General features: G+C 31.9%; 2 protein-coding genes across 3 annotated transcripts in view; both read left to right on the forward strand.

Annotated features, from left to right (window-relative positions):
• Positions 1-2240: 2240 nt before the first annotated feature.
• LOC148275315 (metabotropic glycine receptor-like) lies at positions 2241-48745 on the forward strand (the record flags this gene model as incomplete). The annotated part of the gene is made up of 6 exons (XM_088235863.1): positions 2241-2309; positions 12033-12224; positions 27353-27577; positions 28682-28876; positions 40242-40499; positions 47090-48745. Coding segments are annotated over 6 exons (1113 nt in total), but the record flags the coding sequence as incomplete, so codon positions are not given.
• A 21924-nt stretch (positions 48746-70669) lies between these two features.
• The window catches only part of LOC148275316 (uncharacterized), a 39774-nt gene continuing 38354 nt past the window's right edge, over positions 70670-72089 (forward strand). For both annotated transcript variants that reach the window (XM_088235856.1, XM_088235857.1), the window contains exon 1: positions 70670-71017. In XM_088235856.1, coding sequence (XP_088091982.1) covers positions 70924-71017 — 94 coding nt within the window. In that variant the 5' untranslated portion in view covers positions 70670-70923. The remainder of the gene's footprint in view (positions 71018-72089) is intronic.

Here is a 72089-nt window from a genome sequence, read left to right on the forward strand (position 1 = left end):
TAAAGAAGTGTAAATGTTTCTTCTATGTAATGTTTCTTCTATGCCTGATACTGATCCAGTGTAGCTGCGTGCGATATTCGGTTATGTGGTCGAATTTGCGAAGATCGAAGAATATTTTACTCCAAAGGTAGAAGTAGGGTGGAGCGGGGCTAGTTGAGCATTAGGGGAAGGTTTGCCAATTTAAATATCTTAAAAACTACATATGTCACGACAATACTTCGAATGAAGGAAAGAGGGGGAGAAGGAAGAGAAATATATCGCTCTACCGTTCGTTGGTTGCCGCACGGCAATCGATCGAGTTGCACGGACGCTTTATTTATTTTGTGATTCATTTTCTGCATATGGAACCAGCGTTGCCGACCCTACTGTTTTTTTGGTGGATCTTCCGATTTCAGGTAAAATCTACCGATCTACTAAATTCTACCGATTTTCAAATGCTTATATTTCTTCCATAGAGTTTTTTTTACTATTTATTCTTCCCCAATATAGGCAATCCACTTATAAATAAATAAACCAAATACTCACTGGTTATGTTTACCCAGAAAGTTACTTTTTCTGCCATCTGTATATTATTATGAATACTACTTATCCTTCGGTCGTACATAATACATACGTTGATTGGTTAGTATTGACAAATAGTAATTTCCATTTAATTAAAAAACTGATGAATCAAAATTATGGCATTTCTCTCCATTATTCCGTAGTTTCTATTTTATTAAATGGAATGTCAACAGATCACTTAATAATAATGAAGCATTTTTGTCACCTGCAACTATTTTCTGCTTAAATTTGGTAACCTTTTTTAGTAATTAGAAGTTATTAATTTATCAATAAGCTTTAAATTACGATAAACGTAAAAAAATACGTAAATTATTATGATCTCAGGCAAGTTCAGGCAAGCGTCAGCCATTAGTCCAAGGGGGCCGCCATTTTGTTTGATTTGAAAAAAAATCCACTTGCATGTTTAGCGAAAATTTATAATGAAAAAACGGTAGGGAAATTTTAATACATTCCCCTTCCCCACCACCCCCGCCCAGAGGACAATCAATCTACCGATTTTGCATGATGGAGGTTGGCAACGCTGTGTAGACCTATAATATACAATTCTTTATATATTATAATGTTTTTTTTAAAATTGAAAACCGAGGAAAATGGTTTTAAAGTTTTTGGAGTTGTTCCTTTTTCATAGTACAGGACTGATGTGTGAATTGATTAAATTTTAATCTATGGCTTCCTTTGATATGTGGACAAAATATCGATACCGCCCGCGTCCCAAACCGCGGCAAGCGCTCGCGAGCGTCTGCAAGGCAAGCCAAATACCTGATCCACACGCTTGCGCTTGCCGACGCTTGGCAAGCGTGAGGAGCTACTTTAAGGTTGTAGATAAACAAAAATACTTAAGGAATCATAAAATGTTCAAGTTTATAACATACCAATCTTTTAAAATGTATTACGCCGAATTAAATAAATATGTAATCGCGATGTCTTGTACTGTAACCGTGAACTTGGCTCGAGTGCGGCCCAAATTTAGCATTATTGTTTGAAATTGAAAGTCAATAATATGAGGAAAACACGAAGATTTACACCAGCCAACGCAGTGTACTGTAAAATTACGTGCAATTGTTTACTACAAACATGCTCGACAGCGTCGATAGCTCCGTTAAATTTTATTAATTCCTTTATTATGTAAATTTTATAAAATACAAACTCGGGTGTGTTTATTGGAAACATTACACAAAAGTATTCCACTAATTAGATTATTAAAATGCGTTAGCGATTTCCGTAGATGTATTTCATGATAATTTTAAAACTCGACTTAATTAAAATGCCTCGAAATGCTGATTTATCAAATTGAAGACTTCGAAAAAATATTTAAAAATTGATTGAACTATAATATGAAATGTGCCTTCGGGCATTACGGGCCCTTATGTTAAGCTGCGATTGTGTCAATGATAAAGGTTTACGAACTTAGATTTGTTTAAATCAGATGCGAATTATGTTTACTCTGCTTGTTATTTATTAGGCCATGAAAATAGTTTAAAAATACCCCAGTCACGACTCAAAATTAAAACATTTGAGTTTTAATAAATTGTAACAAAAACAATGAAACTTAGATGGCGGCAATAAATTTTATACGAGTCGAACGAGTATACAAAAATATGTATTAGACTTACTACCTTTGAAGTACATACTACATTTTTTAGTTTGTTATCTTACAACTTATTCTTTTTTGTTTTCAGACTATTGCCTCTGGAATGTGGACAATATTAGAAACAATACTTCTTGGGATATTTCTTCTCTACTCAACGGTAAGTGAAATATGTACATAAAAAACGATACCATTTATTTACTCCACCTGAATTGACATCATAAGATGTCCGATTATCGTTGGTAAAGAGATAATATAATAGGTAGTAGGTATATACTGCACGCCCGAACAACTTTGAAAAGATCATTGCAAAAACGGTAAAATGTTATTCTGTTTCACTTCTACGCACGAATTTTATATTTAAAGTACTATTTTTTATATTATTGTTTACCTTAACGGAATAATTCGTTTATTTTTATTTATAATGAAAAAATAAATTCATGTTATCTACACGAGATTAAAAAAGCTAGCACTGTATGTTAAATAAAATATTATTAAAAATATTTGTACCTAGGTTATTATTTATAATAACATATTACAACAGAGATGAAGAACATTTAAGAGAAGATAATATAGAATTCTAGGCATCTACATCATTGACAGGTCATAAGCCTTGTAGATGCCTAGAATTCTAAATTATCTTCTCTTAAATGTTCTTCATCTTTGTTGTAATATGTTAATATAAACAACTCCCCAGGGAGTTGAATCCAGTACTTGTCTACAAAATTTGGATAAACTCAAAATATTATTTATAAGTTTGTACATTTTTCGGTTTGACATCCTCGTTTTTTAACATGTAGTATGTTTGTATTACTTTCTTGGTATATGGTTATTATAAAGAGGTGGTTTCCAATTAATTAGTAAAATACTTTTTAGTGTAGATGTATTTTAATATTTGTGAAACATAAATATCTGTACCTCAAAGGATAAACCACGGAGTCACATTCAACGAAATGTTTAGGAAACAAGATTTTGTGATTGTGCACTTTTCCATATTTTTTTTTGAACCAGTGAGATAATTTCAGTCTATAAAGAACTTTCAATGTTTTAAAGCCTCTAATAATTTCTCAGAAATTATGTCTAAACATTATACTCCGGCGTCCTCCAACATATCCATCAGAGCAGTTGTTCCAGTGCATGGGGGTACTGGATGTGAGGCAACTTTACCTAAAAGAGGCACTGACACACTTCTGGTCGAACAATAGGGAGAGGTCTCAGCAAAACGTTTGTACGAGGTTTTCCCAGATAATGAATTATGTTCAACCCAAAACCCGGACGACTTTTGCTCAGAAACACCTCTCCTTTATTGCACCGATAGTGTTTAATATTTTGTAAGAGCGTGTAAGTATGTTGTGAGCTCTCAAGAACCAAATCTTTTTTCATAAAGGGTTCAGGACTGGATTTTCCTTAGGGGGAGGGATTTGAGTAAGACTCTTTGATGGTTTTTCAAATATTTGATCTGGTTTTATTTCAATTTTGCTTTTTATTTTTTCATATATTTTTAATGCTTTTTTATTGCATGTTATTTGTGTAAAATAATGATTATTTTTATAGTTATAGTACGTATTAAAAAAGCATTTCTGTGACTGCTTATATTTTTTGCATTAAAACAAAGTAGACTTCAGATTTTAATTTCAACTTAAAAAAGCATTTATATGACCAAAGTAGACTTTGGTGTTTTATTCACGTATAAAATATCTTGTTGGGTTAATTTCTGCATTTTCAACTTTAAAACGGCAAAAAGTGGACTCCCGTGTTTTATCTTTTAAGTCCAAAGGTACTGATAGCTACTGTTTAGCTTTAATCAATTAACTAAAGAAAATTGTTCAAAAAGGAAACTCTTTATAGTAAATTTTATCCATAAGTATTGAATATATACGTATGTCTATTAAAAATGATTTTTTTTCGATTTGCTAAAAATTCCACGAAATTAAGAGCAAATAATTTTTTTTATAACGAAAGGTTTGTTTGAGAATACAATCAATATTGTATTGCAATAGTTTTCGTAGCAGGATTAAAATATTATTTTAGAAATATTTAGCAAGATCAGATAAAATGTGTCTATAATCCAAATGCATGCACTATACGATTGAATATAACTTAAATTCCATCCTCTTTGTCTACTCCTATGGTCATAATGATGCTAGTAATAGAATAGTAAAAATAATATAGGCCAATCAATGATCACCAAATCAAATTTAATTGTTTTACAATACAATACTTTATTTAAATTGAATTTGATGTTTAATGAACGCGTAGATTAGAGAATATGGAATCGTCGAATCTTCCTGGAATTGGACCAATCATAATTGAAATCACTCTGCGGCTATTTTCGATCTGTTATATCTCATGGCACTATAGAAAATGGCTCAACCGCTAGATATACACACATATATCTGAATATTAATAGAACTTCGCTGGGCTTTTATGTATATACTCGCTGGAATATTTGTGTACTATATAGTAGGTGTTATCATAAACGATGCTTTGGACTTAAAAACTTCAAAATATTGTATTAATACTTCACCATAATATTTAGATTCGCGTTTCATCGGACCAATCGTAAATATTATTTTAAAATAGATAAAAGCTGAATATGATTTTGAACGTATTTTACAGCAGGAGATTACAAACGCATGTTTGACAAATAAAATATTAGGTATTTTTACACATCTCGCAATTGCAATGATAATTATATTCTGAAAATAAATATATGTTTATTTCCTATTTTTAAACGGTAGAAAACATTTATGGTTTTACGTAAATTTTTTTGCATGTAATTTCAAAACCCGGTAAAAAAATTATTTACATGTTTTATTTCATTGTCAAATTAGAAGAATATAACTTTGTATCTATTAAATCGAAATGGAATTTTGATCAACCACAGGATGAATTAGAGAGAACTACATACTTGTAAGCTTTGCCTTTATGAAAAACACACATACACAACGGGGTTGGCAAATATTGCAAGAAGATTAAGCTTTAAAACATTTTTTATGTATTTTTACGATATACATAACATTTTAATTTGTTGGCCATTTTCAAATAGTCGTAAATAAGAATCAAGAGTAGCGAATCTCGGATTTTTAATCCGGAGATTGGAACACAACAATGAAACCTCTATTGTTTTTTTTTCTTATTTCAATAATCTAACAAATATGTGAACTTTTTTATAATTCGCATTTATTTGTATTTTTTTATAAATAATTTCTTATTTGAAAATCTATTTATTAACCCTAACGGATTGTTACATTCATTTTACAAAAAATTTTTTTTTTTTTTTTTATTCATACTCTTTTGTCCAAAAAAATATTTTTTACATCTTTTGAAAAGTTTGTCAGAGTCTTTTGTTTAGTTATGTCTGGTAGTTTATTGTATAATTTCAGTCCCTGGTTTATTAGTCTCGACTGTCCTCGTCTTGTTTTAGAAAGTTGCTTATGATATTTTTCTGATATTCTCGTATTATGTCCACGTGTACTTTAATTTTTACAAGTTTTTGTTCATCGTCTACAATTACATCAGTGGCTAATTTATGGATACATTTTAATGATTCTAGTTGAAAGAGTTCAGTTATATTTAATTGCTTAGTTTGATTAAAAAGTTTTCTAGTTGCTGTTAGATAGGGAAGGTCATGTACTAACTTTGATATTTTATTTGGTTATGTTTGTAGTCTTTTTCGTGCCCATGGGCACGTTTCATTTTATTTTGTTTATAAGTGTACATGCATATCAATAACAATTTAAAATTTATATTCATTCATATTTTAAAATGAGAAAATGAAATAAAATAAATCTAAAAAGATAATACTTTCAACACATTAATCATAGTATGTTGTATAATAATTATACTTTGACATTAAAGATATATTTCTTTGCATCTTATCAAGTCCTTTTGGCTATTCATTTATGGACTTGAGTTTCGAAAAGATTGTTGTTTAGTTTCTTTACCGATGTCACCATACTTATTTATTTATTAATATACACGTGTGCAATGCCTTTTACCTTACAAATACACGTATTAAAAATAATTTAAACACTTCAATAAAATGTGAAAAACATAAAAATCGTTTATAATGTTTAGGTGACAGAAAATGTATTGTAGTGTCATAGACTCGGTATTTGGTATTAATTTATTGACCAAATAAATGAATTAAATAATACAAATAAATATTGTTACATTTATTAAGATGTATTAAAGAGAAGTACGAACAAGAATCTTTTACCGTAATAGTTTTTGGCTGACGTCACATTTGGAATCATACATAAGAGTAGGTATAATAGTATCTGATATGCGATGTCGTTTATCTAATGTGTTATGTAGGCCAGTCATCTGTTGCCTCACAGTGGCTCCAAGGTCCGTGGTCCGTACTAGCGACTTCTCCATCTCCGGGATCCACGCTTGAAGAACCACCAATGCCGCGGTCGATGGCCAAGCGCGTACATACTGACGTGTCTTCTATCTTGGTCACTTTTTGCGAGCTTCTATCTGCATCTAATACACACGTCACACATTGTAATTGGAGTGGATATTACTTCCAACACCTTGCTAATCAGCTCTGCAAGAGCAATCAACCCCGACGCGTTTTATTCATGGCTAATTAATAACAAAACTCGTTTAAAATTTCCTTATGATCTTAATTTACATGAGTGTTCTACATAATATTATCCGTTTGTGCAAACGGGAACATGCTTCTATTATATGAAGTTTAAAAAACGTAGGCTAAGTATCGAGTACCGATATTTCAACGCATGATTGCGATTTAGCTTGAATTATGAACGTTGATTAGTTTTAATTAAACAGATGTTTAGTCTACGTATTTTTTTAATACTAATTGTGATTGTTAAGTTCTCCTATAATATATTTAAGTTAATTCATAAATCAACATCATCTATTAATTTAATCAAAGATAAATGATTATGGCAAATAAAAATTTTAAAAAAAAATTTTAAAACCTGTGTTCGATTTAAGTTTATACATCTTAACATTTTAATTTTTAGCACTACAAAATGAACAGTTGGCTTAAATCAAGAGATTTAACTTGTTGATCATTATCAGAGACAATTATTTATTGATTCTTAAATGATTTTAGATTTAATCATGAATTTTGAAAAAAAATGAACATAACCATATAAATTGATCAGTAAATAATTCCTTGTTATTGTTGATATCGATTACCGTTATCATAAACATAGATTTACACTTTTACATCTTTGTTTTTTTTACTAATCCCATACAGTATTAATTTACCAGTCAAGTCGTTCAATAAAAGTCAACTTTTACCTCATCTAAGATTTTCATTATCTAATTCTGCAAAGATATAAACAAGGCGAGTTTTGAACTATCAGTAAAAGCATCGTCACGCTTCTAGGTTACGGTTATTTTAATGGTTTTGATTACCAAGTTCTTTAAAATGATGACGGGAATACTGCGAAACAACGGAATCAAAGCGATAATAACATTTGAAGCGATAAACTTAATTAGAAAATTGATACCTCACTTGAATTTAGCATCTATAAATACATAAGTTAAGGCCGTTCATTAGTGTCATTGTTAAAAACAACTTAATTTCTTGAAAACATCATGATTAAGATTCGGAATTCTACAATTTTTGGAGCAATTTGTGACAATAACTGTTTGAAAACGACATAATTTGAAAGAAAAAATTGCGTCATATACAAAAATGGGAAAACGTTTAAAATTGTTTTTAACATGGAACCCCATCATTTTATCATATCTCTCGGCATAATCACTCCAGCAAACATGTCAAAATAAATTTATGTATATATCAACAAATAGGCATCTGAAACGGTTCAAAATTACACAGTTCAGCGGAGAGATTATCATACCCTTTTTTCTGTTTACTCCATAATTCTGGCGCTCCACTATACAAGTAACTCCTTGAAATTTTTCAGCGCTTATCAGATCATGGTTCATCTCTTCGTTCGCATTCTCAAAGCACGCTCCTAATTCCCATCCATAATTCCTCTTTCTTCTCTAGTTCATATACTGTCCGAGCGGTATGACATATGGAATTTCCTCTCATTCCAAAGACGTTTTTTACAGTAACTTTGTTTATGTCACGTCTAAAGAAACATTTCCTGTCTATTCCTTATAATCTCCAACTTTCCTCTAATTTTCCTCTCCTTTTCCTATTGAAGACTAGTATCAAGAGTAATTTATCTATATACACATACTCTAGTTCAATTTTAGCATATATTTTTTCCTCACATACGTTATAACATCCATTTTTTTATTAGTTGGTTGGAAATCTGATGAATAATAAAATATTAAAAATGTATTTTAAAATAACATAATGTTACTATTGACTTTCAGATTCACTCATATTGACTTTAAGATTGATTAAAAAAAATGTTTGACAGTCGTTCGCATAACTACCTACGAGTATATTCATCGAAAACTTTATTTGAGATTCTTCTCATTTTCTCCTATATATAATGTTTCCTACGTTTATTTAGAAGCGGCAAAAAATTTTAAGCTTTTACTAAAAAAATATACTGCAGTTTTCATTGATCGTCTTGTAAAACGAAATTTCTGACACTTTAACCCTATTCGCCGTGGTCAATATTTAATCTTGACGCTTACGGTTCTAATCCTTCAAACTATGTACCAAGAAAACTTCATTTACTTATGAAATAATTTTTTCACGCATAATTACCTAGCTATCCGGAAATATAATGTTTTGCAGTTAAAAGCGTTAAGGTACAACGACTTTCATTTTATATCTCAAAATTACATTAACGATCTTAATGGTGATTATCCATGCTCGTTTCCATGTTATTTTACATACAATGTTGTGAGGTTCCAAGTTTAATTTCTTATTTTGTCAACATTGTAACTATATATTTTTATTTCGTAAGTAATTGCATACTTTATGTTTAGATATGCGTGCTAACAAAGTACACAAATTTACACATATAGCCTGAAACTTGAGACTGATTGATGTTCTCACGCCTATTTTGTGATCTAGACAACCTTTAAATTAGTATACCTACTGATAAAATGATTCCCTGTACCAAAAAAATACCCTACGGCATTTTTTTTATGTGATGAAATTGTTTTCAACACATCGCTTCGGTTTACATTCGAACAGATGCGGAAATTTCCGGTAAATATATCAGATTCTGCCGAAACAACGCGCGAAGTACTAATGACTCGCAATTTTTGTCACATTAACAAAATGCGAGCATGTTAATTCAGTTACTTATTTAGAATGTTGCCATAATACGTTGAGTGTTGCTTAGTACCTAATTGTAATTGCCTTATGCCACGCGTTGCTGCTCGGGGAGGGGGAGTGGAGGGGGGCCGGGGAGGACGGAGTTGGCGGGAAAAGCTTTTAAGGCATTTCCCGCCCTGCGCCGCGCCGCGCCGCGCCGCCGGGCGTGCCTGCGCTTTTCCATAACACGAATGATTAATGGCCATAATTTTGTTTAACTTTTTACCGTTTGTTACGTATCGCACAAAGATTACTGCGATAAAGCGAACTTAATACAAATGTTACTCCTTGAAGGTATTGCTGATGTAATTTACACGGTGTAATAGGGGCAAGGAACAATGTATTACACAATGTGTCAATTTCTGTTAAAATGTTTCGGAGTAGGCTGTTAAATCGAATTACCGCTGTAAAGAAGACGTTTTTACTTTAAACATAATTCTTTTCATTTTATTCTTTACAATTTTGAGCACTCATTCTTTTTCCCCATCTGATCTCCGGTAAAGCATATTAACATTACTAGACGCTTCTCTCGCTTACTTTAACTTTTCGGAAACTCGCAGGTGGGAAGAAGAGATAGTATAACTCTGGGTCAGGTATAAGAATTCAGTACCCAAACTTGGTCAACCTATTTTCCTTGTAACAGGGCTTATTTTAATCTATTGTATAAGCTGGTTGAGTTCATCTGAGCTCTACGCTCCTCATATAGTTTAACCATTAAGCTATATTTTCTTAGTAGTCCTTTTTTTTCAAAGAGATCAAGTACGTTTAAAATTTCTTTAAAATTGTTTGAAAAGTGAGAAAAGTGAAAAAAATATTTTCGTTTTGATTTTAACGATTCGAATCATTCAATTTTTATATCGATAGAATAAACATTTGTAGCAAAAAGGTAGCTGTTTTGTTTTCAATACCGTCTAGTTGGAGTGAAATGCGATATAGAGTAGCATATAATTTTCGAAGCTGATTCTTTAAAAGTTAATAATGTAAATGTCTACATTTGATTTCTTTGTTAAGAGTGGTTGTAAATGCCATGTTATCATCACATAGTAAAATTAACGTCAACATAGAAAGAACGCATAGTTTCATAGGTAATAAAAAAAACCTTCATAGCTTGCTAAGCTTCTAAAGAAATATCTACCTATATATAATTTTTCTTTTATTTTGGCGTTAGTTAATTTAAAATGATGACTTATGAAAAAAGCCGGTATTAAATAAACGTAAAACGGATATTTTTTTAAATTTTTCATTATAATATAAAAGAACTATTATCAAGAGATTGTCGATACCTCTAAAAAAAGCAAATGTCTTAACCTAATATGTATATTACTCTAATGAGTGCTTGGAAACTATTTTTACTGGTGAAAAAAAAAATGGTATAAATATTATGCAGAGCTCATATTAAAAGACCGCGTTTTATTTTGTCAAAGTTCATGTCAAAGATCATCGGACTGTATTTTGTTGGCTCAGCTCAAATAAACTCGGTGGTAGAAAACTGCTTCTTTATTCACATTTTTCTTTTGGATTTCTACAGTGACGCTTTTAACACAGCTGTCGGCTCTCCAAGAGCGGGGGCCTGGCTTGATTTATCCATCTCTTGCGCGTTTTATCATTGCATTCTGCTTATTTTTGCTATGCCGTTGGCAAAAAAAGGCAGAATGCAGGAATGAACAGGATAAAGTAAATTGATGGTAGGGGTAGTGTAGTACGAGGCACATCCGGAAAGTAAGAGTACTAAATTTTTGTATTTAAAAAAAAAACAGCACATTGTAATGGACTTTTTTTCCACATAGTCACCTTCCTGTTCTATGCAGGTTGTAAGTCGTGGTACAAGCATTTTGATCCCCTTCTCATAAAACTATCCCGCCATCTCCTTCGTTCACTTCAAGACCTCTTTCACAGAAACGAACACTACGAGGCAAGTTTTGGTACTAACGAGGGTTGCCGGTGTGTGTTGTGTTAGAAAAAAAAATCTCACAGCACGAGTACTCTTACTTTCTGGATATGCCTAGTACATTATTTTTTCCTCGCCAAAACCACTAGTGTTGCCAGTAACAAACACCATAGAGAATTTCTGACAGTAAAAGCAGTGTCGATTATCTAATTATATCTCTTTCTGAATTCATTAAAATAATATATATTAGTTTGCAGTAAAACTCTGCATCTTTGCCATTCCTGTCTATCTTTCTTTAGTTCTTCATATGATCTGCAGTTTATGTCCTCACATAAATCTTCTTCAGACATCTCCTCATTTTTTCCTCATGTAGGAGACCTTCGTGACGCACTATGTGTCCATTTTATCTAGCACGTCTTTTGAAGATAGATTTGAGCAGGTGCCTTACTCATTCTCTTCCACTAAGAACTCGTAATGCGGTCCCTACAGGAAATTTCTCAAAATTCTTCTATAAAAGGACACCTTAACCCATTGTATGTTAATGTCTCTTTCTGATGGGCACCATGTCTCACAGCCGTACATTAAAACATTCCATACATAGGTCCTTATAAGAAGTTTGTGTAGTTTCAGGTCTACATTATTTGATTAAAAGATTCTAGATTTTCAGTTAAATGCGTGTCTGCCTGATGCATACAGCTATCAACTTCGCTCTTTGACTGATTATATTTTTTCCTAATTTCTTTATTTTCCATATTGTCCAGGTTGTGGTACGTTTCTTCGAGCCGTCGGTGGAGCAGTGCCTGGTGGAGCCGTGGTTCCGGGAGCTTGGCTTCGTCGTATGTTACGGAGCCATCATCCTAAAGATGTACCGCCACCTCATAGAGTTTCGTACCAGGAAGGCGCACCGCTGGGTCGTCAGGGATGTCGATCTTCTCAAATACCTTCTTGCTATGGTAAGCCAACAAAATACCATCATATTATTATCGAATACAGTGGACGAGGGACTAAATGTAATCTCAATACAGAATCGAGCGGAGTCCTTTGTCTTGCAGTGGGAAAAAATGGGCTAAGACTTTTTATTCTGAGATCTCTGGAGTTAATAGCGAATTAAAGTTATAACACAGACGAGCTTTATGTGAACTCATTCATCATACTATTATATAAAATAATAAAAATTACATGTGTGTGCACGTTCTTAAAACTAATCAAAATTCTTCCTATTAATTTGGTGTGGCGGAATCGGTTTCTTAACAGTAAATTAAGGAAGAAGTTGAAAGCTAATAATGTCTAGAAGAAAACGCCAACCTAGCTAAAAAGCTTCCGGAATGGCGTAAGATTGCTACGAAGTTCTGGGAAAAGACTTATTATTAGAACCTAGCGATAAAATCGTTACCCTATAGTTTTTCATGAATACAGTTCCTACTGATTCAGTCTTCGGATAAGTTTTTGTGGATCATAAATAGCAATGTATTTTTTAAAAAAACCAAATAATAAGGATATTAATTAATGTATTTCAAAAGTCATCTTTATAACTTAAGATTTTATGTGCTTTTTTATATGCTTAAATTGACTCAGTTAAACCAGAAAATACGGGCGAGAGTGGGGTTGGCGGCTAGAATTATTGTGGAGTTACCGGACGCTTTTTGAATTCCCTGTGCAGGTAGGACGATTTGTGGACATAATATGCTTTATCTCTGTAGCGGACATAATAATGTATAACACGGAATATAAAGAATTACATTCCGTTTGCTCTGTCAAATTCTTTCAAAACTTAGACGAAAAGTATATGTTATATATTAGATAATAAAAAACTGAATTTTTTACCATATTGATGCACACAATATAATAAACTTTTGATATGCTTTACATATCAGGGCCTATCTACAACAGTGCGGGTAATATCGTTATATAACGTGTACATTCATTTTATTGATTATATAAATACAGTGTTCGTTTCACTCAGCAAATATGTATCATCTTAATTAGTATCTATTTAACTGAAATATTCATCATTACTTCTAAATTAAAATACGATACCAACTTAAATATAGGTTTCTTTGCGCTGTCAATGCGCCATAGCAGCACTCGTATAATTTCATTTTTTGTATTCTATTTTTTTCAAACGAATCCTAATTTGGCATGTCATTAATTAACTATCACACGTTAAACTATATTATAGTATTCCTCGCCTATACTGCTTTCTAATAGGCTGAGTTGTATCTAGAACCTACAGAAATGACAAACCTTTTCTTTAGGGATGTTAACTTTGAAAAAATAAAACCTGCATAGTTTATTACAAACTTGTTTAGTCCATGTCTGGTCAGGCAGAGCGAAGGCGCTTACAATAATAATAAGAAATACCACGCAAAGACATTTTGAAACCGTATTCTAATTTTTAATATCATCGGTTGGCAGATAAAACTTAGAAGACTAATGGAAAAATTACTTTGAATGAATCACTAAGTTCTATTTTTTTATCAATTTCTTTAAAAAATTGTACTGGGAGAAATTATACAATCATAAACAGCTGTTTCAGATTGCATAATCAACTTTGTAATTTTTTTATGTAAGTGTCTGTTGAAAAATATAGATCTCGGTGACATAAACTCTGTACCTCAGAGGCAGACGGATGCAAATCCAAACGTCAAATTTTCAACAAGAGCCTAAAGAATCTACTTTATCTAAGTGGTTTCTAATTATTTGTAGCATTTATCTGTATTTTCAGTATCTTAATACATTTGTTCTTTCATAATAAGACTTACATTTTTTCAAAATCAATGGACATAAATATAAATTGGATACGAAAATCGAAATGTCATTTCATCGATTTCTGGATTTGTATCCGTCTGCCTCTGAGGCACAGAACTTATTATATCATAAATCTGTACTTAATGAGTTTTACCTGTCAACCGACGATATATTTGAAGATTTAATTAAGAGCTGATGTAATGCAGGCATTATTTAGGTGGCTCATTTAGTGTATCCATCCCACTTAACACAAAAATAGACTTAATATATAATACCGCAATATTGCTTGTATTGCAATGTAGAAATAATTGTAACGTTCATTGTTTTTATTCATCAGTGATTAACTTAATAACATTGCAAAGGCGGAAAATTGTACATACAAAGTAAACATTAGATACACCAATTACAATAAATGGTAAGCAGCTTGTGTCTCCTTGGCAGAGCCCACACTAAAAAAAAATTAACACATCCTCGTTATCAAACGTAAAGACTTCACTAGAGAATTTACTAATCTGATAGCTTCAGTAAAAACAAATAATTTACAGAAAGAAAACACAATTCAGAAGTATGAGCGTACTTAATGGAATTTAGTGGAACGAAAAGTATACTTTGATTAATTGATAAACAATGATTGGAATTATACGCATATTATACTGTGTATTGCAACACACATGTTAATTTATTTTAATGTGTATATATAATGTAAAATGCTTCTTTATTGGGTTGAGTGCATTTTGATTCATTAAACACCCGTGATGGGCGGAAATGTTTTACATAAAAAATAATATTTAAATATGATATTAGACTTGTTCATCTCGTATTCAAAATGAACACCAAATAATAATAATACTTATGCAAATCTTAAATTATAAAAATAACGTTTTGTACAAATACAAAAAAAAATTGTTAAAATAAATCGGTAGCATATAATGTATTAAAATAAGAGGAAGAAACTGTAAATAAAATGATAAATATATTTTTTATTTAAAGCAAGACTGTTAATAATTTCATAATGACGAAGTTTATCCCTACGGGAAATTGGATATAAAAATGTTTTCTTACTCGCGGTAAAAAGGAGAGCAATTGTAAATTGAAAATTGTACGGCAATGTTTCTTGAAAATGCATGAAAATTTTTTTTTGATTAAATTGAAGTACTTTTCACGTCACTTGTTCTTACGAATCAACTAACGATAAGAGAGTAATGAAAGATTTCCGGTTTAAGGTAAGTTACGGACCAATCGGCAGAACTGACCGAGGAGAAGCGGAAGAGAACTTGAGACGTCACACGCGGAGTAAATCCAAAAACACACAACGTTAATAAATAATAAAACTGATAACACGATACATAAAACTTAAAAAAATAAAAAAATATTAACAAATAAAATACAAAACCGCTGAACTTCCTCTTACATTACTAAAAACACATTTTAATATCGACAATAATTTTAAGCAAAACTGTGAATCGAATAATAATTTAAATATCAATAAAACAAATTTAGCAACACTGAGATTTAAAATATAATAAAATAAAAGTAAATGACTGAGTTTTAGTGAGTAATTGGAGTGTGAACAAAATATTTTAAATATAGATATTTATATTTTTCAGAAAGTCAAATACAAGTATATCCATAACCCAAAAAAATTTGTATTTAATATACGCTACGAAAAGTGTCTCAAGTGTGTATTGATATTTAAATTGTATTTTTGAATACGCATTTTGATAGAACAAGTACAACAATTGATACGATGGAAAAATCTCCAGTTAAAGATAATTGAATTCTTTTTATCTGAATAAAACCTCCAACGGTCAATATTATCTTTCATTTATTTGAAAATGAGTTAAAACGTGGAAACAAATGTTACTTTATTCGACACTCAAGCTGCGTATTGGTAGACTTTTACTGATTAATTAACGTTTATTTATTTTTTATGTTACTTAAGAGTAAAACCTCTTTTTTATGGCGGTAAATTTATTATTGATTGTATACTCCGAAAATTTATAAACGTCATATGCATTTTAAAACTCCCATCTCTGTTGTAATCAATCTCTTTTTATATTCCCAACGGTGTCACAAGAAGTCAGAATTTGCTATTTGTCAAATCTTCTAAAAGCTCCATTGGTTTTTATGCTCCAATGTCTATCATGTGTAGATTAGTATTAGTAGACTTAAAAACTATTAGATTTTTTTTTTTTTTAAATGCATCGTTTTAACAGCGCTATGATTATCCAAAGTTTTGTATCAGGAGCCGCCAGTGATGGGAGTCTAGGCATTTACAGGGCTTATGACCTGTCATCGGCTGGTTTAAGTGCCCACTTTACACACTGTGTAACATTTACGATTCTGCCTATGTTTGAACATCCACATTTCCTCAACTCTTCCATCTGTTGACTTTTGCGAAGTAAAAGAGCTGAAACCTTTTAAGCCCTGTAAATGCCTAGACTCCGATGTCCCTTCTCAAAAATGTTTTCCCTCTCTGTTGCAACAAATTTAAAACTGTGATTGAATTTAAAAATGAACAACTTCTTAGGGTGAAAATCCAGCCAGTCTGCAAGCATTTGGACATACTAAAAATTGTTGAATTTACGATAATTAATTGTATTTTCAAAATCAATATGGACATTGAGAAGAAACGTTTTCATTTATGCCTTTAAAAAAGAAATTGAAAAAAATATGCCATTAGAAAAACGCGACATGTTTAGCATTGAAAGTTGTGACGTCAAGATTTATGAAGATGTTCTACCAAAATTTAAGCGGTTTGGAACAAAGTATCGTGACGTTTTAGGGGCGTGGCCAATGCAATGACCGTTTTTGCGGGAATTAAAAATTACAAATTAAAAAAAATATATATTCTACTAATAAGTAGCAAAATAATATTTTTTTTTACAGTATTTCATGGACCCTTTTTACTTTAAACAAGTGATATTTTCCTTTTGAAAGCCTCGCTTGCCTCTGTGTGCACGAGTACTTGCGTAGTAAGTTTTCGATCCCCGACCGTACATAGATACAAGCATAAATACATACCGCCGAAAATTGGTTTAACCCCAATATCACACCACAAGATTTTGGTTTACGAGTTTGGGAAGCCAATTAGGAATACCATCAGTCCAAAACGTACCAAACTCTAATCTACTTACCTACATTGTATTATGTAAATAGTAAATATATTATGGGGTTATTCCGCGCCATAGTGTGACACATTATGTCATATTATTTATTTATAATATCGTCTTTATTCCACAAAAACACCGCAGAAATGGCAGTAGAAAAAAAACGGTTTCAGGAATAATGGATTTTTAATTACAATAGAGTTATTTTTATATCATCATTTTCTAATACAGCAGCATATTGCAGCACCAAATGCAGTATATTTCGATAATATTTTATAAGTAAGATGTTTCAAATCCAATCCACGGACAGTGAAATATTGCATTTAGGGGAGATCCTTAAGCCCACCGTCCTCCTTTTTTTTGCACCACAACCCAATTACAGTGGTAAATTACAGAGTACACCCAGGCTTGAGAAAAATCACATTAAAGGGAGATCCTTAAGCCCACCACCCACCCGCAGCTGTTATAGAGTCCTGGGGGACTCTCTGTCAGCTGCGCATAGAGGAAAGTTATTATAAATATTCCCAAAGAATACAAACTTTATGCAGATTAAGGAGGGAGGAGGAGGACGTATGGACAGAGGCCAACACCCCACCCCTCAGGATCCCCTCAATGCCTTTGTTTTTTTTTTATTAAAAAAATAATAAAAGTGAAATATTGCTGTGTGTAACCAATATTTTAAAAAATACATCGCTTTGACTCTGTCAGAAATCGAACCAAAGACTTTAAGCACGGTAGGCGAACACGCCAATCACAGAACTGTATTCTGCGCTTGCCCGGACAAGGACAATTGCCGTGTAATACAAACATTACCAACTTCAATTTATTTTAAATCAAAAAACCGTATAATAATTTTAAAAAGATCATTCCAATATTTTTTTTACTGCTCTTAATTCGTTAAAAACTCAATTTTAATTATTTCTGTAGTATAGGAATAAATTGCCATAAAAAAATAACGCTACTTCGTGTTATTTTCATCGCAATATCGCGAGGGTTCTACAAATACCTTTAATGGTATCAATTTGTGTGCTGTGAGAATCCTCAGGTGGGCATACATAGGACAGATTAATGACCTGACAAAATGCAATTCTCATACCGATTTCTACATCCTAGAATTTATTTTTTACGCTACACCCCTCTACTAAAATGAAATTAATGATTGATGGGATTGGCAGGGAATACTCTACTATGAGCTGCTACGCCATGGCCAAATGCTCAATTCTGCCCTCTACTGTGACCAACTTGACCGTTTGAAGCTGGCGAACGAACAGAAGCGGCCAGTATTGGTGAATAGGAGAGGAATCGTGTTTCATCAGGACAACGCCAGGCCGCACACATCTTTGATAACGCGCCAGAAACTCCGGGAGCTTAGGTGGGAAGTACTTATGCATTCACCCGGATCTGGCACCAAGTGACTACCACCTGTTCCTGTCTATGACCAACGCGCATGGGGGTACAAATTTGGCCTCAATAGAGGCCTGTGAAAATTTGTTGCTCGAGTTTTTTGCCAATAGGGACAAGGGCTTCTACAAAAGGGGCATTATAAAATTGAATTCTCATTGACAACAAGTTGTTGAACAGGACGGCATATATTTGACTTAAATCGAATGATTGTAACACTTTTTATTAAGCATTGAAATAAAGCAAAAAATACGAAATTACTTTTTAAAAAATAAATGGAATTCCTATACTGACTTAAGACTACAAATAATCGCGTTTATACTGGCCATATTTTTGATGAATTACTAAACAAAAATCATAATTTTAGATTCCATTTGTGTAGGTATGTTTAAATATAAATTACAAGAAATATTGGCGTCTATTCAAATCTGTGGCGACGCGCATTAAAAAATATTGTGTTTATTTTTGACATGAAAGTGCTGAGGTATACACAATTTTTAAAGGTACTATTTTTTTCATAGTAATCTATAAGTATAAAAATCAAACGGTCAAATAACAATCATATTTGAGCTCAAAGTTACTGAATTATTTACTTGATTTATTTATTTAAAACTCCCATACATTATTGAAATTCAGTCAGAATGTAAGGATAATATTCTTAAAATGCGTAGTAACCACATAACATGCATAGTTATAAATGAAGTATTTTGTTGGTGTAAATAATATAAACAATATTTTTCTGTTATATTTTTAATTTGATATTAAACCATGTGAACACGACTCCTAAATTGTTTTTTAATATTAATTTGTAATATTATCCATATTTAAAGCATTAGCTTTGTGGTCAAATATTTTACTAAATGTTATTAAATATTTGTGTATAACCACTTAACGACTTTTATCGGTTTTTAAAAGTTTGTGTTAATAATTATAACGTATTTAAATCAAAATAAGAGTAAACTGCAAAATTGTCATTTTTCAGGAGAGCAAAAAACCTTACTATAAACCCAATTATTTAGCTACAAAACTTGCTATTTTGCGAATTGGGTTTTTATTTATGGATCATTTCATCTGTGTAATCACATTCTAACCATATCACGAGTTATTTGTAAAAATAACGAAAATAATCAATTTCATCATCATCACCATTCCATGTCTACTTACAAGTTGGAGCATATGGTATCCACAAGGAGCCTCCTTGCATCTCTATCGGCTGTCAACTCCTTCGCGTCCTCCCAAGTCAGGTTCTCGTCCCGAAGTTCTGACATAAACTGCCGACGAACAGTCAACAGTGGACATTCAATATACACTCCTTAAACTATTAAAGACGGGACAGAAATAAGTCTACTTATACTACTAGAACTATCTTATATTATTTGTACCACTCAATGAATGATAGAAACGAGTCTACTTATATTACTGAGACAATCTTGCACTATTTGTGCCACTGAAAATATGACACAAATGCGCATATTTACTTTATTAAAACCAAAGTCTCATACGCAAAAATATATTTATTTGTGTTTAGAGTAGTCGAAAAAGCGTACTGTTCATACCATTGCAGGCATACTTGAGGATCATTTTCTCATATAAATCGTAAAATGAACGAAAATGCAGTTATGCAAAGACTAATGAATTTATTTTTATGAAGGACGAATTTGACTTATCTATATACGGATAAAAATTATTTGTATGCCAAAAATTATTTTATCATAAATAAATTTAGATATTTTTGGACATTTCGCGTGGGAAGATAAATACAAAATAATCTAAGTCATATTACAAAAAAATATTAAAGAAAAACGTAGCACAGGAAGAAGACGTATCTCCTAAAAAAAAACTTAAAACAGTAGTTTTTACTGTAGCTCCTGACTCCTTATTCAGAGCGTCTGCAGAGAAAATAAAAATTGCCACCTCCTCCGCGATGTGGTACCCATAACGAAAAAAATGTAAATACTTTGAATATATTTGCACCACAACAGGCCTCGAAACCCAATTACAGTGGTAAATTACGGAGTACACCCAGGCTTGAGAAGAATCACATTTAATTTTTGTGTTATTACCAGGAATCGAACCCAGAACTTTCCGTTTGTAAGTCAAGTGCCTTAAACACTGCACCACGAAGGCCGCTTACATTATTTTAATTTATTCAAATTATTCCTAGTGTGAAGTTTTTATTTAGTTTATCAACTGGATTGCTATTTGTCAAATCTTCTAAAAGCTTCTACATAGGTTTATCAACCTATGTTATATAAAATAAAAAAGAGCATGCAGATTTTGATTTTTTAAAGTGAAAATAGGAACACGGCTAATGGTTTCTGTGTACGGCACCCTTCATGTTACTATGCGGGATCATTATGGAAATGTCATTACGGAATAGGGTGCCGTTTTTGTAACTCAAGTAAACTCAAGCAGCGTATTTTTAAAGAATAAAATTAAGATTAAACCTCCGAAAGACGTCGCTAAAGCTTTCAAAGAAAGTTTTATGATAATCAGTCTATACGTAAGAAAAAATATCATTGGAAATTTGAAGCAATTTAAGCAATTTGTGCGTACATTACTGTAACATTTATAAAATAATAAATGGTAAAGCTTTTTTTATTCCAAAATAAATTAAACATTTAGAAATTCTTATTTCCTAGGTTTCTATGTTCTGTTAGATATAAAATCCCGGGGTAATTACTACAACAAGGTAACTTCAAAATCATATTTTTTTATTTGACCACTAAAAACTATTCTTTGTTTCTTCCTTTCGTGCATTTAAATCATAATATTACCATGATTTGAATGGATGACTTGTCTATTGAGGAAACAAACATGTGTTTTTAGTGGTTAGTTAAATAAATCTGTTTTTAGTGGTTAGTTAATTTTTTTTTAAAGTTTCGTAGTTGTAGCAGGGGCGAATCGTTCAAATAAGTGATTATGAACAGCTTACCGTTATATTTGACTTTCGAGAATAATGTTTTAAAGTAACTATGTGTATGGGAAAATAAATAAAATAATTGTTATTTATTATAAATCACCACTACCGTTTATATCTTCCTACAAAAAAATCTATGAAGTGCGCCCAGCCCGTTCTCAGTGAGCGATAAAACTAGCCGATTACCTCAGCTTATTACTCCACACAAAAAAGTACGCTGTATTTTACATCTTAACCAAGGCAGGTTTTTAGTAGGTACTAAAACAAGCTTGCAGATTACAAATATTATTTGAAGATTCTCTATTTGGAAACTAGTATTTCGAATATTATTTCCGAAGGACTATTTTTCTTTGATAAGATACCGTTGACATGTTTTGTATCACAAAGGACATGTGGCGTTCGAAGTGGGATTATTAAAAACCTATATAAACGTCCATTTTTATCTGCGGTCTTCGGGCACACGGTATACAAATATAAAAACAATTTTTTAAAAACACAAAACGTTCTGATACAGAAAATTTAATTCCGACAGTCAACTGATTTCAGTTTTGAGGTGCGGAAAATGGGACAACGAAACGTTGAATTCGATTTTGTCTATTCTAGTTAAGCATAAAAGGTCCGAAATGCAGTTGTCTTTTTTGCATATCATTGGAGAGGCATATTCAAGACAGTGACCGGAAAACATAGTCATATACCTATTTATCTAAATTCCCTGTCACCGCATATCATCACAATTTATGTAATCCGAAAAACAAAAATACTAATGTATATGTACATATCTAATTTTACCTAAATACAATAATTGATATAGTTTTTTTTTATTGTGTTCATTTAATGTATATGTACGAGTATGTCCTTAAATCTAACAATAGCAAAGCATTGGCGGGTTCAGCTCGTACTTTATATTAAAAAAAAACCATACCCGCTGAAATAAATATTATAACCCAATTTTTTTTTCTATTTATAATATCGACCGTTTTTATTTAACAGGATAACATGAATGCTGATCTAAATTTTAATATTTTCTGTGGTTGTATGCTTTTTCTCTCTTTAATGACTTATCTATTTTTTCAACCCCAATAACAATCAAAACGACTGGATTCAGTAAAAACACTATAAAGTCCCATATATATTGTGTCAAGATTGGTATAAAAAACCTTGCCAATAAATAGTAACTGGCCCAACATTGCATATATTTGTTTATTTATACTCGTACAATCCAATCGCGAAGATAGAAAAATTAAAATAATTACACTCTCTGCTCTTATTTAATTTTTACTATTTATTTCATCATCATCATTCCGTCTCCACACCTAATAGTGCAAAGGGCACTGCATTGGTACACCAATCACAGCGTCTCTTGATTATTTTTGTAAGATCAGTCCTACACTTCAGGTACCAGTCCAGGGACTGTGAAAACACACTTTTTCACACCGGGAATCGAACCCGAGATCTTTTGCATGCTAGGCAAACGCGCTGACTATTTAGGTGTGTGATATTATAATACATATACTTATATTTACATTACACTTGTTATATTAAGGTAAACTTCAATCTTCTACTATTTTAACAATTTTATTTTGGTTATACGTACTCGTATACTAACTTTATTTATTTAGTCATAAATAAGTAGATAAATAATTTTAAATGTCATAAAATTGACTTAAATGTAATTATCATACTGTATATTAAATATCAATATTAGTAAACTATACACAATATTTTTTTAAGAACTAACTTTTTTGTTACAAGCATTTTTTTTTCAAGTTATACCTATTTAAATAAACAAAAAAAAAAAAAAAAAAATTTATTTATTTATTTAAACGCCTTGTCGGCTTTTACAAGTTTAACATATATTTATATTTAAAGAATAGACATATTTTACACAAAAGTAGCAAAAATTTGAAAATGAAATAATAAGAAAAAGAAAATAAAAATATATAAAACTAATCTTACATATAGTACATACATACATACATATATTCCAGTAGAGAGAATAGAAGTTCACTTTTTCCCATCGGTTATATCAAAAGAATCTTAAAACTAGAAGAATCTAGAAAAATAATAATTAAGAATACAGATTTTAGTTAACAAAAGGTATACAATATAAAACAACATAGTATAATTTAAGAATTTAAATTTAGAGATAATAAATTGATACACTACCTTTTAAAATTCAAAAGTGTTGTATTAAATATATCTATATGATTTGCGTATTCGTTTGCAAACACATGAATTTTCCTCATAGGCGAGTGTGCACTTTAGTTAGTTGTAGATACATTTATATAGAAGAGTTTATTAAATCGAGTAATCCGGCCGGGCACTCGCAAGTCAATTAGTTTTAACATTTCTCATATAAATGTATAATGCTCGGTGCATCAACATGGGAGTGTTCTGTGGTTTTGCTTTCATCTATAAAGAAACAACCCATTTATTTAATTCATAACTTTCTATATCTAATATATTTTATACGTGTATTTTTTACACATCACTTAAAACTATATTTACATTTTAATAGTCTTTTTAATAACTTCCGGTATTTTTCATAGATTTTTAGTATTTTGTACAGTAGATAATTTAGGGACATCGCTTTATTTTCCAACTTTATATTTAGCTTCTATTGTTGTATATTTATAAAATATATATATATATATATATTTATTTTAGAAATATCTAAATAATCCCTTAAACGGTTTTGTTATTTTTTAAAGCCAATATTGTTCCTTTACTTCTAGGAAAGCAGTATAAATTATTATTCGTTCAGATTTATGGAAATATCAGTTGCAAATGCAAACACAACATAAAAATAAATTGATTATTTTTTTAGCCGTTCCTAGTCGCGCTCCTGGAAAAGTAATTACGAATAAAAATGATACAAACGTGTGCATCGATGACCAGTGTATTTGCACTGAAACACGCTCAGTTATCACACAAGTTTGCATGTCTGAACGAACATAACAAAGTGAAGTTATTCAGAAAGAGAATGCTTGAAATAATTTTGTCATTTCATGGAAACTACGATACACGAACGATGCATGCATTCTATTATTATTTTATTAATAAATTTCGAGTCTTCAAACGCCTAGGACTAACATGAACCCAAAATTCAATTATTTAGATACTAAATGGCTTAATTTATTAATGCACCATGGTTACTGGAGCAAGTGATATTCAATTATAATCTACTCCGAAACGCAATCAGGATCAGCACAGTACAAACTATATTATGGCTTCCGTGCACCAATAACGTATCAAATGGGTCGTATTATTCGGTGTAACTCAGTGTAATTAGACTTGATCTTTTGTTTGAGGTAGTTAGAAGTATTTACCAAAAAATGTCCAGACAAATGACAAATATAGTTCTGTGTTTGAATTAGAATCAGAACTCTGAACGAGAACTTCGTGTGGGTCTACAAAAATGAAAATCGCGATTTTGTAAGTAGGCCCCGTACTGTAGTGATTCGCCTACCATGTTTGAGATCTTAGGTTTCAATCCTGGTGGGGTTGACGTTAATATTTATTTTAAAGGTAGCACACCAATATTTCACTGTTCCTGGATTGGCACCTGAAGCGTAAGACCGATACCTTTTTTTCATATGGGAGTTGCCTCCTTATTTACCTTGCTATACAAGTTTATGAAGTCACTGAAATTAAATATTTAGGTGTAATGTTGGATTCAAAACTTACATTTCACCAAAACGCTAAGATGGTAATAAATAAGATTGCAAAAAAAATATCAATTTTGGGAAGGATCAGAAGATTTATTGATAAGGACTCCTGCAAAACTATTTACAAAGCAATTATTGAACCACACGTTAACTACTGTAGTAGCATTTTATTTTTATCAAACAAAGAAAACATAGATAAACTAACTGTATTACAAAATAAAGCCTTTATCATTTATCAAAGAATCATTTTGAAAAAAAACAGCAGATATACTAGGGTAAAGTCGATGGTAAATGAAATGAAATTATTAACATATAAACAAAGAATATTTTACAATACAATGACATTTGTTCATAAAATTATAAACTCTAATAAAAAAACAGAATTTTGGAAAAAAATTGATCGGAACCAGCATGAACACGATCACAATACTAGAGAAAAGAACAAAATTAGACTTCCATTTAGGAAAAAGGCAAAGTCACAAAATTCAATTTTATTTAAAGCAATTAAAAAGTATTACGAAATGGAAAAAAATATTTATGAAGAAAAAAACATATCAAAATTTAAAATAATGGTTAAGACATATGTGATAAACAATTTATAAATTAAATATATTTGCAATGTTATTATTAGAACACACATAACAATATGTATGATATGTGTGCCCTACTTTAAGATTTAAATAAAATAAAAAATAAAAAATGTTATTAAATATTTACCGACTTTTCTATGTCTACTGGTTTCGGGACGTACCCGTCTCTTCGTCAAGACACCAATCAAACCAACATGCAAAACCCACTATACACCTTTACCATAGTTGTTGCACAAAAATATAAAATCAACACCCTATTAAACCTATTAAGCTATTAAGCTAACCCCCTCCCTCCATCCACTCTACTTCTTCCATTAATTCTCAAACAAAAGAATATTTTCATAATTTAATCAGTGCATGTTTGTCCTAATCAGTGCATGTGCTTATTAAAATGCATGTCGTGTTGGTTTTATATTTTTGTGCAACAACTATGGTAAAGGTGTATAGTGGGTTTTGCGTGTTGGTTTACATGTTGGTTTGATTAGTGTCCTGACGAAGAGACGGGCACGTCTCGAAACCGGTAGACATGAGAAAGTTGGTAAGTGGTTATATACAAATATTTAATAACATTAATTAAAATGTTTTACTACAAAGTTAATGCTTTAAATAATAATAATACGAGGCTTCTATTTAAAAATATGGTGTTTTCTACAATTACATTACTTTCATTTTATCTAAAACTGTTGGGAACAGAAGGGATATGCTAAAGTGGGCCAATCAGGAACTTCTCAGAATTTGATCATGTGGAGAGGAAATCACTTAAAACTCTTCGGGAGAAGCCGGCCTGGTGCCAGTAGTCAACAGGCCTTCTGTTCCACTAGAAAAGTGTTCGGAATTTCGTTCCCTACTTTGGTTTATTTTACCAACTGCCAGCACTATTTTGACCATGTATGATGTAAGACCGATACCGTACCTTCATGTAACAGATGATCAGAATCACTGCACCTAGTTTACTATAGTCCTTAAAATGTAACATGATTAGAATGACAGTTGTCAAAAAAAATGACGATATAACTTTGTAGTAACGTTAAAGGAGTTATTTATTTTGACACACGAAAAATCATTTGTATCTGGGATGTGAATTTATTTTTTTAATACAATGCGTGAAACATAAATCATCATTAATATTTATAAAATCAGCTTTAAAACTAAAAGAAAATTAATTAAACCCAATTATTAAGGACGTTCTTACAAGGTTACATCATTTTTCAAAAACGTTAGAGATGTGACAAATTGATCAATGTAAATTGATCGAATAAAAAAATAATTCATTTGATGTTGTTCATGAAAAAAGTATTAATGTCTCATTTTTTGGAGAACAATTGTTTTATACACACTATAATAGGCTTGTTTTTGCGTTTTTTATATCAATTTCCAAAAAATTGAGTTTCATGATTGCATGAAAAAACTGATAAAATCGATTTGATCAGTTATCAATAATTTTCCATCACTTACGAAATTAGTTTGACAGCTGTCATTCTAATCAAGCTATATTTTAAGGACTATAATACAGCGCCCTACGCAACATCCCGTCGAGTGTAGATAAGAGTATAATGAAAATAAATAAATTTAAAAAATATAATCGTATTGTATTTTTATTTGATGAATCTTAACATCTCGTTCTATTGGTTTCTTTGTCCGCAGGTTGTCGCAGTTCTTTGTTATTTGTCGGCCTTTACAGCCACTAGTCTGAATTTCATCAGGGAAAAGTACAGCATCATAAAAGTGGGGCAGACTTCAACTGGTCAGCTGTTTTTGGCATGCAAACCACTGTGGTGGGACTATGTTACGGAAGCAGGGGAGATGCTGATTCTTCTCTTCGGGATCCATTTGAGTTACGCGAGCAGAAACGCTTCTACACAATTTCAGGTAACTTTTCAAAAATACAATTTCAAAGGTCTTCATTCTTGTTTTGGGCAATGTGCCAATCCAGTTTGTTATTTATTACCTACTGACCAATAACTTTAGCAATCTAGTGACTATATAAGACTTTATGCTTTTCAAGGTTGTTTATTTAACATTGCCGATTGAATTCTTTTCTTTGAACGTTAATAATAAACCTGTTTAGCATAAACCTACTCTCTTTGTGCTGTTTATCCAATTAATCAATTGCAAAATCCGCTGTATTTCCTGCCTTACTTGATAATCTTGTTACCATTACAATTTAAATAATCATGTTTATTTTGATGCAAGAATAGATAAGCCTATTTAAATTAAATAAGTGACTAGAAGTTTTTAAATTCCGATTATAGAACTCTAAAATTTTTGTTTACATACTAATCGCTTAATAATGTACGATAATAGTAATACTTCCCCCTGGGGCATGGTGTAGTAGTAAACCCCCTTTACTTTTGGCTCTGGTGTCACGAGTCTACATAGAATACAAAATTTGATATATGTATTATTTTTTAAAATAATGAAGTCGTATTTTGCTATAACAGGAGTACATTGTATAATTATTTTATTTTTATTTTATTTTATTTGGGATTTTTACAGCTATGACATATAAAAATAAGTAGAAATATATTAACAATACTAGAGCCAATTAAAAAAATCCACTGTTAATCTAATTATATATAATATATAAGAAAAGAGTTTACCTAATTGTATGTGTGAACGTTTGTATTCATGTGTGTGTGTATGAAAAATAGATTAAAACAGTATGTTATATTACAACTAGTATGTGTTTAATTTTCGTTTTTATATACCTGTATCTCGGGTTGAGCTTTATGTAACACGACGTTACAGCAATGCCCCTAAAGATATGTTTTAGCACAGTATTTTAAGGGTGATTAACTAATGTTAATATCATAGATAGATTCCCCTAAAAATTCGTATGAAATACTTATAATAGCACTTTTTAAAAATAATATCTTAAACATCGTATGCAATAAATGATTTATACGGTTGTAAGATTTAGACATTTTTACTTTTTTTTGCGGTTTTTTAATTATAACAAATGTTTTTTTCTAGGAACGTCGGTTTCTCTGCGCCGCCATTTGCGTGGAAGCGGTCGTTTCTGGTATCTTCTATGTCCTTCGGGCGCTTTACGTCACGAACCTGCACCCTGACCACGTGTACTTGGCTTACTTCGTGCGGTCTCAACTCACCTCCACCATCGTCATCCTCCTCATCTTCACCCCAAAGCTCTGGTATCAGCAAAAACAGGTGAGCAAACTCGGATCTTATTGATTCCCGTCACCGGAAATTAAGTTTCCCCCGTACTTCCGCGTATCAAACCGAGTGCTGTCGATACTAACCATTTTACGACCGTCTACGGGGTACGTGTATTTCCTCTCTTCAAATGGCAGTATCGCCGGTTAAACTCCCGAGTATTTATGGAGAAGGCGGAGGGTTGGATTACGAAAATACATTTCTGTCCGTTTATTAAACGCTACAAAGTACGTTTCCAGATAATTTCGTAATCAAAATAAAAACAATAGCACCTAACAGAATTAGAATATTCAGAATACTCCGTAATAACAAAAAAGTCTAATTCCTGCCTCGATAAGTTAGTATAATACATCATCATCATATCAATAGCTGCACTACGTGGTGCATAGGGCACTGCATTCGTACTCCAAATGCATCGTGCATTAATAATTTGCGACAAGAATGTAAGTCGATCTGTTTTAGGCTATCAATGTGCCAGTTTTGGAACAATAAAATATTGCAATGTTAAACCGGCGCGCCGTTTAAATAATACATCGTGTCGATATATGAGATAAGACAATTTATTTTAAAAAACAAATAACAAATAAATTAATATAACGATATGTTTTACCTATATCAACAGAGTTAAAAACCTCTTTGGGGAGATATATATGGGAGTCTAGACATTTAAAGCTCTTCTATGTCATTGACTATTTTAATAGACCACACTCTGTAATAATAACTATTCTGACTTCATTTAAGCATCTATTTTTCTTCTATTCGTAATATTAATATAGATGAAGCAAAATTATTATTAATTTTTAAAAACTTTTTTTTTCACCAGACCAGGCTATGAGAACAGTCGTGAATTACAACGCAGAACACCCAGGCTTGAGAAAAGTTAAACTTTCACTTGCATAGAAATATAGTCAAACATTGTAATTAGTACACCACGAGGCAAGTAAATGCCGTAATGTATATAATAAGACGTATTAATAATTTATCAAAAAATAAATATATTTGTAAAGTAGAAAAAAAAAACATAAATATAACTTTACTCTTTTACTACGAAAATTTAAAACAATATCATAATAAATTGGAAATAATAGTCATAATTTTATTTAACTGAATTCTGTTTTAAAGAGACATGATCCATCATTCTTTTTAATAAATACTGTGTAAATAATTTCCACGATTCTATTTTTAAAACTTTGACCCTTAAAAAACTGACAACTTCATAGTTTCTTCTTCTTCTTGTTGTGCCGTGTCAGGTCCCCCCGACGCGACGTTGGCGATCACTACAGCGAAAGCATCTCGGTCCTGCGCTAGTCTTGTATTTTGCAGCCAGGACAACTGCTTATTGGATATACTCGCCATAGTGATTCCTGGGAAAAGATGACCAGAGTGGTTTCCGTTGCCTTCTCCGGTGGATTTTTCTGTCGGGGTTACCTTCCCTTAGCTGGATAGTTCTGGTTTGGAGGCGCCAGAAACCCGCCATTCATCCTTTAGTTATATGCTGTGATCACAGCGTTATGATTGTGATGACATTGCCCGGGATTCGCGACGTGGACGCTAACGAGTTGGACTAGTCAGTAGTGTTGCCGGTGGAATGCAACTGAGCGTTCGCAGTAATTTATGGAATTACACCCTCCAGCAAGATGCGCCCTCACTGCGGCCCTACCGTTTATAATAATCATACGTTTCAGGAACACAAAAATAATTATTTCCATTTTAGTGCATTCATTATTCATACAAAACTGCACTGTTTAATTAATTATAAAAACCGCACATTCATAACAATAATTAATATGAAGGTGCTCGTAAGTTGCCTTTAAAACGTATTATTTCGTAAATATAATACATATTTACGCCTTGTAATAAAACTATCCATCCGTTTTCCTTTGTGTTCCTTCCTTGTTTTAACTTTATTCGAAAACAAATTATGAATTATTGTAAAATAATTACTCATTAATCAAAATCACACTTTATATGAAATGACGACCTTTATTATTAATTTTAATTAAAGAGAAAATTTAATTATCATTCGCCTTGAAGTAATAATAACCAAGCATGTTTTACGGATTTACTACTACAACTACTACTACTACCATCACGCCATTTTCCCGTAGGGATAGGCAGAGAGAATGGACCGCCACACACGTCTATCCTGGCATACATTCCTAGCCTCTTCCACATTCATACATCTTGTCATACATACATAGCCCTTCGGTTCTGTCTGCTTTTCGATTTCGATTTCATTAGACGACTTAAATTTCTTAATTACCATAAAAAAACAAATTGCGTTTTTATCTAATCAACGTAAATTATGGTAATTTTACGCACTAGTTCAATGTATTCTATAAAAAGAATTAATTAATTTTAATCGTTTTTTTAAACGTCACCTAGGACATAGAATATACGCAAAGATAAGGTAAATTAAAAGGGCCACAGTGTGAATTATTCAAAAGAGCAAAACGAAACGAAAATGTTTAATTTGATGAATATACCGGTTAAGAACCGGTTTGTGGTCCCATGGTAGTATTGTGGACTCACGGGCCATAGATCCGAGGTTCAAATCCCACTCTACCCTAACTTGATTTTTATTTTTTAATCGTGAGTTATTTTCAACTTGTTGAAAATAGCCACCAAAAATTGAAATATTTGGGCAAATTATAAAAAAGCTAATATTGATTTTTTGTTTTAAAAAAATATATATGTGAACATATTTTAAGCCTTTCATTTCGTGCGTTCGTTAAGATTTACATGAACTTTAAGATTTATTTACTCCCGTACAAACAGAAATAAAAAAGCGGAAAGTTTGTTTTTTAATTACTAGTATTCCTTCGTACGACTCTATTTTTTTTGCTTATGTAAGTAGTGTACTAAATGTGTTGTGAAAAACATTTTTGAAAAGGGATATGAAAATTTAGGCATTTACATGGCTTATGACCTGTCATTGACTGGTTTAAGAGGCCACTTTATACACCGTGTAACATTTACCATTCTGCCTATGTTCAAACATCCACATTTCCTCAAATCTTTCATCTGTTGACTTTTGTGAAGGTAAAGAGCTGAAACTTTTATCATGTGGGTGAGATTCATCCGGCTGAACCAATTCACCTATTAGATAACGCCCGAGAACCTTAAATTTTTTTATTTATTTTACTTCTTCGTTTACCAGTTAATTCGACAATATCTTTAGTATGCCAAAATGTTTGCAGACTGGCTGGATTGGACACACTCAAAATATTGTTGGATTCTATTCCTAGTTTGACAGCTGGCTTCTTGCTGGTTCGTTTGATTCGAAACAAATTCCGATCGTCCTCATAAATGATTTATAAGCGTTTTTTTAAAACTAAAGTTAAATAGAATAAAACAATATTGTTTAATAGCAACAAATATTTCTTGAACTTTGTCGATTAATAATTTTAGTACATACATAGTACAAAAAAAAAATTTTTCAAAGAAATTAATTAGTGTCTGGAAGGGCTAACTGTGAATATATTATTTAATATTTTTTCAAAAGCAATAAACATTTATTCATTCATTCATTTTTATTTATTTTTCTTGTACAATTTATAGTGTATCTTACAGCATTTCAAATTTCTAAAGATATAATTCATATTGCTAAAGTGTTTAGTCAATCTCGTAGTGTAATGTACCATGCAAGAGGTCTCGGGTTCGACACCCGACATGGTTGACATGAAATATTAATTTAAAAGATTGTTTTAACACTGAAATATTTCATGGTCTCTGGACCGGTATCTGAAACCTAAGACTGGTAATCTTACCTTCATGTAACAAAAAGATCAAGATACGCTGCAATTGGTGTACCAATGCAGTGCCCTGTGCAGCATTAAGTGCGAAAAGGGAATGATGATGATTGTGTTTAAGGATACGTTGTTTAAACATCCTCTCTTCTCGTCTGCTAATGTGCAAATTTGATTGTACAAAAAGACAAGTCTTCATTTATATTATTGTGTTGATGAATATAAAAATAAAATATACCTACATATAAAGATAAACATTCCGCGAGAAAATAAACATTACTGCAATGTTATTTCGGATTACGGCAACGCAGAAATAAAATAGTTAAAAGACTTATTTATATAAAAACGTTTCGCCATTAAAATTTTTATTATGCAAATCGACGGAATAAAAATGAGATTTGTTTATTTCCGGTCATTTTATTGTCATCTTTATGACTTTGAATACCCACAATTCGGCCAGGCTGCGTAATCATTTACGTATATTCAAAAATACTGCCGTTGAAAACAAGTGCCCATATATCCCATTACAAAAAAGTACTGGAAATTTGTGTATTCTTAAATACATTATGTAGATCCAAACAATACATCTATTTGTATATATATTTTTTTTGGTATGTGACATTTACAAACAGTAATTATTTCTTGCCTGCCTCGTGATCTAATGGCTAGCATGCAAGTGATCTCGGGTTCAATTCCCTTCTTGAGTGATATGAAACATTTATTTAAAATTAAATTTTTACCCAATAATATTTCATAGTTCCTGGGCTAGCATCTGAAGCGTGAGACTGATTATCTTATATTCATGCATTAAAAAAACTTAAGGTATGCAGCGTTTGGTATGCCAATGCAGTACCATAGTGCATCTAGGTGCAATTTAAAGACATATACTACACAAATATCTACGTGTCAGATTTGAAATTGACTCTAAAAATGCATTATGTAACTTAATAGACATTATAATAATAAATATGTACATCTCCTTTTCCTTCCTTATCCTCTCTTCGTGCATCCTTGTCCTAATCCAGCCCAATTTACAATAACTTACTGTTCTTTAAAAAAAAGTATTTTCTTTGATGATTAAAAAATATATACATGAAAATGACATTTTTATATGTATAAACTTAAATGTATTTATATACTAACTGCTATTCGTTTTTGGAATTCCCTACATCGCTCTTTAACTGGGCGCACAGAATTATGTGCAAGGGAAGGGTGATCATCGATTGTTTAAAGTATTTTGTTAGTATGGTATATTTTTGAATAAAAATAATGTATTATATTAGACAATGTAAAAAAAAATCCCGATATAATTTTATTCAAAGAAACCTACCATCGTACTGCGTGGAACGTATCCGCCGTGTTAAAAGAGGTTCCCGTGTATTTGATAAATAATCCGAATGTTTACGAAAGTTGTTAGAATAATTGCTAAAACGATATATTTTTTTCTCGAAAGGTTAAGTTAAACAACTCTTGGCGACTGTATATACTAAACGCAAGTTGGGGCTGTGTCCGTGAGCTTTTTATGGCTTTTGTGTTTGTTCGCACTTGTTTGTCTGGCATTTTTGTTTGTCCAAAAAGGTGGCTGTATAAACAGTGTCGTCTCAAGTAATTTGAAGCAGCGGGTGGTGGACTATAATACAATACTGGCAAAAATTGCTAACAAACAAATAAAAAGGAAAATAATCGTTTTCCGCGTATTGATAATTCTTTTTAAATAAAAAACGAGGTTATTTGCGTTTAACTTAAGCCCTAAAACTGAGGGTGTCAAATAATAAAATACCGATAAAGGCAATGCGAGTAGGCATGCTAAAATAAAATCATTTTATGGTCAATTGGTGTACAATTATACCTACATATCAAGAGCGCCCAGTAAAGTTTTCGATTAGGGAAGCAGTCACGTAGTACTAGGTAAAATTTAAATAAATAAACATACATAAAATTTGTGCTAACTACTAACTCAGAAATTTGAATAAGATGCTTTAAAATAAACGAGTTTATGGCTTAATTTCAGCATAAAAAAGTTTATTTCATAGTTTAATACTATAATACCATTGTGTCAACCGATTCAAGTGCTAAATTTGTTAGAAAACTGTCACAATACATGGAAAATAAAGCTGGATTTGTTTATTAGAATCGGTTCCACAGAAACTAAAGATCTCTATTTGCGCATGCGCGGACTTGTGAAATTCTGTACTGAGAGACTGCTTTAAATTATATAAAATGTCAGTTTTTCATGAATGAACATCGATCTCCTCTCAGATCACTACGATTAAAACAACAAACCAATTACAAAATATTTCTTGTAGTTATTTAAAGGATGAGCTAACTAATAGCTCATTTTATTAAATAATAGAATACATACCGGTTGTTTAGAGGTAAATTTTTTAGGGAAGAATTTCATCCAATATATGCCATGCTACATATAATTATCATGTTTTGTCAACAAGTTTACCGGCCGAAAGGAGCATTGCCTTATTATTATTATTACGCATATGCCATACTATTTTAACTTCTAAACGGATTAATGTATAATCCAAACCTTTTCTAGCACATAAAATTATATGCACCAACCAACCACTTAAAGAGGTAGGCAACGCAGACCTTTTGTTATTTATAATTGCAGGACCAATTTACTGATGATGATGACTGTGGGGAGAATGATTGGTCCGTTAAACAGCCTATCAAGAGTAGTGGATCTTCCCCATGCTAGGATTACCAGTTTTCGACGCTTCTTCTCAATTATACATAGTAATGAGCATTGGTGATTTTATGTTCTTCATGTTTATACGTCTGCACCTTCAAGTGTTCCATTATGCGCTTTTTTTAACATGTTTTTTAGATACTCATATTAATTGGTATGTGTGCTGTAACGTACTCTCATGTTAATTTTAAATAAATTAAAAACTTGTCACTATACTAAGTTTGCAATTTCTGACTGGGGACAAAATTAAAAATTATATTTAATACAAAGTCTTCATTGTCTGTGTTTAGGCGGATCAAGAATACAATTCTTTAGATAAATAGAACCAGTATCCCGGACGAGTGTTTTGACTTATTAGCTACTCTTAAGCGAAAATTCAGAAAAAAGAAACGTAGAAGAGATATGTCCGCTTTCTGGTGTAGTTAGAGTGTTCGCCTATTATGCTTAAGTCGTGGATTGGACTCCTGGTTTAGGTCAACATGTTTTAAAGTTGGACATGTAGCGTAAGACTTATAATCTTACCTTCATGTAACAGAGTATCAAGTTACACCGCGTTTGGTGTACCGATTCAGTCAGTTCTATGCACCACCGGGTACAGATAGGGGGATGGTGATGATAAAAGTTTAATAGATCACATTTTTTGGAAGGAAATATGGAAGATTTGGCATTTAAAGTGCTTGTAACTTGTCACTAGTTAGCTTAAGTGACCTTACACATTTTGCATTATTCGCGACTACTTTTAAATCAACAGGTTAAAGTTATATGAATGCTTACACATAGGCATAATGGTAAATATTACATATTGTGTAAAGCAAATTCTTAAAACAGCCAATTCTTCTTCTTCACGTGTCATGTCGGGTCCCCCCGACGTTGACGATCACTTGGGAGAAAGCTTCCCTATCCTGAGCAGTGCGAAACAGCTCCTCCATAGTTCTATGTCGAGCCGGGAGATTCTTCGCACCCCTGGTCCATTTAAGGACCACCCGGGACTCGGGGCCATTGTTTGGTTTCTCTTCATAGTGATATCCTGGGAATTATTGACCAAAGTGGTTTCCCGTTGCCTTCTTCGGTGGAATTTTCTGTCGAGGTTACCTACTCTTAGCTGGAGGGGTCCCGTTTTATGGCGCCGGACACTCGCCATTCATCCTCTCCCTATCTGCTATGGCACTGAAGTTAATGCCAGTGGCCACGTTGCCCAGGGCTCGCGGGGCCAAAGAGACCACTCATGGACGCTAGGGAGTAGGACTATTGGTAGTGTTGCTGATGGAATGCAACTGCGGCACTACACGGCATTTTATATGTACATATTTTCCTGCAAAATATGCACCACCGCGGCCCTACCAAAATTTGAGCCCCAAAAAAAAACAGCCAATGACAGGTTTTAATATAACTACCAAACCTTCCGTATTTACTTTTTTAAATGTGATGTATTAAACTTTTATCATCACTAACCCCCTATTACTCATTTCTGTTTACAAGTTTTTTTTAACACTTTTAAAAATCTTTTAAAAAAATCTCACTCACGTATAGGTAGACCGCAAATAGCCGCTCAAATTAAACATATAAAAGAAGACGGCAGGCAATTACGTTTATTTGCGCAGGAATAATATTTTCTCTAAGCTGAACAAAACTCGAACAAACGTCATACGGTATCGAGTAATTTGAAGGTCTTTTAATGTAAATTAAGGGTATTTCGATACGCTCGTCTTGAAATTCTCTGAAGAGAGCTTTTGGAATTCCCTAATGAAAATCTACCGTGGCTCAAGGGAGGCATAGTAAAATAGAGTGGAAAATTCATTCTGAATCTACCTTCCCTTACAAAGGGATAACTTTATTCCGCTATAAATAATATTTAGGATTTCGCTCTCCGGTCCCTTTTTATCAGTACTTTGAAATTGTTTGACATTGACCTGAGTAGTGTACCAGGCGAAGACTGATCTTAGTGGTGGAATTCGTTTCCAACAATTTCCACCTCGACTTTTCTCGCGAGGTGTACTAATGACCCACTCCATACTTCGTTACACAATTTTTGCTTTTTTATCATTAGAATTTATTTTTTACTACACTACGTGCTTTCATATAAAGATTCTCAAGTTAGAAAACCATGGGGAAAATAAATACATCAAATACATTTAATGCAAATATTGTGTTTTTTGCAAACTTTTTATTTACATTTCATGCCCATTTATATATTAACTGTTAAAAATAATTTTATGAATACATTATTATTTTTCAGTTTTTAAATATTTTACAAGAATATATTAAATGGTATTCCTCCCTGAGAAAACCTGTGGCTAAGAATCCATTAATATGGTATTTATGTTCAAAGCATTGACTTTATGGTCAAACATAAAGTAATGTTAGTAAATATTAGCACTTACGGACATTTTATGTCTACCAGTTTTGAGACGTACCTGTCTCTTCGTCAAGACACTCACTACACAAACATGCAAATACTAAAATACACTTTCGCCTTTACCATCGCCGTAGTATACATAGTATTTACGAAAAATACATAAATTATATGCAGAGTTAAATAGAAAGCAAGCACCACCATGTCTGAACATGCACTAAAAACAAAATTTAGTGATATGTTGGAAAAATGGTTGAAGATTGGAAGGGGGAGGGGTAGGAGGTTAACATTTACTTGATTGGTCAATTTTTGAATAAAAAAGTGGGCTATTTTGAAAAGATATTTTATAGTCTAATAAATAGTCAAATATATTTTTATTGTAGCCTGATTTTTTATTAAAAAATAACCAATCGGATAATTTTCAGGGTGCGTCTATGTGTACTAATGGGTCATAACATCGGTTTTATTTAATTAATTAGAAACTGTTTCTTTAGTTACGTAAAAGCATTGTGAAGCAAATTTTGTAAGTATACTTAATAATGTTGTATTTTGAGAAAAAACGTGGTCCGACTTTTCTTCATTCAAATGCATTCCCGTATTTTCACCCTGGATTATGGCACTACAAATATTTCCCATTAGCGTTTCTCAATAATTTTGCTTTATTGATGAATAATTTATTATGGGAACTGGAACCATCCAAAAACCCATAAAAACGATACCTAACTATTATTACACAAATATGATACCTAACTATTTTTGAAAAACGCACGTCCAAGAAAATTATTCAGATATCCCGTTTAAAAAATAAATAAAAAATCGGTTCTGTTCTGAGGTGCGGAAAATGGGACAACGAAACGTCGATTATGTCTATTTTAGTTAGGCATAAAAGTTCCGACATGCAGTTGTCTTTTTCGCACAACATCGGGGGAGGCATTTTAAAGACAGTGACAGGAAAACAATGTTCAAATACCTATGTATCAAAATTCCTTGTCACCGCATATCCTCATAATTAATGTTATTCGAAACATAATAATAATAATGTATAATATGTGCCTGTGTATATCAATTTATAAACTTTGTGTTTTTTTTGTTTGTTAATTGTTTAATTTTTTTATTTATTTTATTATTTTGTTTTTGCATTTTTTGTTTCTTTTTTATAATATTTTGTAAACTTGCCAAACACAAGAGCCAGACCCTTTTTTGGCAAGTTCAACCTTAAGTGTTCCATTTTTTTACTGCTTGTTTTTTTACGCTAGTAAAGATTTTTATTGAAAAACAAAAAAATATGAACAAATCCAATTTAAACTTATTAATAATTGATAAACTTTCGATTGTGTTCATTAAATATATAAACGAAAATGTACTCAAATCTAGCAATAGCAAAGCATTGCCAGGTTCAGTTCGTAATATATATAAAAGGCAATATTTGTTTGTGTGTCCTTGATTGACTAAATAAATACTGGACCGACCAGAAAGTGCGGCTTTAAGCAAAACGATAAGCTTTGTCATGGGTATATTTGTAGATTTAAAATCTTCAATCCGTTCTGTAGAAAAAAATTAGGATCCTTAATGTATTCTTCATCGACCTACCAAGGTTGCATTCGACGAGAATGCATATAGAAAAAAATAAATAAGGATGATATTTTTTTTATATAGAAAAAATGTATTTTAATATTTACAAATATTCGTTTTTTATGGATCCCAATCAGATGCTTTCCTTAAATTCCTTAATTAAAAAATTTTAAAAAATTGGCCTTTACTGCTCTAACCATGTAAAAAAAAATACAGGTTGTCTTCTTGATACTCACATTGGATCTTTATTTCATGAATGCAAAATTACTCGTACACACGTTACTCTCATTATTAGGAGATTCTTTTGTTTTGTTTGTTAGAAAGAATGTTGAAATAAAAGAAAAAAAATCATGCTATAAATAACATTTATCATCGAATTCGTTAGTACAGATGGTTAACTCATGAAGAATTGGTAAATGGTAACTAAAATATGAAACGTAGGGCATAATCGTTGGGCTAGATTGACGTACAAACGACTGTGGTGTTTCCAAGTATAGTCAGAGAATTTTGTACAAGTTGTAGATCGTATACTCGATTACTAAAATAGACCAACATGTTCCGGAAATACAGCTGAACTGAGAGCGCGCCGGGCCCACATAAGCCCAAATTTAGATCCCCGTGCGCAGCGCCGTGACGTCACTTCGCAACCCGTCCTCCACCCGCGACAAACTATTCCCGGTTAACGACAAAACGGGCTATTTAGTCAAAGTATCAGATATTCTGTTATCCTTATAGTTTAAGCACACTAGACCCTCAAAATTACACACATTTTGGTCGCGGAAAAACCTAACATGACACCAAAGAGCGAAACATAGGGTGTTCATTTGCATTTTCATCAAAATTTGGCCTCTACTCAAACCATGTAAAACATTTGGGCTTTACTACTGCAATCATGCATAAAACAAATCAGGTCTTATCACGGTTCCGATGTCGCAAAGTAATAAAAATATCAGAACTGCGCGATTGACTTTGTATCCTTTCTAGGTCCGTTCGCTGGCACAGGAGTTCTCATGCCGCATGCCGGTGGACGCCTTCAGGGCCGGCGAGGCGGGGGCGCTGTGCGAGGCGGACGCGGCCGAGCTCAGCCTGGCGGACATGAGCCCCGAGGACGTGAGGGCGGAGCTCAAGAGGCTGTACACGCAGCTGGAGGTACTGCGAAACAAGACGCTCCGCGCTGACAACCCGCACATCTCCAAGCGGCGAGGGGGCCGCAAGGTGGCGCATCGGCGGTTCAGCCTGCAGGTAAATGACGTCAATCTTTAGAGAAAAATACAGAAAAGTATTAATTCCGTAGTGGATAATCTTGATACGAGATATCAGAAAAGCTGTTTGGTTTGGTATAGGTTTTAAACGGGTACATAGATTTTCTCGCTCACTATTCAATATGTATCGTCTTTTCGGTGTGATTCCGTGAGGGTTCGATTCGCTCTGACATTTCGGCTGCCGCTGCAGGGGCCATCTTCAGGGAAAACTATCTGTGTAACACCTAAAAAGACGATACATGTTAATGTAAGTTTTATTAATTTATGTGTCCAGGCGGTCAAAGTGTGAAATAGAACTAGAACCCCAGACGAGTGTTTTCGACTCGATTGCTACTCTCTGGTTAATATCCTGAAAAAGGAAATCTACAGAAGATTAGTGTAAGTACGCGAACGCGCCAACTACTTGGTTGGTTCGTCCGCCTACCATTTTCCACCGATTTCTGGCAAGATGGTCGTAATATATTGGTTTTAAAGGTGGTCCACACTACAATATGTCAGCCTCCGTGGTGTAATGGCTTAGATGTTTGACTCGCACACGGAAGGTTCCGGATTCGATTCCCGATGAGAACACAAAAAAAGTGTGTGGGTTTTCTGAAGCCAGGGTTAGTATTCTGAACGGAATTGCGTACAAAGAGATCGCTCCGTTAGCATGTATTTAGTACGTAAATACGCGTTGAAAATGCGTTTTCTATGCGCTCTTTTGCGTTCAGAATACCACCTCTGGGTGTTATATGCTATAATACACCACTGTTATTGAATCTGCTGGCCAGTTACAATTTTGATTATTCATGGATAAGCACCTAAACCGTAGGACTGATCATCTCACCTTATGCCCTATGCACCACTGGGTGCAGAAAGGGATGTTATGATGATTTCTTTGTGAACCATCGAGAATACCGAATAAACGCTAAAGCGTTCGATAATCATGACCAATTTATAAGTAGCTGTTTTAATGATTTATCAAGGGCACTGCTGCATCAATAAAGCAAAGTAAGACTAAACCAAGTAGCTTGATTGATACTTCGTAACTATTTGCGTGAACTTTGATGTAGGCGCGCAGAAAATACTCACTTACGTTATTAGATTTGTGATTGATCAATGTTACCAGTTACCATTAATAACAACGAATCTTTCTTTGCCTTAATGCAAATCAATCAAATCAATTTAGGGTCCTTCTTAAACACAGAAATTTCCTAGCTAGTCGGGACCTGAAACAAATAAACTCTGTACATTTTAAAACTGTGAAATACATAAATAAATAAATGCAACTCATAGCGGGTTCGACAAGAGTTCTTTATATGTTAAAGTTTAGAACTCAGTACAGTATCTATTTGTTATATAAATATGTTTTTTCAGAATAAAATTGCCTAAGTTGCCAATATTTTCGTTATCTCCTGATTTGAATAAAACGTTCTGTTTCGTGGCTTCATACAAATTACCTGATAAGCCAATTAAAATGAATTAGAAGAAAACAATAGTTGATTATATCGAGATTTATAGGTCTTTTTAAATTCTTCAGTTGAGTATTGAACCTATTCTCCCATAGTCACGGTTAGTGTCAAAGTAAGTTTAAATTCTTGCGATAAAAGTTTTTAAAATACGAAGTTTGAATCTTATTTATTTTTTAAGTCTTTGTAAAACTTCGTAATTTTCATTGTGAAATACTTTTCAGAGACAGCGGCTCTTAGTTTCACGGGTGTTCGGTCAGAGTTTAAAGAATGTGAAATATCAATTCTTCACTTTTATTAATAGATTATTTCAAAACGACTTGCAAACGCGAATGCGTTATTATGTTAAATTAGGAATCGACAGATGTTGAGGATTCTCTTTGCGCCTACATCAACTTGTCCATCATGAACTAACAATAACCTCGAATAATAATCTTTGTGTGGGAAAAGTTGGGCAAGCATGCAGCTGACGGTAACAATGCGCATTGCTCATAACTCTTCAAGCATCACTTATTTGTATTTGCCAAGTCGTAAACATACCATATTGTGCACAAGGTGATGGTTGTTTAACTTTTCTGTATTTGTCTAATATGCAATCAAATGTTTTGTTCGCTGGATACTACATAAAACCACTACAAAATTTAGTACCCACTTACGACATTAAACTTTTACAATCCTGTTACCTTTTTAGTGTCAAATCATAAAAATGTATACTTATCACTACTTTACCCTTTCAGTGTGAATTCTCAAAATATTGTAATAATTAGAAATTAAGCAATTGTATCAAATCTTGAAATACACCTTTCAATGTAGGTAAAATATAACCTGTTTTGTATTTAGCGAGGTATTTTATAGGAGTATCCAACAAATCCAGTAAACAGTTTTGGGATATAACATGTTTTTGTATTTAGCCGACTATAGAAATATTTAGATTATATTGCAGGTAAGCAATGTAGTTAGTTATATTGATGATAGCATAACAATATAGAAAGACCTTTTCAATACTAGAACAGTTAAAAAAATTATACTTATGAATATTGAGTGCTGCTAATACAATCATTGCTTCAATCATCGCATTCATATCGAGCAGTTACGATTGTTTTTTCAATATCACCTCATTACACAATGCCTATTTTTTTTATATACTTACCCATCATTTTTTACATGTTCGCATTATGAAATTCAATGTAATCGAGGCAAGCGTTTATACTACTAAGCTAAAATAGCGGGTCAATGTATTCAAATCGTGGCTTTTTTTGTCAATATAATCTAATTTATCTACAGCTATTAACTTCTTGTTTATTTTACTGCTTTTTAAATAAATAATCGTGACACAATGATAAGAGCTTTTTTCATACACATAAAAACACCTGCAGAGATTCCTTACATTACTTATAGGCATTTCTTATATTGTTTCATCAAAATTTTTAGATCATTATTTTGATTTGGTTTCAAAATTTCGTATTTAGCTTCAAGTAATTTATGTATCTGAGGATTATAAAATTAAATCCATGCTGTTTAATTGAAGTACGGATTGGGTTTTATTAAGAAAACAAATCCTTACAAAAACAAATAGTTTACCTGAACTTTAATGTTAAGCATTTGATTTTTTTTAAATAATAAATTAGGTATTTATCCAAAACAAAGGTGATGCATAAAAAGTGATACATATACGGATCGAGTTATGTTTTATTCTTGAACTGTTTTATGCTAGTTAGATTATTGGGAATGATCAAATATACGTTTGAATCGTGTAATATTTTATTCCCCGTTAAAATGAGAGTTGTCACAATATATATTTTAGCATTGTCTTAGGAAGAATAACAGATTCGTCTTATTAGCCAATCCGAATTTTATGTATAAAAATTCTCAAATTTGAATTTTTTAATGAAATTTGTAGTTATCTTTACCGGTTATGCAAACATTATGTTCTACTTACTTTTAAGACAATATTTCAATATTCGAAAGAAACATTTATGTTTTACAAAATAGGTAGTTTGCCATTACTATTTCTTTGAAATCAAGATTTTAGAATAGGATAAAATATACCGAATAGACTTAGGTTTAAAAATTCTTTACTGAAAGTGTTACTAAATCAAATGGATTAAAAAGAATTGTGACTACTATTAATAGTAGTCACAATTCTTTAAAGTCGTGTAGATTTATGAATGAAAATAATGAATAAATTATGTAACTAATTTATATATAAAATGGAAAGTGCAACGCATTGTTTTTTTAATTTTCTTATATAAATTTGATGATTATGATCAGACAGAACTACTCGTATGTCTACGCATAGTCGAAATTGAGAATTTTTTATTGTATGAATGATTTTCTTCGAACAGTGGCACAAGTACTTAGCAGAGTCTGGTGCACTTTTGAATCCTCTAAGAATCGGATATGTATGTAGCTTTGTAGGAGTTGCAGTACCAGATAGAGCTAGGTTCACTTGTTTTCCGATCGGATAAGATTTGAGTACAACCGGCACCGGACAGTCAGTAGTCAGGTTCACCCGCGAGTTTTGCGAGGACATCATTACTAGAAAGGTCTCTGCAGGGTATCATATTAGATCAGGTCTATGTATAGCTAGCACCAGACAGGATCAGCCTTATAACGAGCGTGTTATGTTTTCTGTTTGGCGCGGCACCACTAACTTCGGCCGACAGAAAAAGGGGAGCCGGGAGAAGGTAAGGAGATTGGTTTCATTACCGTAACAAAACTGGCCACGATCAAACAATTAACGCGCAATATTCCATGGTAAGGAGTCGCCTTCCACCTATCTTTGTACTTTATCACCTTTCAATTTTTTAAACGATTGAGTGAAGCAATTTTTACTGTTTTAAATGCAAACTTCACATATTTGCTTAAAAATCAAATGTTTATACATTTGAGTAATTTGAATTAATTTTTGGATAATTTGATTGAAAGATTGGCATGCACCCCTTAAAAGTCCTGCGTGTTGAATGTTTAGATTCCGTAGAATTAACAACTTATGCGTTTTGTGTTTTCTCAATTTTGCATTTCTATAAAATACACAAATCTCCTGTTATTTAGAAGGAATTCGTTTTTTACAAATGAACTTACACAATTTGCCAGTCACTCGAATCACGTTTTGCTTTATTTTTGTACAACCAACACAACACAAATTAGAAAGAGAGTCATCCTTCGCTTGAATATTGATTTGCCTCGTTTCTCTGCATTTTGTTTCTGGCACTTTAATTTGTTTTTCATAATTTTATTCACCATAGCATTTAGTATCGCTTGCCGCAACTATTTTATATTTTGATCAATCTGTCCACCCGAACGGGACAATATCCATTGACACACAACCTAAACAATATAATATAATACAGTAGAGGTGTGATTTTTCTGCTTATTAATTAATTATTCGTGTATTTCTATGGCGGTATTGAAATAGCTTTAATTGGTTAAAAACGAAGTCTAGATAGTATGATAAAACACGTTATAATATTTCAAATACGGTTCAAAGTGTACCGTTAGTGATGGAATGTCTTCAGTGGTATTCGAGATGAAATGGTTTCACCGTAAGGCAGCGGGATTCACGATGCTGTTATATAAAAGCAGAAGGATTTTGATATTTCATTACAACTTCGATGATGTGTTAAATGTATAATGTTCCGTTCACCCGGTCAGATTATCTCGCTATCAAGCTCTATCACCTCGCGCACACGTACACACACAATCTATTGTCATAGATGCTGCCGTCATAACTTGATTACTTCTAATTTCCATCACATTATATAAGTATCTTGTTAGGTAAAATGAAGTTAGTCCGATTAACAATTATTTTACTGTTAGCTATAAATGTACGTCTTGGTTGAAAAAAATAATCGCTTTACTAAACTTACTTAATAAAAGTTTACTCATCAACGTACACGGCTTAAATGTGATAATTGAAAATTTAAAAAATGTATGAGATTCGAAAAATTCAGTAGCCTATTTGTAGAATTTTGACGTGTTGTTACGAAAAGTTCAATAACTTATTTATAATCGACTCACTGACATTACTTTCCGGATACACCATGTATAATTATTTTTATATAAAAATGCTATTAAACGTGAAGGATTCATTTCAGGTTTACTTTAAGTAACAAAACTGCTTTAAGAAAACAGTAATTTTATAATTATGAGTAGGTGCTAAATAAATTTTGCCTCGGATCAAAAATGCATATTTTATATTCCCTTTTTGTAAAATTTTACGTTGTTATCACATTTAAGCCGTTCACCGGTTAGTGTTAATGTTTTACCTTTTTGAGTGCTGTTTTTTTGAATTTTTAACATACATTTTGAATATAACTAATAACTACATAAGAATATGATTTGATCTTATGCTAACGAGTAGGTAAACTTTATCTACATCTAACATGTTTACTTGTTTTTTAAAATGTTTAATTTTTTGAAAATACAAATTATTTCACAAACCATTTCTAGTTAGCTAGGTTTACCATTATAATTACTGTAAATACGGAACGTACCTTTCGCCATATTAGACCCGACCCTTACAGAGAAGTATTAAAATATTGCGGCATTAGAGGTCAAGTTTATGTTAAAATCTTTTATTGTTAATTTTGTACTTATATATTACTTTATTATATTACTATATACATCATTATATTAGTACAAAATTTTAAAAACAATTATTATATTTATTACTTTTATAAAATTGACAAGTGAGAAATCACCGAAATTATTTTTTTTTGTTGGTATTTTGCGAAAATCTATCGAGACAAGTCACTGAAGGCCTTTATTTGGATCATTAACATACTTGAAACTCGAAGATTTACCTTTGACATAGAATACTTGTTTTTAAAGCTTCTATCGCCATCAGAACACCAATTTTATATCATTTGTTGTGATGTTAGATATATAAAGGAAGATTTTGTTGATTAATCTGTTAGAACGAGTAAACAAATGTAGTCCAACCTAGGCGAGCTCTCTGTTAGTGGTCGTGTCTTATTGGCGAGACGGCAGCATATAGCACATACACGAACACGGTACCTTCGGTACTCGCACAATTAGTGAGGAGTCAGGAGTCAGGAGTCGGTAGTCGGTAGTCGGGAGACGGAGAGTGTCCGGTGGTGTAGTGTGTTATGTGGCGCAGGCGCTGCACGGCAAGCAGCGGGCGCGCTGCGCAGAGCAGGAGGTGACCGAGTGCGAGCCCTCCCGCACGCCCGAGGACTCGGTTTGCTCGGCAGAGGGCCCCTCGGCGCTCACGGACGGCCCCTCCGTGGCCTACAGCGAGCCCTGCTTCGGCACCCCTCGCCAGGCCAAGTGACGCCACCCGCGCCTGATGCCCGCCGTGCGCTTCCTGGACCGGCCCCCTCCCGCCCCCGCGAGGAACGGGGCCTCCGCTCCTGTGGACACCGCGTGCTGAGCGAACTTGGAAATTTTGTTTGCCATGGAAATAAAATACGGATGATAATAATAGTTTGAATTTTATAAGTAGCATCTCTCGAAAAACCCCGCGAAAGCGCTCACTGGTTATTTCGAATTTTATTTCAATTGTAAATGGTTCCATTACTTTGGTCGTTAGCTCTGCTGGACTCGAGTGAATTTGTGCGGCCGTGATCAAAAGACAGCCGTGGTTTTGAAATCAAAATTTTTGTTAGCTTTCCATTTGTATATATGCCCGTGAGTGTTTATCTTAGAATAAATTAAGGGCCACCAGAGTAAATCCTTTGTTCGGATGGATGCGACAAAATAGAGAAGTTGTATGTGGATGTACCCTATAATAATATTACTCTATGGCTACATACATGTTTCTTTCAAAATTCTTCCTCTACCGCTATATTTAGTTGCTCCTTTAATATTCTTTTGCAAATGTTATAGTTTGTTATGATTATTTCTTATCTTACTGATTTCTAATTTATTTCAAACATTCGCATCAGTTTACGATGCACATTATTAACTCCATCTAGTGTTTTCTTGAGAAAGGTCTTCCTTTATTTAAACGGTAGATAGTTGTGTCAAAAAATCTAATGGAATTTCGTCCACATTTTTACAAACATAATTCACCATGTTCATTCCGTATTAGAATAATGCCAAAAAATATTATGTTTGCAACGATATTCCATAAATGAAACAGATTTCGTAGCGTACTTCCAAATGAGAAAAAAACGAAAATCCATTGAACGGAAATGGACGAACAATAATATTATATGAAAATATATTCAAATAAATATGTATGTACTTTTTACTATTTAAAACTTTAAGATTGTGTTTACAGATTTTCTGCAAACACTTTTTATTGTTATTGGACTGCCATCTGTCGATATTGCGCGAAGCTAAACACTTCTGTACCTATACAATAATGGTATGGTAGGGGTCTGCTTATTGCAGTATTGGCGCCTTTCTATAGGCAACAGACATAACACAACTCAAAATAACCCGTGACATGTTCATTATACCTATGTATTCATAATATATTTATATTATATGTGTAGAAACATGCATTCTAAAGTTATGTACAATGGTATTTACCTTGGTCTGATAAGCAATACAATGTTTTACTACTTTAACTCATTATTTTTGCCTCATAAAAGAAGTAAATAATATTACTGGCTATTTTGCTTGTATTAGTGAATTTAAATTAACGTGTAGGTATGGCTAAAAATACAATCAAAAGTAATGTATGTATTGTGTATTAGGATAGTTCCTTAATAATTGAAAGTAACGTATTTTTTATTTGATTTCATACCTCAGGACAAAAGCTTCTTACGAGTTGTTAAAAATTCGCGTAAACCTCAAAAAATAAAAATTATTGAAAATGGTGCCAAATACACATAATGACTATACATATATAGATATACCTACCGACTTTGGTGCGATTGGACAGACAAAAAAGCCTATTGTGCAAGAATAATTCCTAGAACTATGGGCAAATTAGTTATTAAAACTGGAGAATCTATAGTGGATTTTCATAATTAATTTTCCGGCAGGTAAAATGTGGATTCAAATGTTACATATCGCACTGATTCTTTTTTACCGCCTTCAATAACACTACAGCCTCTTTTATTGTACCTACTTATTAAATGTAGTAACTCTGATGTAGGAATGTAATACTATATTGTTCAAATAAATAAAAATATTTATAAAATTGACGGGTATTCGAATAGGTATTACTGTTACTATCTTATTATATTTTATATTAATTTTAAGTAAATTAAAACAATGATTGTGAACAATGCTCGTCATTTGTGCGGGACCAAGTATGTCCTTTTTGCGTTGAGAAGTGTTAATCCTGGTGGATTTATTCAATAATCAATTTTCAATTTTTAAAGATAAAAAAAAGCATTCTTGAATATCCGTCAGAGTATTGTCACAATTACAAAAATAATGTATTGACCTGATACTTCATCCGATTTTGGGAATGTATTTCGCAAAAAACGTAACATCAAATGTTTATTTCTTATTGATGTCGATGTATTATTTTTAATGCTTGTAAATAAAAAAAAAGTTTTTTTTCCATAGAAAAAACTGAAATATTTTATGTTTTAAAAATATATTTCAACACGAAATTCTGTTTTGTTAATTTTTAAATATGGAATATGAATCTACTTATTATATTACTGTACTCTTTTGTAGTTAGTGAAATATATTTTTTGTGACAATGTAAAAACATAAAAATAATAAAATGTAAATTGTGACCGATTGTTCCGCGATCGGTTTGTAAATTTTAATATTTTAAATATGAATTGTGATAAATCTTAAGATTCTTGCATTTGTATTTTTTAAGTATGTAACAATATGTAGCGATATTAAGCAATTCATTATTTGAAGCTTGCTTTTTAAACTTTGTTGTATAATGAGTTTATTTTACGTTACCTAACAGTGAATTTAAAAAATATTTATAAAACTGTTGATTAAAGAATATTATCACTAATCATAAAAAATGAATTGCAAAACAATTGAAAGGTGATCCTTCTTCATAGAATTGAATTCCAGACTTTCAGATGATTAACTTCAACGAATATATTCATTTGCAAAGAACGTGTTTAATATGGAAACCACACGTTTTACCCAGATTGCTCTCTGCTGTCGAGTATTAACATTACATTACTATAATACCGACAACACTGAGGTGGGGTAGGTACATATTGTACAAGTCATGAACATTTCCTTGGATAAATATAATATATTAGTTTTCATGTTATTAATTACATTTTTTAAATTTAACATTTCATCCTTCGAACTTATCTCTTTTCCACTTCTTGTGGAGAGTTCTTAGAAAATATATATATTAATTCTACCGGGTTAAAGTAAAACAAATATTTTTATATTATTTTGTACGGAAGCCCGATCCTCGAGTAGAGAAATTACAACGGCGCAGAGCGAAGGATTGCTAAGGAAATGATTGTGAATGTAATTTTTATTGTATATTGTTATTTAATGTGTACCCATTTTGATAAGGATGATCAGATTTTTTTAACCACTCAGCGTGTTCTAGAGAGTAAAGATGTGTTTTTATTGTTGACGATTTAGGCAGTTTTTATTTAAATTTAAGCGTAAATTAATTTAATTATTGATAAACAAACGTCCATAAATTCATCATATAAATTTAATTTGTTTTATTTAAACATCTCCTAATATATTCCTATTTATATTTGCTTTATTTCATAAATTGACAAGCGAGTATTTAAAATCAGAGTTCATTGATAATTTAAAGGCCATTAAAAAGGTCGTCCGATAAAAATAATTAATCGTGTGGACTTAAAATCTGTGTTTAATTTTAACCGTTTTATAATTACATCATAATCCCTAATATTAAAAATGGACTAAATGGTCTTATAAATAAATATGAGTAACGTCCCATAGTGTGTCTCCAACCAATCATGTTTAAATTCTAATGAAGACTGCGCACATAAATAAAAATGATGTCGTTGCAAGCTTCGAGTGACTTATTAAGTAATTAAGACTCATTCCCCGACAGTTTCCAGTAACAAAAGGAAATCTCTATATACAGTAGGCGAATACTGACTGCCTTCATACCGAGATGTGCAATTTACTAAAATAGAACGCGAAGTTTTCAGTGAAATGGAGAGAACGCTGAACGTTTCGAGGGGAAATTTTGCTCACAAATGGCCAGAACCTAATTGGTACCATTTGAGCTTTCATAAAATTGCTTAACATTTTTTGTATTTAACAAAGAATTATCCATACTATATTTGTGCTTACTTATGTATTAAATTTAAATTTTTTTGGAGTTCCATTTGAATTTAAAAAATGTCGGACATACCGAGGATGTTTAAATTGATAAATAACTAATTACATTATTGAATCGTATTTTATTTTATAGCATTTCATAGTGACATAATTAATACAATTCAAAAAGTACCCGGTTCAATAATTGTAATAACTTTTCTTATTCGTCTTTCCCTATTATTTATTCGCCAAAATATCATATTACGGATCGAAAAAAAAATCGAAATATTCAATGGATTTATGTATTGTCTAAGAAATTATTTTATGAATCAATTAATATTTATATATATTGCACGTGAACATCTTATGAATACTGGTAGAAGTGACTTTCATGTAGAAGCTTCTTTTTTATGGGTTCCTAACTTGAGATGAATGATTCATATTGTAAATAATTGTGGTCTCAAACATATAAACAAGTTATAGTTTCAAATGTAAACTAAAAACAGCTTTTTTGTAGGTATAAACCATCACGTTTTTTAATGTCTCGGTACATGTAGATAATGTAGATGTGTATCTACTCTAAGTTTAGTGAATAAACTGGATCTTGTCTTTCAAACGACCCCTTCAGGTAAGTCTCTGGGAAGGGTTGGCGAAGCCTCAAACCTCGTGCCCCGTGCCCCATACCGCTCTCGTCGTGTCCTCGAGTGTCTCCCTGGAGTATCACTTGGAGCCATGCAAGAGAGCACTTAGGCTGTCTTTTTCAACTGCCTTTGTGCCGTGGCTCACCTTTTGTATCGCTTAATTAACCTCAAGATCGCGACTGCTATTGTTACTATCAGCATTTTCTTATTGTTACAATAAGAGGGTAAAGAAATGAGCAATTCAGAACAAAACGATGTTGTTTTTTTTTAGTTACGTATAAAAATGAACGAAAATTCTATCAAAGTATATTTTTGTAAACAAAATTGTGTATAAAACATTTAAGTTTGTTAGTGAAAATTCTTGATGGAAGTTCATTGTAATTTATTATATATTTCTTAGATACTTCGAAGATATCGCGAAAGCGATGAAACCGGTTACTGGATGTTCCAAATTTGAGGAATAAAGTATCACTCGTCTTGTATTTATATAATAAAAAACATTGTGTATACCTAGGCTCCAATTACAATGGGAACATTTATCTTCAATTTTATCTACAAAGTAAAATGAAGTTTTCTGGATGAAAAGCAGAATATGCATACAATTTTTTCTTCTAAACATGTTCAGTTACCGACGAAGATACTTTAATTGTTCATGCAAATATACTAATTTTCGAGCACAAATATCTTATTCAGTCCACTCAACAAAGGCAAACACATTTCCTTATAATACATACAGGTACAATTGGAATTAAATACAACTAAAGAAAATCAAATCTCGGAAAAAATAATCCGTAATAATTACTACCTCAAGACAAGATCTTGTCTATCTTAGTGATTGTTAAATCTAGAAAGATTTACACTAAAAAAGTCCAGATCTTGTCTCAAGTTTATAAATGCGACACAATCGGGACGGGACATTGGTGCATGCAAGACATAGTTTGTGATGTGCTAATAATAAAATAAAAATTATACACTTGTTTTTTAACCCCTTATTTTTTATTTTCTACCGACTGCTTTCAAAGCTACACACGCTTCTTTATCAAGGTATACTTAACTAATAAATTCTATCCTTTTTTACAATGATTTCTAAATATTACATCGATACATATGGAACTAATAAGTCTAGTCTTTTTTTCATGTTGTTCTTAAGATGGAAAGTGTGAAGTGAGATGGATACGATCTTTAAAACTAGACAGGAGCGGACTAAAAGAAATATTGTTTATTTGGTTGTGCATTTATTTATTATAAATCGCTATTTTAATTTCTAAGATTTTTTTTTATTTTTAAATAAACGTTTTTTTATATTTATTTTATTATAATGGTAATAATGATTGTAAATAATTTTGATTTTAATTTTTTTTAAATATGTTTTTTATTTTTGGTTAATCACAAAGTTGGTGATTCAAATAAACATTTTTGATTACTTTTTTTAAAGTGTATATTTTTATTAATAAACGAGTATAAACATTTCAAAACATTTTCAAGCGTTGCCAAGTATGTGGGTGAAATAATTTAATCAGATGAATCTCACACCCATCAATAAAGGTTTTAGTTCTTTAACTTTACAAACATCAACAGATGGAAGAATTAAATGAATATAGATGTTCAAATATAGCCCGAGTAGTGAATGTTACACAATGTGGCTACTTAATCCGGCCAATGACAAGTCATAAGCCCTGTTAGACTTCTATATTACCTTCTCAAAAAATTTCTTCATCTCTGTTGTAATATATTGATATTAACAGCTCCCTAGGGGGTTGAATCCAGTTCTAGTGTACAAAATTTTTGACAAACTAACAACATTGTTGATAAATTTATAATTTATATTTTCACTATTTTTTTTTTTTTTAATACTTTTACAATGTTTGTTTTATTTTTTTAGACAGAATAATGTTCCCTCACTGGGGTGTCCCGTGCCGAGGGAAACATTTTACAAAAAGTGAAACATGCCTTAAATTAGTTATTTAACAAAGTCAACATAATAATATAAAAAATTAAAAAAACCTAATTAATATATTAAACCTAATTATCATTAACATAATAAGCAATATAAACTAAAATAATCATAAAAAACATAACCAATTTATATAGACCTGTGGACCAAATGTATAGAGGACATGGACCAACTCACAAAGCGACAATAAAAAATATATATCTCATGTTTAAGTAGTTGTAAGGGTAAAGGTAATATTGAATAACCATACTAATAATTTTAATTGCTTTCATATTTACAAAATTAATTAAAAACGTAACTAAGACAAAATATCAGTACATCTGTTTTCAAAACGCTATAAATTGTAATTAATTCGATTCGATTCGACATAGATACATAACTTCTTTTTCTTTACCCACCGTTGGCAGAAAATTTGAAATGCTAAAGTTTAAATTGTTTAGGAGAGGAAGATGAAATTAAATTAATAGTATTTCTTGTTTTTGTCAATAAATATATACCAATTCTTGTAAAAAAGTGTTTGTTTATAAAAACTAATATCATTTCAATTAATAATAAGAGTATTTTTATTCCAGCTCGATCGAAATACAACCAGCCAAATGTATGAAAATAAAACACAAATTAAAATAACAAATCAAACAAATTTAAACAAAAAGAAAACCGAATGTAAAATTAAAAATACATATATTTTAAGTAATTTATAATAATATGCATGAAGACGCGTGACACTTTAAGAGGAAACGTATTCCTGTATTTTCTCCCTGGAGATACACTAGAACAGTGATTTTTTCACAATATATACAATTAGCGTGTCTTTGTCGTTTTGCTTATTTGATGAATAGTATCTTTTTAAAACCCAAAAAAGCGCCCAGTTTTTTTCTGTTATCTTCGGACGTACGGTTTACTAATATGACAAATCGTTCGAAACACAGAATTACCAACTCAGATAATTTTATTCTGATGTTCTTTCTAAAAAAAATTGGTTCAGTTTTTGGGTGCGGAAACAATGACAATGAGACCTCAATTTTATCTAGGCATAATCAGTCCGACGTGCAGTTGTCTTTTTTGCACACTATCTGTTAGGTGTCTGCGAGATAGTGACAGAAAAACGATGTTCAATTACCTATCTATCAAATTTATCTGACATCGAATATTCCCTTAACATCCCGCTTAAATGCTGCCACAACCTCGATTGCCAGCAGTGTCGCGTGCCACCAGTTAGTTGGCTTACTATATAGTTTGGGATTTTCCCCAGCCTTTTTCTGGGGCGTGCCTAAAGGTATCGAATCACAATATAATCATAATAGATATTATACATAAGCAATGAAAGAATGTCTTTTTCTTTTATATTAAATCATTCATATCTTTCACTGGGTGACGCATGTGTTTTACTGGACAATATGGGCAATTGGACCTTAATCTATCTCAATGCAACAGTAATATTATGTGCCCTGCAGGGAACTATGTACATTATAAACATTGAAAACGATTGGCTAAGCCGCTGCTGTTAGGCACAGTTATTCTGACCGAGAGTATTTCATACGTGACTTCTGGTAATACACATTATTACATTGTTCACTCGAGAAGTAAACTCCAAAAGTCAAGCGGTTCATGTTGACCTAGTGAACTGTTAAGCTAATAACATGCTAAAGGTGAGGGAAAATAACGTGGGTGAGTACGGAATATATACGCGAGGCTTTGTAATAAATGCTCTTTGTGTAAAGTCCTGGGCTTAAATACCGACAAAACAAACATGCAGGTATTGAAAATCAGTATTTAAAACAAATTTCACATCTCAGCCTCTTGATGTTATGGTAAGCGCGTCTGACTACCATTCTTTAGATCATCGGGTTGGATTCCCGTCATGGCGTCCGTATATGAGGGTACTAATTGCAAACCTGGCAAAATCCAAAATTAAAATATTAATTGAAACTTATTCAGAATACAATTTTTTACAATAATTTTAACTTTGTCAGTTAAAAATACGGCTTAATTTGTAAGACTTGACTTTTAAATTATCGGCTTTGTTGCAAACATCACAAACTTTACTTGATTATTGCAAAGTTGGTAATGTATAAAATAAAATAAAATTTATTATTTTACTACTGTTTCTTGACATAATCAAGCTTATGTCATCACTGCTTACGTATAAAATATTTACTAATTATAATTTAAACAATAAGTCAAAAAAATAAGTTGAAGTTAAGTATTGTATCAGTTTTTTGTAATTTGCTCAAAATAAAGAAAGATGGATTATGCCGGGTTTGCCTCACATATCGTTTGTTGAAAATCAAAGTAGTAAAACTCTAAAAATTCGATTAACAAGTTAGACTACCAAATGTCACTGAAAATAGTTATGTTTTACGTTCAAATGTGGAAAAAGTATATTAAACGAAGAAAATAAAATTGAAGAACAAAGTTGACAAGGCCCTTCTTGCCCTTTTGATTAAGTTTACAGTTTTGTAAAACTTTGTAACGCTATCAGGGGTGGTATTCCGAACGCGTTTACAGCGCGCTATAATCCGTATTTAGTATGTAGAAACGCGCTATACCGCGCTATAATTTCGTTTGGAATACTAGCCCAGGGCTTGTAACCTGTCATTGGCTGGTTTATATGGCCACTTACACCCTGTGTAACATTTAATTTTCTGCATGTTTGAAAGATTCAGTTTCCAAATGAATTTATACGTTTGTTTTAACATTACTTTTTAATTAATTTCAATCTTATTTCTACTTATTTTTTTCCTACAGATTTGGGAACAGCGACCACGGAGTCTGTCAACATCCCACACGCAGCCTTCACCAAAATTAGAATACCCAATATAAATCATTATACTACAACAAGAAAATAATATTTTGAGTATTCATGTAAATTCTAAAAATATAAAAAATAACCTAGAATAAGTATATTTTAAAATGCAATTGGTAATGTTTACAATAAACGTAAACAATTAAAAGAATTAATAATATAAATATACAGGTATTTAGTTATAAGCTATTTTATGAATTAGTTGTTTTAATGTCATTCTCAGGTTTATTTATAAAACTAATTTAAAACTATCTTGAACTACATAAAGTTTAGTATATTATTAAGTAATACTATAAGAAATATAAATTATACGTATTACAATGACAAAATAAAATTACGCTTTTCAGATCTTACATTTTTTACCAGATTCCTTTTATGGTAGAACTAGATATAGTTTTAACTAATGTTTTACTAAAAACCATAAGAAAAAAAAAATCAGAAAGAGTATAATTTACTATGAGTTGAAAGTTGTGAATAATCAAGGGTTAAAAATGAATTTAATTAAATATGGTAAATACGTTATTTAAAAAAAATAAAATAAGATGTAATTAGTACCTATTCCGATTGCCGGTGTAGTATGCAGATAATAATATTACGGAAGGTAAGGTCAATTAAGATAAAAGAGAATTGAATTTTATTTGTCAAAATGCTAAGGGGTTGTACAAACTGGTTTTCTTGAAACCCGTTTTGACGAAAAAGTCTTTAATTTTTTTTTTCCAGCCTAAATAAAACAATTATTTATTGGAACCCACAAAACATCATCAACTGGTAAAGTTTACTAAAATAATAACCAACCATACAAAAAAGAAATACATACCTACTAAAAAGAAACATAAATAATAATATGATAACTCGTGTTTGTATCACAATGCACCATAAACAATATGCACAGACAACATAAAATGTTCTCATCCGAGCTGTGTTGAACTTTAAACCGACCAACAGTTCAGACAAAAGCAGATAATAAGTCATGTTACCTTTAACATAAATCTACCCACCAGTTCATCACTAATTAAAATAGTTTTTTCAAAGTCCGGAGGTACAAATGTGGATTTTATATTCCATTACGGGTAACAGTTATGTCCTATTTTCTTAGCTGTTATGCGGTGGGTTGTAAGTAGTTTTTTAACGTCGGCCTCGTGGTGAAATGGTCAGCGCGTTTGCCTACCATACAAGAGGTCTCGTCGATTCCCGATATGGTTAATATGAAATATTGATTTAAAAGGGTGTTTTTACACTAGACTACTTCACAATCCCTAGACACCTGGAGCGTAAGACTGATCATCTTACCTTCAATGATCAAGATACGCTGCAGTTGTGCTATACACCATTAGGTGCGGAAAGGGAAAAAATAGGTTTGTTTACAGATATGGCTAGCAAAATAACTTCCGCATCCATAATAATCAACCTTTTCTACACACAGTGGTGCATAGGGCACTGCACAGGTAAGGATACTAGTTGCAAAGTCAGTTAACTCCAATAAAAGTTTTTTTATCTAGTAATGCAGTTTTAAACAAAAATATACATTGTACACATTATGATTATTTATTGACTTTCAAATCCGTCTCCTTTTGGAAGTAATTTGGTAACAAAAATCAGTTTCAGTTGCAAAATCAGTTACATTCACTGGTCGCCATTTCTCTTTTTTTTTCTACCAACGGAAGTAGCTTTAAAGTAGATTATAACAAAAATATATTTTTATTATTTAGACGATCAACGATTTTTTAAACTGTCTTTATACTTTCTAGGTTGCATACAAATATTTACTAACATTTATTGAGTTTTAAAATGTTTTCAATTACTACTCAGTAACAAGTAAATTTACTTTTATAAATGCATATATTTTATATTAACTACGTTATTCCAATACCGGAAAAAAACTTATGGGGAAAAAAATGCATGTACGCATGTTTTCGACTCGATGGTTGCTCTCGGGTAAAAGTCCTAAATAAGAAAATCGAGTGGTGATAAGTCCGCCACGTTTTGTTGTGGTTGACACTTTTGCCTACCATTCTTGAGGTCCTGGGTTCAATGTCAAAAAGGTCAATGTTTCATTGTTCCTGGATTGGCACATTAAACGTAAGACTGATCACCTTACCTTCGTGTGACAGGTGATCGAACTACGCTGTATTTGGTGGAAGTTTCGTTTATTACACGTATAATATTAAAAATTAAACCTGTACTAAATAAACATTTTTTTAAAATATTGTGTCTCATGTTACTACGTCACGATTCCCAGTGGTTGGTTGTGGGATAATATTTATTATGTATACATATTTTAAGATCGTTTGCATAACTATTGTGTGAACGTGGAGTTACGTTGATGGACACTTTGTGCGGTGAGTTGTGTGTGGTGGTTTGGAGGTGTAGTGGTGTATCGGTGTATCGGTGTACGACACGAAAATTTCCTGTCCCGCCCTGAACCCTGTGCCCCTCAGCTAATCTGTAATGGCTACACCACTGGACCTCGGATAATTTGCCAGGAATAATCAAGTTCATAAACAAAAAATATTTGCTTTTAAATATGATTTTCCTCTGAAGTACTTTATTGTCCCTGTCCTGGCACCTGAAGCGTAAAACTGATGATCGAGATATTCTGCATTTGATTTGATAATGCAGAGCCCTATCCACCGCCGGGTGTTGATGAGACATTGATGAATTTGAACCTTAGAGTAGTGATACGATACTGTTTAATAAAACGCACATGTGGACAAAAACCATTCAATAATTATCAACCACGAAGTGAGTTACATATTACAGCAATACAATAGGCTGAAGGTACTCAAGTCGAGAATTGCAAGCGCAAACCGTAACCATCCGTTACACGTTTGTTGTTAAACTAAAGATTAGGAACGCTTTTGTTCAATGCTATAGAGCTGAAGGGCTTTTCAAGCGAATTATTATTTAGAGATTTGAAAACTCAAATTGTTAAATAAACTATGAATATAAATATGAAAATTGAATTTGATTGTTTTCTAGTAGGTGAAATACTTCAATTAAAAAAATACTCTTTCTGTGATCACCTGTTAATTCCTAGGCTTCCATATTTTGCAATACTGTTGTAAAATCTGAATACAAAAATAAATTAAAAGCATTTCACCGCCTGGATTTATTTATATATTAAAAAAAACATAAATTAGGCTGTTGAGAAGTAAGGAAGTATAACCATTAATAGAGGTTATGATTTGTCATCGGTTGGGTTAAGTAATCGCTTTACACACTGCGGAGCATTCAGTATTCTGCCCATATGTTGTGGACTTCCATATTTACGTTTGGAATTTTTCGATTCTCTATCGCTTGATTTATTTATTTATTTACGGACTTAGTCTATTCGGAAAATGGCAAAGACAAATCTTTATAATACATACAGGCACAATTGAAATAAAATACAAATCAAGAAAATTAAAGCTAGGATAAAAAGTTAAATAAGCAAGGTACATTCCCATGCGTTTTGATTTTCTTATATAGAAAATGACAGTATTAAGAAAATTAGCGGCAACAAGTTAGTCGGCCTCGTGGTGTAATGGTCAGCGCGTTTGCCTTCCATTCAAGAAGTCTCGGGTTCGATTCTCGACATGGTTAATATGAAATATTTATTTGAAAAAATGATATTTTCACACTTGAATACTTCATAGTCCCCGGACTGGTACCTGAAACGTAAGACTGATTATTTTACCTTCATGTAACAAAAAATATTAAGATATGCTGCGATTGGTGTACCAATGCAGTGCCTTATTCAGCATTAGGTGTGGAAAGGGAATGATGATTTTTGTTGAAAATGAGTGAGTTTTAATAGACCATAATATAATTCCATATTCTCATATTCACCTGCGTTGAAAAAATGTATTCTTCTTCTTGTTATAGACCAATGTGGTCTGTTTTCCAGAGAGTTCCTCCTGCTGTGAGATGGATTCCTCGCTGTCCTTCCATCTATAGGGTGGTCTTCCATGAGGACGAGCCCCATGAGGTCGATTATACATTACAACATAAGAGAGTCTGGTGGTGTCCATTCTTTGGACTTGACCGTACCAGTCCTTCCTTCGCCGTCTTACCATCTACTAATGTCCTCAGCCTTACATATCTCTCTTATTCTGGTGTTCCTACTGCGATCTCTTAGAGTGTTGCCTGCGATCATCCTCAGCGTCATCATCTCTGAAGTCCTAAATACTTGTTTAGTTTTAGCTGTATCTGCCCTTGATCCAATGCCATATCCCATTATTGGTCTTACGCATGCTTTGCAGATTCTTATCTTTCTCTTAATAGCTATATCGTTATTTTTCCATATTGTGGAATTTTTAGCACCGGAGATAGCAGCTGCCTTGTCGATTTAGGCTTGTATTTCCTCGTGCAGATCAGTTCCTCCGACCCGGTCTATGACTAAATTTTCGAAGATTTTAACCTGATCTATGGGTTTGTGCGCCACATTTAGATTACATTTTTTTGGTATTTTGGAGAAGGTCGTACATGCATTTCGTTTTTTCAATTGCCATTTTATATTTTTAATAAGCATTGCGTAGTCTGTCTTGCATTCTTTGTGGGTCTTTATCTCTCTCAGTTATGATTATAGCATCGTCCGCATAACAGACTACATTAACAATGTCCTCTCCTATCCTATATTCTAGTTGGAGCGGTTGGATCTCTTCAATTAGTTCATTTATTACCAGATTGAACAAAAATGGGCTTAGGCTGTTTCCGTGCTTTTTGCCTGTCATTATTGGAAATATGATACTCAATTTATTATCTCATCTGATTTTAGTAAATTAAGAAAGGCGACGTGGCGCAGGCGGTTAGACGGCCAACTGCGAAACTGGCGTCGCGGGTTCGACTTCCACCAGGTGCAACAAAAAAAAAGAAAGATTTTTTCTCGATTGGTCTGGGTGTTGTGGTGTATTTTTCATAACTTTCTTCCATATCCCCTCTTCCCTACCTGCTGATAAGTCTTTAAAATATAAGCTTAGTGGGTTATTTCTTTTTTTAAAAAAAATAGGTATGGATTTCTTAATAAAGATGATTATATTGTTTACTACACCCTTTAGTTGTAGGTAAAAATAAAAAAGAAGCAGTGATTTGGTATTTAATTGTATTGAATATTGATATAAGTCTCACTAGGAAAAATTCCGGAATTTCTCAAACCCAAAATATTTGTAATACATAAATTCAATCAAATGAAATAAAGATTCTAAAAATATTGTTAAATACATTACGAAAAAAATATTTCAGTACCTACCTTACTTACCTATATTTATTCTACAGTGTGAATTATTCTTTTTATTTTTAAAAAGTGGATAAATATTCTACCACTATTTTGTAATTATTTAGTTTACTGTATTAGAAAATGGTACTCCAGTTTTGGTAGTGTGGAGAAAAATCTCGAACGTATAACAATATATCAGAATCTGTTGCACAATAACGGGACTACAAACTGACTCTTGAAAAATCAATAATTTTTTATTTTATTTTAATTTGATTTAAAAATAATGCACTGGTGAATTTAAATTCCTGCTGCAAGAACTCAAGGAGGAAAATATTTAAATAGTATTAGCCCGTCTGTCAGAACGATAAGCAGATGACAGGATCTCTCCAGTGATACGATGAATACTCAAGAAGATACCTTCTCAAAATACTTGCTAAAATATTGAAAACAACACAATTAATTATTTTAAGTAATTCCAATTAAAATAGATTTTGTTTTGTTTTGTTTTTATTGTTTTATTTATTCTTTTTTGCAGGCTCAATAACAGCACATAACATCCAGGCTTGAGAAAAAATACATTTTTTTGTGATCTCACCGGGAATTGAACTTGGAACCTTTCAGACTGAGTCAAGTCTTTGCCATAAACAACGGAGGCCACCTAAATTGATAATATTTTGAAGATAATAAATTTTGGCCTTTCCCCATAAAGTTGAATACACCTGTCTATCCGTTATATTATGCAATGACGTCGTGCTTTATTTGTTATTGCGTTGAATCATGTCCGCTCCGTTCCGTAACCATCGATCGCTCTCCTCCTTCCCTAACAGGACCCCCTAATTCAAAGTCCTGTAGGTAGTAGATAAAGGACACCGCAAGCAATAATGACATTATGGTAAAAAAATCTTTTTACAACGTTAAAGCACAATTCAAAAGTATTTTAAAGGTTTTTTTCAATTGATATCTAAGTAAAGGTACAGTTCAAAATCTTAAAGTAGTAGAAATTCTACATTTTTCCAATACCAAACGAAAAAATATCAGATTCTAAAAACACAACGTTTATTAAAGGTAATAAATGCGGAATCGAATTGAATAATTAAAAAAAAAACAAAAAACGATAGAAAGTATATTTAAGGTAAAACAAATAAAAATAAACAAGGACTAGTTTTACATCAATGTGTCTTATCTACACAGAAAGACAGTAAAAAAGTAAAATAATACTAAATAATAAAAAAATATAAAAATATGCTTAAAGGAAAAGCATGTCGATAAGATATTTTTGTATAAAACTCCCTACACTTCTCTCTTTGTGTTTCCATGTACATTGATACTTATAAAAAAAACTTCAATACAATTCATTAAATGTAGGAAGTATTCCTAAAAGTCAAGTACAAAATACATTTAGGATGTCTTTTAATTATTTATTTATTTATTTTTACATAAACGGCATAAATTGCCTTTAACATATATTGAACACAAATATGAAAAAAAATACATAACAAAAATTATAAAATTGCATAACTATAACAATAGTAACAAGTAGGTAAATACACATAAGCAACCAAAAATATAAACGAAATAAATACATACATATGAAAAAACAAAAAAGGAAAAACATTTTTAAATTTAAAGAAAAGTTTAAGAATAATATTGCGAGAGAAAAAAAGAAATCAGACTCGTTTTATAACTATCAAGTCAAGAACCAAATATATATCAGCCTTGTCCTCATATTGATTGCCATATCTGTGGAGCCTGGGGATAGGCGAGTGCATGTGATAGTTGGTCCTAGAACTTGCAGGGCAAAAAGGAGATCTGCTGGACAACATGATTTTGGTCTCACGCGTACCGTGCGCCGTACCGTGCGCCGTACCGTGCGCCGTACCGTGCGCCTATTGCGCACTTAATGCAGGTTTTTATCCTTATTTCAAATACGTATTCGGAATTTCTCCATCACCCACAGAATTTGTCGAAGCCATGGACAATACCAGTTGTTTTCATGTACCTCAAACAGAAGATTCCTTAACTTAGTGATACAAGTTAAAGAGGGAATATTTGTGGATGCACAAATACGATAACTAATGGATGATGAAAAGTTTGAGGTACTTTCACAGGAGAATGCTGATTGGCAGGCATTCAAAAATGTTAATCACGGTTTCTAGATAAGTTAGAATGTTCGAATATCGTGCGGTCAAGAATGAAGAAAGTATTAAAATGTCTGAAATTATAAATGCCCGTATCTTCCATTTATAATTTTAGTGTGCTGTGGAAACCTCGATATCATATTTGAATTCAGGAGAAAAATCAGAATCATATTTTTTTTTGACACAAAAAAAAACTTTTTTTTTGGCCAGTGTTATTTACCCTGCTAAAACTTATATTATGCCAGTGTCAGTAAAATTATTACTGTAGGTAGCCTGTATGCTTCAAAGAGTGCTGTTTTTCATGGAATTAGTCTGATAATAGTTAGAAAGTTTTTAATTACATTTATTTATTTAATATTAACAGTGTATTTATTACTGAGAAAATCCGTGCCGAGGATTAAATTTTTCATTTTTAGTTTTGTTCGATTTATTCATTTTTTCAAGAAATAGTTTTAGAATAGAATTTTTACACAGATCTACAATAAATGTTTGATTTTAAATGTTTTATTTGTAATGTAGGTAGTAGGTACTATTGATTTTAAATTTAAGAGTATTGTTACAAATCCTAAACTAATTTGAATTATAGGATATATACTATTGTACTTATTGCCAAAACATTTTTTCGTGTTATATTTACGCCTCTGAACATCTGTTGAATAATAATTATTAATAAATCCATATTAATTTAAACTTCTGGCGCCAATATTAATCGTTTTTATAAGAGATAAAAAAGATAAGATTACCAATGAGAAGAAAAACAAAATTCACTGTTCTTAGGTTTAAAACCGTACAATAAGTTAACCGGTGGAAATAAAAGAAATCCAAAGCCTTGAAATATTTCTTAATTAAAAAAATCTTGATAAATTTTCTTATAAATTGTAATGTTTTAACAAACTTAATTAATTTATTAACCCTGCAAATAAATCCAAACATACTTAGCATTTCATTTGAGATCTTATCAATGTGTTTGATAAATGTAAGTTTATCATCAAAAATTACGCCAAGATCCCTAATGAAATCAATTCTTTTAATTGTTGCGTGGTTCAACAAATAGTTAAAAATTAAAGGTTTCTTACTTTTAGAAAAGAAAATAAACTTGCATTTATCTATATTGAGAAACATATTATTTTTATTGCACCACTCGTGAATTTTGTTGAGATTCATTCGCAGTAATGATATACTCATAAGTAGTTTTTAAAAATACAGTTTTGATCGGCCATTTTTAAATGGTTCTACATAATTGTTGTAATGCGTATAAGTTTCAAAATTTCAAGTAGATACCACAGAAAATTTTTATTTTCAAGTTGTTGAATATTGTCTATGAATACTGATGTATTTATCTTGTCTGAAACCAGTTGTTTTTATACGTGCAAACCCTGTAGGTATAATAAACGTAGCCGTATAAAATTAAGTTTCTTACGGGATGAGATCTTAAAGATGTATCGAGAAAGGCACTAAAAAACTTTACAGCGGCGCAGAAGTAGGGTGGAATAATGAATTAGTCATGTTTGTTATTCGTTTCTTCAATAAAAGTACACAGTACCTGCTTATTGCTTTGATGATCCACTTGGAAATCAAATCTGGACCTTTCTGCACGAAAACACATCATGTTTAGCATATATATAATCTTCGAGGCGTACATTGTAATATTTTAAACACAAGAATATACCTCGTAACCTTTTTTTCACGGGATATAATTTCCACGCAGAACCGTGTAAAAATAGAATATGCAGTAAAAAATCACAATTGTTGATAGGTTTCTTTGAATAAAAATCAATTCGGGAAATAAAAAATAATAAATTGCTTACTATTTACTGTATATTGGTTTTATTAAAAAATACAGAATGACAACAAAAATCGTAACGAAGTTTATTAACTATCATATATATTAAATGCCTAGTAAGTAAAAGAACGATTTAGAGAATTCCAAAAACAAATAAATGGTACCTATAAATTTTATTACTATTACGCATTGATAAATCTGTGGCTTGGATCTCGAAGGGCCAATGTCATATTGCATATTTTTCTTGCCTCCATTTTGTTGAGGGTCGATATGAATTCAAAAACTGGAATATATAACTATTTTATACACACGTACATGTGTTGTATTGTTTTTAATTTAAATTTGTTATCTAAAAAGTCGAGCCGTTTATTATTACGCCACGAAATGGCTAAATAATTATATTCCCAAAATATTATGATTTTACAACATTAATTAGCTCTTACAGATTCACGCCACAGAAATATGTTTAAAAAAAAAAATTGATTTTTGTACCGTGTTATTCCGAAAAATGAAATAGTCTGGTGTAAAAATACCCTTTTAAATAATTGTTTCATGTAATAAATAAACCATGTTCGGAATCAGGGGGGGGGTCAGCGCTATGCCAGCTCCTAATGTCACTGCGACATGTGACGATCTCTTGTGACGGGTCCCCATGAAAAACTGTTCTTAAACCCTTACATCATTGTCATTTATTCGTTGTTTTTTTTGGTTTTATTTCCTATTTTTTAACCATTTTATAAAATAAGGAATTTTGTATTCATCGCATTGATAATAGTCTACTATTCAAATACAATGCTGCATAAAAAACACAGATGCTGGAATTCTTAGGAAGGGAAAATATAAGTCTATGATAATGAATTTAAGTCTTATTACCTGACAAAAAATATGCAAAAAAAATGTCCGGTATGTTATGTTTGTAATATTGATCATCATTTTATTTTAACCCGGTTTTTGCTATTTAAAGTGGGGTTAGATTATTTTAAACTTTTTGTACCCCGGAAATAATAGTGGCACAATAAAAAAAAACTCATTTTCATAAGAAAGCAGATACACACACGCACGCGCTATCAGGAAACTAACATTCATTCGTAAAAACAAAGGCACAACTTAATGTTCACTTAATTGTCATTTAGTTTTAAATGTTGTCAGAAATAAAGAAAGTGTAATGATTATTGTGCTACTATTGTTTTTTGAATTTGAGTTAAATATTATAGTTTGTTTTTTTTTTTTTTTTTTAATTATTTTTATGACCACATAAATATTTTAAAGAATTGTACTGTTTATTATGCGGATGCAAAATATATTCAGTGACATTTCAGCCAGGCGATATAAGAAGGTGCTTTTGACAGTGTGGCAGTCTTTTTCTTTCAATTTTCAATATAGATTTTTCAATTTTGAATAATTTTCAGTCAGATGGGTGAATTAAAACGGGTTTTCTTATTTACGTTTAATACTAACTAAAACAAAATATTTTAAGTAATAAAAAAGGCAGTTTACTCAATTGTTTAATTTGGTCATTCAATAGGGACGCATAAATTATGATAAATCATTCAAGAGAAATAGTTATAATATGCCGCTTTATAGGAAGACAAAGATATTTATAGAAATAGCAATATTCAATAAGGAACTTCAGTGAATTAAAAAAAAAAAAAAAACATTTGTTAATAGACTATTGAACTAAGCCAAAAATATTTTTTTCTATTTTTATATATCGTATTATTAGCGCTACGATTTTTTTAAGTTTTGTATTTCTGAAATAACTTCGCGTGTGACGTCAGAAGTTCTCTTCCGCTTATTCTCGATCAGCTCTGCCCAGTGGTCCATTCACGGCAAGCAAACCGGAAATATTTAACAACTCTCTTATCATAGGTGTATTCATAAGTACCAGCGACGTCATTCAAAGTAGTTAGTTTTTGGGGGTAAATGGGGGGCTAGATTACTTACCGTCTATGCTCTTTGTAGCCGTATGACGTGCTGTAATCTAGCTCTCATCTGTTATAAGTAAAATAGATCATAATTGGAAACGATGAACAAGAATCTCAATCGTCCATGCGTTCTGTAGCTGCATAACGTGCTGGGATATTTATTTATTACACAGCTGATTTTCACCAACACGGCGCTACATAAATTATACAACTATAACTATTTGACTTGACCCATCATTATCGCTCAGGTACGATTTGATGAATATTTGACGAACCCAGTGTTTCATGGTTATGGTTCCGCGGTAGCGTCAAGGGCTCCGGTTCAGGTGTCCAAAGTTCGTACTCCTCGCTATCGCAAAGTGATTCCAATTTTCTTAAACGGTTGTTTACAAATGGTTGAGTATGCCCCAAGTTTATCTAATTTGAGTTAGTTTAATTTTTTTTATTTGAAAAAGTACCCGTTTTATTTTGTTTAAATTGGTACATAAAACTGTTTTTCTGTATTTTTATTTAATGCTTAGATAGCTGTCACACGGTGGAGTCGCCAGAACCGTTTCTAGATTCGTTCGTGTTACCATTGTAGGTAGGTATTATATTTTTAAGAATTAAAAAAATCATTGTTTATTCTGAATTAAAGGTCTTATCATGCAAACGTATATTATTTCTGAATACGGTTGTTTGGGTACGTGAATAATGGAAGGTTTTATTATTTGGTCCATTCAGAGTTCGGTCAGTTTTATTATTGTGATGGTAATCCGTCTCGGGGTCAGCAGATGAGTACATATAATATGATAATATCGTTAGCGTCATCCCGCGAGGTCGATATAGGTCCTAAATAGTTTAACGTTTTTATCGCAGTGCGTGGCTCGCGAGCGGGTAGGTGCTAATAGCGTTAGCATCGTGTAATTACAATAGCAGTAGTGACTTGTAAATTTACTACTCGTGAGATTTTTCTATTTGATTTTAAAAATTATTTTAATCAAAACATATAGAAACTGTTATAATAACCCATGGTAATATAATACCACACCTACAAAATACATGTAAATAGAAAAAATGGACAGTCAAGTTTTCATCACTTTACTGAAAAATTCAAATAAAAAAGAAATATAACCCCTAACCTTTTATTTAAAGTATCTAAAATCATGAAAATTTAATTAGTGTATTACATACAGGCTTTGAAATTTATACACAAGTGAAAAAACTTATTTATAACTAATCAAAATCGACCTGGGGGCTTAACCTTAAAATCAATGTACCCCTCTGTAAAACTAGACTAGGACAGATCCATGCACTCTTCTTTGCTCCCATACTCTAAAACATATTTTTCTGATTATACATTTTTTTTAAATTTATTTATTTATTGAAATCTACAGTCATATATACAATAATACGGATAATAATACAGCTGAACTAAGCACACCTTTGAAAAAATATAAATAAGTGGGTCATGGAAAGAGATGTTCTTGATTACTTTAGCTGAATTGCTGGCAAAATATGTTACTTTTAGGTTTTTGTAATCAAATATTTATATTGTGTATTTTTTGTATGTGTTTGCAAATATGTGTGTACGTTGTGTATGGATATATGTGTGTACATTGTACATGTATGTATCAGTATGCATGCGTAATTTTGATCATAAAATCTTGCTGTCACGTAAAACTGATTAAATCAGTATACCCACGCACAGGCTATGCTTATGTGGGATTTTTTCGTTCTATTATAATTCAGATGCACTATAAACCTTTATAATTATAAGAAAAACAAGACTGAGAAATTGTAACAACATATTTTGTAATATTTCCAAACAGTTTTTTTCAAAAATAAATTAAAAGTTAAAAGAGAAGCAAAATAATTTTTTTTTTACGATAAGAACACTTACAAACACAGTATAAAGAACAGAAAAAAAGGAAAATTAATAAAATAAAATAACGTAATAATTTAGTAGGTAAGATCTAGTTAGAATTGAGAGTTAGAAGTATGACATTGTATTTATGTAAACAGTTTACACGGCAGTTTCATACGTAGGTAGGTATGTGAAAATATTTGTTTGACGTTTAAAATGCTAAATCCTTTCTTAATTGTTATAGTTCACAGTACTTTTCAGATACCTTCAGAGCGATTTCTATTGATTCACCACCCTCTTCTTAAAGATTTTTTGGAAATATACGTGATTATTTTTTTCGTGGACGTTCAAAAACCGCATACCGTTCTCTCGATTTGACTGATCGAGCTTTTTTGGTCAAGTGATTCACAATATTTTTTTATCGCTATAATTTTGTGTAGCATATAATATTTTTTATAATACTTTTACTATGATAAAATACAATAATTTAGGAACCCAGTATCAAAGTCGGCTAGTCGCTAGTTTTTCAAAATAGGTTTTTTGATTGGTTTTTGGATAGGAAAAACGATTTTCTTGGCAAAAAATGGGCATTTGGAGTAGAAATTTAGGTGTTAAATATGCACCTAACATCAAAACTCACAATTTTTGCATCAAAAGCAAAGCTTTTTTTCCATTATGGGCGCTTAAGTGTCATGGCGGCCGTTATTTCATCTTCTTTTGATGTAGCGTCTTTGTCATTTTTAGAGTTTAGGAGAGTGTTACTATGTAGTAAAAGTATAAATTAAAAATGTATTTATAGAAATGCTAATGTTTATAGGCACTGAACATAAACTGCCCTTTATCATTATTTTATGAATACCATAGTAAACATCCTTTTTAAAAACGGACTCTTGCAGCTCTACAGGTTTCAAAAATGGACAAAGACGCTTTTAAAAAGTGTTTTTTTTACTTAAATAATACATATCTTAGTTATTTAAAGTGCACAAAAATCTCTACCCATTTATTTTATGAGTAAAATATATTTAATATTGTTTTCTTCTATATTCGAAACAGAAAATCATCACTGATGAAAAAGGATTTTGTCCTACTTTCATAGTAAGGTACTCGATTGTACGATTATTTTTAAATATTAAAATAAGTACCTACTTACCTATTTTTAGCACTGCTAATGCTATTGTAAATTAGTGATGAATTCACAATGGTGCTAATCACCAATTGTAGGTACCGAGTCACGGTTCGATGCTCGGGAAAACATATTACCGTCGGAGATCAAAGCAGTAGTTGGTGTTCTGGTGTCAGCCGCTGCCGGCTAAAGCGAATCTTTCCCGCCGCCTTGTAAAGTGCATTGACAGTTGACAGTTGACAGATAGCAACATTCGGTGTCTCTACACCGACAGTTTCAGTGAAAAAAAACCAAGAATCACAAAAATTTGGGTAAAAATAGATGCCGCCTTCGTTTTGATTTTTTTGTTTATCGGGATCGGAAGGCCTACTGAGGCGCATCGAAATGATTCGTCGTGATTTAGTTATGCATTTTGTGGTTTTTGCCGCCGGATTTCTTTCAGTGACATCAACGCACGGATGGAAGGAATACTCAGATGGTAAGAAAACCTATATTATAACTTTTCTTATTTGTTTATATATTCATTTTAAATGTATTTTTCGTTTCCATAAATATATTTTCCTTATTAGAAATCACAAAAGCACTTACATTCACACGGTTTATCTTTTTGGATAGCCAGTTTTACGTTACTCTAATAAATAAAATTCCTTAAAATATCTTAAATTTTAATTTAAAAAATCAAATAGAAAAAAAAAATCCTTATGTTAATTAGATAAAATTGAAATCACTTATAAGCATAAGTAAAGTAAATAACTTCATAATATTAATAGAATTTAATTAAGCTTGACCATTAAACAAAATATGTATTAAAAACTTTTTTCACTCATTTGTACATGTTGTGTTCACAATGTTCACACACATATGGTTAACAAATTACAACAGGGATGGAGAAAACCTTAAATAAGGGAATATGTAAGCCTAGGCATTTACAGGGTTTATGACCTATCTTTGGCTGGTTTAAAAGGTGTAATATTCACAGTTTTTTTACACAGTGTGTAAAGTGGCCACTTAAACCAGCCATCGACAAGTAATAAGCCCTGTAAATGTCTAGACATCCATATTCCCTTATATAAGGTATTCTCCATCCCTGTTGTACCTTGTTAATCTTAAGGACTCCCGAGGGGTTTTTTGTCTACAAACATTTGGACAAACTCAAATATTTATATTACATATAATTGATGAACAATATCTAAACATAGCAATTTGTGATCATAATGATTTTCTAATAATTTTCTAATACTAATGTCATATGTATGGTTTGTGAACCATTATAAATAAAATGAATATCTGATTATGTATGCATGAACCCGTAAAACATATTTCTAAATACACTTTTGATATTTAAAAAAAAAATGCTACATTGGTATAGTAAATTCCTTTCTTTTGATGATTTTCTTTATAACATAAGGTAAAATAAAATACGTTCACACGAACAGTGTTGCACATAATGAGAACATAATTTAACGCTTGTATCTTTAAAATATAAAACTCATGGGAACTTCTTGTGATATGTCTTCAATTATAAGAAGCATTATCTTCTACGTGTAGTA

The sequence above is a fragment of the Micrasema longulum genome, unplaced genomic scaffold (genome assembly GCF_059751315.1).
Source record: "Micrasema longulum isolate JH-2025_06_02 unplaced genomic scaffold, ASM5975131v1 h1tg001461l, whole genome shotgun sequence".
NCBI classification, from domain to species: domain Eukaryota; kingdom Metazoa; phylum Arthropoda; class Insecta; order Trichoptera; family Brachycentridae; genus Micrasema; species Micrasema longulum.